This window comes from Eucalyptus grandis, chromosome 10 (assembly GCF_016545825.1).
Source record: "Eucalyptus grandis isolate ANBG69807.140 chromosome 10, ASM1654582v1, whole genome shotgun sequence".
In the NCBI taxonomy this organism is placed as follows: domain Eukaryota; kingdom Viridiplantae; phylum Streptophyta; class Magnoliopsida; order Myrtales; family Myrtaceae; genus Eucalyptus; species Eucalyptus grandis.
The window spans coordinates 4,171,944-4,235,791 of NC_052621.1; the positions used below are offsets into that span (position 1 = coordinate 4,171,944).

Here is a 63,848-nt window from a genome sequence, read left to right on the forward strand (position 1 = left end):
TTTAAGCTCTCAAGAGACAAGTATATGATCTAAAGTCGCTTAGACTTTGGAATTATAAATTCTACGCTCCGTCTCTTACTTGCTCATCGGTCCATGATCTCCTTAAATACTCCTCCACTTCCAAACTACCGTTGGACAGCATCCCGGAGAATCGTCTTCCAATATACCCATTGGACAGCTCGTATCTAGAAGATTTGGTAGCCGTTGAGTGACAAAGGTAGAATCCCAAATTGATTCCGATCGCCCATACAAACGAAATCTTGGTTTCCATAAGTAAAGCTTCTTCGTATAGAAAGATCTTGTCTTCAACATCCAATTGTCAATCAATTAGATTGAATCAATCAAATCAATCTTGATGTGGAATCCAAACCGGATCACTAGCCGTTGTATGATTGGGCTTGAGTTACGATTCATTGAACGGATGTAAAGTCCGAGTCAGACTTTACAATATGAGTCTCTAGACTTTACAATCCGAGTCTCTAGACTTTATAATCTGAAATCGTAGACTTTACAATGGGTCAGAGACTTTACAAACTGATTCAGCTTCAGATAGAGTCCGTCTTCCGGGTTCATCATTCACGTTCGCCTCCGGAATTAGTCGAGTGAACAAACTTCCGATGTAGAACGGACTTTGACACTAAAGTCTCGGCGGTCTTCAGACTTTGAGTCTTGAGTCTAGCAAGTCTTGAGACTTTGAGTCTTGAGTCTAGCGGTCTTCGAGACTTTGAGTCTTGAGTCTAGCGGTCTTGACTTTGATAATATCCTTTACATGTTCTAACATCTGCATGGCCTATTACTCAACCATCAAATATGTTAGTAGCCTTTGATTTATTTTGTCATCTTCAAAACATCATAAGGGATTTCCCTAACATCGTGCACCACCCTCCCGTTGCTCCGCACCTGGGTCAGTATCCCCTTCCGCAGCCGGTCGTAGGTCGGCAGCCGCTTAATGGCAGCCCACCGGGAGCTCCTCCTCGTCGTCGCCACTGCCGGACGCTCCACCGGAACACGTCCGGCGCGTTCCACATCTCTCCCTCATGCTGGCCGACCGCCAGCTTCCGCGGCTGCACGTCTACCGCATGAGGTCATCCCCGGCCAATGCCGCCGCCATTGCAAAACCCGCCTTTTGTCTCTCCGGATCACACTCAAAACCCAACTCGAACACTCCTCAAAACTGAACTACCAAAGAAAGAATCTATATGCACATGGTGAAGCAGGAGCACACTTCTTTTCTTCTCTGTGCGTGTGCTTATGAGAAAACTTGGAGGACACAAAGAAGGGGGGGAGAGAGAGAGAGAGAAATATTTTGAGGAGGTGTTTCTAGAGGAGCTTTATATAGAGAGTGAGAGGTGCAGAAGAAGAAGATCCATCCCGAGAGAGAGACACAGATATTATCAGAAAACGTGTGTGTGTGTGTTGGTCGTCGGTCAAATCGAGACGATAAGTCGTTCCTGTGGCTTTGAGCCAACTTGCGAGAGGTTTTGAAGATTCACCGACCGCATCCGCTGTCTCGTGCTCCGTTCCCATTCGGGCTTTGCCAGAAGGAAATCTTCTGGCCGTCGGATACGGGGCGACGAGGGTTGACATGTCAAGGAGAGATTCAATTTTGCGGACGAGCACACGATGTCAAATTGTGAGCGCAGGATCGTCTTTTGTTTTCGGTAGTTAGGCATGACACGTAGGAGTAAATATTGGCTCAGCCAAAAATGAGTCCATTTATTTTGCGACACGTGTCGTGTAGCACAAGTAAGTTTCTGTCTCCACTTCTCTTCTCCCTCCCTCGCCCCTCTCTTCTCTCTCCCCCTGCGTCTTCCTCTTTTTCTCTCTCTACTCCGCCTAACCCCTTTTCACTTCTCCGACCTTAGACACACCACCACTGCTTCCGGCACGTTGCCTCCATCTATCCCTCCATCTTCGCCCGCTTCTTCTCCGACCTCGGCGTCGCCGCCTCTGTTCAACTCCTCCGCGTCCTCTCGTGTTCGCACCCATGTCGACCGGGAGGTTGAGGTCCTACGCACGTCTATGAACCATGCCATTGCCTAAGCCAACCTTGGTCGACCTTGAACCAAACCCAGATTTGAGGTCGAGCTAAGCTTTAGATCACAAATCTAGGGCTCGCTCAACCTTAGATCCAAAATCTGAGGCTCAAGTTTGCCGGCCGAGCTCGAGCTCGACAACGGCGGACTGAGACGGTGATGAGGTTGTCGTGGTTACATCTGTGCTCGCCCCATTCATTCAATGTTGTGACATCATAAGTGGTGATATAACAGGTGGGTTTGTGGGTCACTGTGGTTGGAGTGAAAGGAAGAAGAAGATAGTCGAGCAAGAAGAGGGACATGAGGAGAATCAGGAGTGGGAATGGCCAGAGGCAAAACCTATAGCAGAGGAAGCTGAGATGAGCCAGAGGTGAATTTTGAAGAAGAACTCGAGGACGAATCAGAAGAAGACAAGGAGCTAGAAGAAAACGAGCTTAGTGAAGAGGAGTCGAAGAAGGATGACCTTGAAGAGAATTCTGAGTACGACCCGGATGAGGACTAAGATCCCATCCTGTTTTGCAAACTTTGGGTTTTGATCGGATATATAGTAGATCAGACTTGTGAATAGTATTGTATTATACTATAATTTGCCTTGTATAAAAGTGTGGTTATGTGTTTTCATGTTGTGAAAATTATGGCTTACTTTTCTATCCCAATGTTTTATTATCTAGGGATTATTGTCTGCTTCCGCATGCGTATTAAAATGAAAGGGGTTGGCGATGTGTCTTGGGACGTCACTATTAATCGACCAGGTGAGGGATGAGCACGCGATCAAGGATCGGGGCGTGACAACACTATCACAGGGACTTTTGAGAGTTGATTTTGGATATGATTTAAGACTATGTCTTTCAGGTGGAAGTCATTTGGTTGGAAGGACAGCTATGTCTTTCCCATTCTTGTTGGTTTTAGGGTGCGACGGTCGATAAGGAGGTCATCACTGTCGGGCCTTTGATTCAAGAACCAGCCGAAGGCAATGCTAGAGATGACGAAGTGGAGATAATAAGGTGGCTGGAGGAGAGAAAGAGAGGGGCTCGATGGTGTTTGTGTCGTTCGGGAGCGAGTGCTTCCTATCGAAGGAGGAGATGGAGGAGGTGGCACGTGGGCTAGGGCACGCAGTGGGGTTTGTGTGGGTGGTGAGGTTTCCTAGATGAGACGGGGAGAGTATGGATATTGTTGAAGCTTTGCCTGAAGGGTTCTTGGAGAAGACGTAGGACAAAGGCATAGTGGTCCAAGGATGGGCTCCTCAGGCCAAGATCCTTATGCATTCGAGCACCGATATTTCGTGTCACGCCCCGATTCTAGAGCACATACCTATCTCTCGGTGGTCGATAAAATTTGCGATTTCCCAGAACAAGTCGCCGACCCTTTTCATTTTATTACACATGCGGAAACAAATAAATATCCCCTGACAATAAACAGCTTGGGATAGAAAGGCAGGAAACAGATTAACAAACAAACTATGCTTTTATAAACATACCGAGTCATGTACAAAGTCTTTGACCAAAAGACTACAAAAGGCGGTTCTTCAAAAAGAAGCTGACCTAACTGACCTACTTCTCAGGTCCCCGTAGCTAGGCTCCAGATCCACCACTTTGCGATCCTGAAAATTAAGCCCACGACGGAGTGAGATATAAATCTCAACGAGTTCACGCTCTAAATCCCGATTATGAGGGAAATTTGCTTAGGAGTGTCCTAACCATACAATTATATAACCACAGAAACTTACCTTGTCTTAGATATACCTTGCAGGTCAGTACAATTCATATCACAGACAACACAAAAAGCATGAGCAACAATTAAGTTTCAACAACTGGAATGCCACACTCAATTCTCAAACCAACACAAGGGTCCTGATTATAGGGCTAAATCGTTATGACACGACTCATACCGTGTCATACAATTTTGTCCCATAATCCGACACATTCAACTCAATTCATCATGCAATCCTAGTTTTGATCTCAGCATATAGCACGGTCTACTATCTGTTTGGTGGTCTTCTAGCATTGCCAAGCTTTGTCTCACACCATTGAGCACAACACGTCTCCATCAGACGACTTTCCCAAATGAGCACGTATCCAAAATATATTGCAACCGGCTTCTCGTTGTGTAGGGGCGTCCCATATAGGGGTTACCGTCATCTTAATAGCCCAAAACGGGTTCTCTTAACCAACACACAATCACTCAAATATGGCCCAGGGCACCATGCATTGCACTCAAATGCCTAAATTGAAATGATGAACTTGGCATTTTTCTTCGTATTAAAAATACGCTGTAAAATAGTCATGTGTGGGTACACGGTCAACTCGAACAAAAAAAATTGATATCTTCATATTTAAAATCCTATTGTTTTATATAGTATATAAAACAATTTTCGGTTTTAAAATCCGACACCTGGGATTTTCTGAATAAATATTGAAAATTCATAAATTCTGAAATTAAACATTCAAATTTTCAATCAACATTCAATTAGCACAATTTAACACTCAATTGCAGAAATTAACCACACCATTACAATCAGCACGAAATTCCGGTCACCAACTATTCCGGTCTAATTTTCGAAAAATAATTAATAATTAAATAATTACCGCAATTAATTAAATAGATCAATTTAAATAGCAAAAATGCTATCTTAGGCCGTAATCACTAAATTAAATATCGAAGCGGGCCTGAAAAATTACTGAACCCATCTAGATAAATAATCTGATATATCTAGTCCCTAATCTAACCATTCTAACCACCTAACATGCATCATTAACTAATTAAATCACTAATCTAATCTAACTAACAACATAATCCTTAATTAACCTAAACTAAACACCCATTAAATGTCATTAGCCTACTAAGAAGAGTTTAGTGCATAAACTCACCAGTTTATTACGAGAACCGGTACACCACGATGGCGGCCAAAACTCAAGTTTGCGTCGGCGTCAATGGGTTTGGACCGGGCCTAAAACTGGCCCAACAAATCTCAACCCAAGCTGAGACTTGTTGCTGAATTGGGTTGGGCTTGAAGCGAGCTGAGCAGCTTCAAAACTGGGCTAGTCTTGCGGGCTTGCTTGCGGGCCCCAAGTGGGTTGGACCAAAAACTGAAATTGCGAACTGCGCTTGCGACACTTGCTGGGCTTGACTAAAGATGGGCTGCTATGCGGGCTCAAAGGAGCTGTTGGTTTGAGAAGCCTAGCCAATTCATGACCACGGTTGGGCTGAGCTTAGGCCGAAGATCTTTGGATGGAGGCCCGCTAGGGCTGCGGCTCGCTTGATTTGATGGCCCAAAGGAAGAGACTTGGACACTGGGGAGTTGATTGAGGAAATGGAAGCAGGCTGGTGGCACTGGCAACTACTTCGGTTGGCTACATAGACATGCGAAACAATGAAGATGATGTCGAAGAGGAGTCAACAACGAGGGCTTCTACTGGTTTTGCTAACTCAATGTGGCAGCGGCTAGGAAGAGGATTTGGTGAGGGTGGAAGATGTGTGGGCTGAAGCTTGCTCGGTTAATGGGCCACTGCAGAGAATCGAAGCAAAGAGAGAGAGAGAGCAACCGAGGGCTGGTTGTTGGATGCGTGTGGTCAACCGACCAACTGGGGAAAACATAAAGTTGACTGGGCCGATTGAAGGCTCGAACATGGCAGCTGAAGGCCGTAAGGCGTGAGAGGCAGGGAGGCACAAAGATGGAGCGGCTTCGGACATGTGGCGTTGCAAGGGCATCGATGGAGGAAAAGAAAATAGCAAAGAGTGAAAGTGAAACAAAACCGAAGGAGCTGTTTGCGTATTCGAAGAAAGAGAGAGAGATCAAGGCGGTGGGGAATGTAGATAGCGACGGGAGGGCCAACAGTTTTGCTTGATCAAAGAGATTGGATCAAGGGGCAAATTCCGCAATTTTATCCCTTCCATTGATTACTTTGTCCCATAATTCTTTCTAGAGTAAATTGAATTCATAAATAGCACAAATAGATGCCGAAAACACAGCCCCCAAACCATGCTCCGAATTCTTCCAATTGAACTTCAATTTCTCCATGAAACTTCCCAATTCAACGTTCAATTTGATGAAGAAGAAAGCCCATAAAATTTCTATAAGTTCCCAACACCCAAAGGCTTGGTAAAGAGGCCAAAAATTTAATCAATTTGGCCAATCCGAATTTCCGTTAATTTCTGCATTATCTGAATCAATTTTGCGTAAAAAATTTTGAAATCTCCGAAAATTCATCAGAGAATGAGTCGACATTCCTAAAATGAATCGTGACACGATAGAACTTTCAATTTCTGAAATTGGGTTCAAATTCGCGGTTAATTTCAATCTGATGCGATTTTGGCGTGACATAGTCTACCGGGTAACTTTTGTTGGAGAAATCCTCTTGAAGTGTTTTGAAGTTGACAAAACGTTTCCATCAGTCTAGTCTGAAGGTTTGCAGACTCGCTATTTAAAGTCCGAAGACCTCCAGGACAGCCGACTCAAGACTCAAAGTCTATCCTCATTGACAGTTTCTAATCCGTTGAAGAAAGGCTATCCGAACCTGGATGTTTCATTAAGGATGTGACCTTATCGACTAGAGAAGATCTCTTGGCTGGATATGACATAATAGAATCCTTTATTTGATCATAATTGATTCAAAGATTAAGGATCCGATGATTGGCAAAGTATACTTGGAATGTTCTACTTATGGAAACCGAGATCCTGATTGTATGGGCGAACATGATTGATGGGCTATTGACATGTTCCTTTAATAGCTCGAATGATCTTCCTAATTGATTTCGTCCAATAGGTAGATTGGAGGAATTCCTTTGCTAAGTGCCAACGGGTATGATGGCATGAAGGAGTATATAAGGAAGACATTCCAGTTGTTCAAGAGGGTGCACGATAGAAGAATTCCAAAGTCTGAAGCTCCTTGTTCTTAGTCAATTCATTTGTTGAGCAAAATCTTGTAAACAAAAGAGAGTCTATATTCATAAGAAACCTTGAGGAAGTGTGATAGAACATCTACACTTTGTGGAATCAAGGAAAAAGTCTTTGTAACTTCTCTTTTGTTCATAGTGAAATCCAGCCGGTGGGCATCGGTGCGGAAGAGTGGACGTAGGCTTGGAATAAGCCGAACCACTATAAATCTTGTGTTCAATTCTCTCTTCCCTACCCTTTACTTTACTTTGATCATATTTTCCTTTCTATCGTCTGCCTAGAATCGCTTCCATATCTCGAGAAATTGTTTGTTCACCTATTCACCCCCTCTAGGTGCTTATACTAGCTATCTCAACTTTTAGAAATTTTTAGTGCAATTGACCCGTGATCGATTTATCTCGAGTCACAATGTACATCTTCAACACATTGGCGATCCTCAATTGTTGTGAAAATCTCAAGATTTCAATTACAGGCACCGGGTACCAAAACGATAGAAAAATCGATCTAATGCCGATTGACGAATATTTTGCAATCAGGTGGAATCACCCACACTCGATCACATATCTCGGTCAAATTGACCTATCTCCGGTCTCTGATCGATTTCGACAGTGCCGTAATGACCGTTGCAGATCAACACGGTCAAGCAATCAATTCATGGTCGAATTCTCAAGTCTATTGCATTAAAATCCATTAATGGTTTCCCTAGATAATCTAATTATCTCATGAGTAATCAGATCAGCTCAGAGAATAGCACTATAGGCGCATCGACGAAAGGCCCAATTTATTTAATCGAAAGCAAATTCTGAAAATTCAAGCTATCACATTTCATGCCAACAAAGCTAATGCTAAAGTTTAAAATCAATTCATTCGATGTTGTGACATCATAAGTGGTGATATAACGGGTGGGTTTGTGGGTCAACGTGGTTAGAGCTCGTCGTTGGAGGCAATTTTCTTCAGTGTACCTATCATAGCCATGCCAATGCACTTGGATCAGCCCTTAAACGCCAAACTGGTGGCGGATCTTGGGGTCGGTGTGGAGGTCTAGAGAGAAGACGACAGTTGCAAGAGGGAGGAGGTGGCGAAAGCGATCGAGCTAGTGGTGGTTTAAGAAGGAGATGAGCAAGTCCGGAAAAGGGCCAAGGAACTAAGTGCGAGGATTTGGGAGAGGCAAGAGGAGAAAGATATGAGCACGGCATTGAAGAAGTTGGAACAACTTTTTGAAGATCAAACAACTCTTAATCTTGCAAAGCGTGACTTGACATGGTGGACCTAGATTTGGATTTGCTAGTTCTTTGGGATAATTCATGGAGTTGGAGGCATAAATAAGAGGAGGAAAATGTCATTTTGCATGATGTTTCACGAATTTGATCTGATTATCGATCTTTTCCGAACTCTTTAATTTTCATGGTCAAAACAAAACAAAACAAAAAATAAGAAAGCTGTCGAAAAATTCAAGACGAGTTGAATACATATATGTTAGCTGACTAGCTACAAATTATAGCATTGACTCTCCTTATCAAGGAGACAAGTTTCAACCTTTCTAGTCTTTATATGTTATGAACTCTATAAGATTTTCATAAAGCCCAACCAAATTTTTCATGTTTGCTCTATTTTCTGGAGATTTTGCTCTTTTGTTCCCGTGCACGATTTTGCTCGATTCTAGAGCTGTGACCGACAATTGGAGCTGTTTTTTGGAGGCTGGGCTCGCCTTCCCCTCCTATTCCTTCCCACCAAACCGATTGGACTGGTACGCCCTCCTTCTAGAGTTATGCTCTGTTCGTGCTTGGGTTCCGGGTTACTCTCAGGTTTGTCATCTGGTATGGCTTCTTCGTCTGCAATGATAACTAGAGAAGTGGCCTTGGCCCAACTTGTTGCAGATGGTTCTGGTGGGCGGATTCCCTCTTTGGGTCCTCAAGCTCAGCCCTCTTCAGTTGCTGCTGAACTTACGGTAGCACCTCAGGCTAATGCGACACCCTCGAGCAGAGGCCCTCGAGTGTCCCGTAAGGCCCCACAAGGCCCTTATGCTTCTCATGGTCGTTCCCGCACTAGGTCCACCTATAAACATCCTCAGCCCAACAACCTACAAGGAAAAGATCCCCCTCCCGCCTGCTCGTGGGCCAACATAGCTAAAATAACGACTAAGGGGTATAATCTTTCGTTTATTCCCCCTACCTATGTTGATGATAAGCCTATTATTAAATTATCTGCTGAAATTCTGGAGGCTACCGACCCTAAATGACATGAATGCCTAGTTGGGTACTACATTGGGAAGAAACTCCCATTCAAATTAATCGAGACAACTTTGAAGCATGCTTAGGGGCAAAAATTGGTTGAAGTCTTGGCCGATAACTAGGGGTTCTACTTTTTTCACATCCCGGATAATGAGTTTCGTAAAAAGATCTTAGATGGTGGCCCGCTAACCATCGCCAGAGTTCCTTTGGTCTTACAACAATGGCAACTAAGGTTGAAGCTTAAAAAAGACAACCACTCTTTGGTCCCTATTTGGATTAGGTTGAAGAATCTTCCCTTTGCGCTTTGGTATGTGATGGGGATAAGTACAGTGGCCAATGTGGTGGGCAAACCACTGTATGTTGATCTCCGTACCGAGCAAATGAAATTGATCTCGTTTGCAAGAGTTTATGTGGAGATATCAGCAACACAGCCTAGGTGTAACTCAATGGACAGAGACCTTGATGGGGAATCTTGTTCCGTGAAGATTAAGTACGAATTGCGACCAATTGCATGCCTGAGTTGTGGCACTTTTGGCCACAAGTGTGCCCCGCCTCCTACCCCCTCAAGCCCAAAAGGAGAAGCCCAACAAGACTCAATTGTTGAACTCCCTGCTCCTGCTATCCAGCCCTTGACCCCTGTTTCAGAAGCGGCTGCAACATCTAATGGTCTTGGGCTTGAATGGAACCAAGTTGGTGGTAGGAGGAAAAAGCATTCCCTCACACCCAAGGAGTGGTTGTCCTCTCTTCCAAATGCACCTTTGAAACGGACCAACCCTTAAATTTGAAGGGCGTCTCTTCAGGATCAATGAAGCCTTCCACTTTTGCTCGGAGGAACCAGAGGCGCCTAAAGGAGCTGAGGTAGGTTTGCACTCCCCTTGAGGCTCCCGTTAGCATTCCTAAGGACAACTCGGTGACTGCCACGAACTATATTGCTCCGTCCTCCTCTGATGAAGAATCGGATGGGCATGCTAGTCAGGTTAGTAGTTCGAACGATGATGATTTGTTGGACCCTTCCTCTCTTAAGGTCACCTCTGTTGGAGAAATCTTCTTGAAGTGTTTTGAAGCTGACAAAACGTTTCCATCGGGGTCTAGTCGAAGGCTTGCGGACTACGCTATTTAAAGTCCGAAGACCTCCAGGACAGCCGGAGACTCAAGACTTAAAGTCTATCCTCATTAACAGTCTCTAATCCGTTGAAGAAAGGTTATCCAGAACTGGATGTTTCGTCAAGGATTTAACCTTATCAACTGGAGAAGATCTCGTGGCTGGAAAAGACATAACGGAATCCTTTGATTGATCGAAGATTGACTCGATAATTGAAGATCCGGTGATTGCCTAAATATTATTGGAAGGTTCTACTTATGGAAACCGAGATCCTGATTGTATGGGCGAACGGGATTGATGGGCTATCGACACGTTCCTTTAATAGCTCGGATAATCTTCCTAATTGATTCCGTCCAACGGGTAGATTGGAGGAATTCCTTTGGTAAGTGCCAACGAGTATGATGGCATAAATGAGTATATAAGGAAGACGTTCTAAGTTGTTGAGGTGTGCGCGATAGAAGAATTCCAAAGTATGAAGCTCCTTTTGTTTAGACAATTCCTTTGAGCGAATACTTGTATACAAAAGAGAGTCTATATTTGTGAGAAATCTTGAGGAGGTGTGGTAGAACATCTACTTTGTGGAATCAAGGCAAAGCTGTGCTGTAACTTCTCTTTTGTTCATAAGTAAAATCCAGCCGGTGGGCATGTGCGGAAGAGTGGACGTAGGCTTGGAATAAACCGAACCACTATAAATCCCGTGTTCAATTTTCTCTTCCTTACTCTCTTTACCTTGATCGTATTTCATTTTGTTAATCAAAGAGAGAATTTCCTTTTTATCGTTTGCCAAGAATCGCTTCCATATCTCGATAAATTGTTTGTGCACCTATTCACCCCCTCTAGGTGCTTATACTAGCTATCTCAACCTCCACTTGTAAAGAGCTTTACCCGGATAGAAAAAGACTCGGATACACCCAGCCCCTTCTCCTGCTGTTCAGCCTAGGCCGACATCTAATCGGCGGAGATCAAGCAAGTGAAGGTAGGCATTGTTCTCTTATACTATACTACTTATGTATATAGGTTTTTGGAATATTAGAGGCTTGGTTAACCTTATTAGACAAGCAGAAGTTAGGAATCTAGTTACTTCTAATGGGCTATGTTTTGTTGGTTTGCTGGAGACTAAAGTCTAAGAATCTCTTTTTGGTTTTATCTCTACAAACCTCTTGTCTAGTTGGTGTTGGGTAGCCAATTACAAGTTCTCCCGAGGGGTAGGATTTAGGTCGGCTGGAACTCTTCCCTGGTTAGTTTTAAGGTGTCCTCTTCTAATGCTCAAGTGGTCTATGAGAGTCTTAAGATTCTTTTGTCGGGGCTGGTTTATTGTATCTCAGTGATCTATGCAAAGCATACCTTTTTAGCTAGGCAGCCTTTGTGGACGGATATTGTCCAAAAGAATTTTATCTTACAAGACATGGTTTGGATGGTGGCTGTGGATTTTAATGCCACCAAGGATCCATCTGATCGGATTGGGCATTCGAACTCTTGGATTCCTTACTTTGATGAATTTAATTAGTGTCTTTCTCAGACAGAGCTGGAAGATCTGAGGTATGTTGGCATTCACTTCACCTGGTTTACTTCATCTGGAGCAAGCTGGAAACTAAGGAAGATAGATTGTGTGCTTGTCAATACAAAGTGGAGCCAAGAATTCTCCTATTCAGAAGCCTCCTTCTTGGACCCTGACATTTCTGACCATACTCCTATGATAGTAAAGGTGTTGCAACCAGTTCATCGGAGGAAACCCTTTAAGTTCTTTGATTTATGGACAAAGCACTCAAACTTCCATGCTATTGTTACTCAAGTATGGAAGAGTCTCGGTGAAGGTTTTCCCGTGTATGGGTTAGTGAGCAAGCTAAAAACCCTCAAAGGCCATTTAAAGCTACTCAATAGGGAGTCATTCTTTAATATCTCTAAAAGGGTAGATGTGGTAAGGAATGCTCTTCAGCTCACCCAAGTTGGCCTCTAGCAGGACCCGACCAACGAAGCTCTTATAGAGCTGGAGAAGACTCATTAGTGGAACTTTGTAAACTTATGGAGTCAGGAAGAGTCCTTCTTTAGACAGAAGTCCAAGATCAAATGGCTCAAAGAGGGTGACCGGAATACTAAGTTCTTCCACCACTCTGTCAATAAGAGATATCCGAGGAACAGAATCCTTTCTGTCATGGACACATCCGGTATTCTTGTCTCGGATCCAGCGATGGTGCAGCACACCTTTGTCTCCCACTTTCAAGAACTCGTAGCGCCGAGGACCTTGCCTTTGAGGCCGTTACTACTAGATGTACAGGAGGTCATACGGCATCCTCTAAGTGAGGAGCAGGTTAGTTCACTTACTCATCATGTTTTTGAGTCTTAGATCCGTAACACTCTTTTCTCCCTTGCTTGTGGGAAGGTGCCTGGACCGGACAGGTTTGGGGTGGAGTTTTTCAAGCTTAACCGGGAGATTGTAGGGCCATTGGTCCTAGAAGCGATTAAAAATTTCTTTACCTTAGGGAGACTTCTTCGGGAGCTTAATAACACCATCCTTGTCTTGATGCCTAAAGTTCCTAATGCTTCTTCAGTCAATGATTATAGGCCTATTGCCTGCTGCAATACTATTTACAAATGTATCACCAAGGTTTTGGCTAACCAGGTGGCTGCAGTTCTACTTGATGTTATCAGCTAGTCTCAAAATGCTTTCGTCAAAGGGCAGTGTATCAGGGACAGCATTCTTTTAGCCTAGGAACGTTTTACTGGATTCCACCTGGACCCTTATTCCCCTAAGTGTGCAGTCAAGGTGGACTTCCAAAAGGTCTATGATACGGTGGATTAAGACTTTCTCGAGTTGGTTCTCCGTGCTTTTGGATTTCCCAACCAGCTGATTCGGCTCATTTATGGTTTGTGTATGTACACCAAAGTATTATATTTCTCTAAATGAGGAATTACATGGCTTTTTCCCGAGTGGCCGCAACTTGCATCAGGGGGATCCCATCTCCCTTTATCTTTTTACCTTGGTCATGGATGTTAGGGAAATCTGTTATGATGTTTTGAAGATGACAAAATAAATCAAAGGCTACTAACATGTTTAATGGTTAAGTAATAAACCATGCAGATGATAGAACATGTAAATGATATTGTCAAAGTGTGAAGACGATCAGAAGACTTAACGTAACACATTTCCAAAGTATATTCTGAAAATTTCAGACTTTTGTGTCAAAGTCGAAGCTATGGACTTTAGTGTCAAAGTGTTCTACATCGTAAGTCTGCTCATTCGACAAATTCCAAGCTGAACGTGAATGATGAACCGGAAGACGGACTCTATGCTTTGAAGCTGAACCGAGAGAGACGGACTCTATGTGGGAGCTGAACTTATTCAGACGGTGTTCAGACCTTAAAGCTAAATCTGTTGAAGCGAGAATATGTTCGGACTCGGATTGCAAAGTCTATCGCACTCAGACTCAGATTGTAAAGTCTATGGCTCTCGGACTTTACATCCGATTTCGACGAACGTAACTCAAGCCCAATCATATAACGGCTAGTGATCTAGTTTGGATTCCACATCAAGATTGATTTGATTGACTCAATCTATTTGATTGACGGTTGGATCTTGAAGACAAGATCTTTCTATACGAAGAAGCTTTACTTATGGAAACCAAGATTCCGTTTGTATGGGCGATCGGAATCAATTTGGGATTTTACCTTTGTCACTCATCATCTACCAAATCTTCTAGATACAGAGCTGTCCAATGGGTATATTGGAAGACGATTCTCTGGGATACTGTCCAACGGCTAGTTTGGAAGTGGAGAAGTATTTAAGGAGATGAAGGACCGATGAGCAAGTAAGAGTTAGAGCGTAGAATTTATAATTCCAAAGTCGAGCGACCTTCGATCATACACTTGTCTTTGGAGAGCTTAAACGTTTGTGATCGTGAGAGAAATACCAAAGAGTGACTTAGTGAGATAGTGTGATCTACTAAGTGTTTGCACTCAAAGTTGTAATCTCTTGTTGATTGCATAGTGGAATCCGGCCAAGAAGGCTGTTAGCGTGGGAGAGTGGACGTAGGCTTGGATTAAGCCGAACCACTATAAACCTTGTGTTCTTATTCTCTTCCCTAACTCCTTTGTTTTATTCGAAGTTTATTTTATTCCGCATATATTTTCCAAGGTTTAGTTTAAACACCTATTCACCCCCTCTAGGTGTTCATACTAGCATTCACAATTGGTATCAGAGCCAAGTGCTCGGTTTATAAAAGTGTTTTTTTTACTTTTGAGCTAAAGATTCTTTATAGCTAGTATCTTGGCACCAGAACTTATGGAAGGGCAAAGCAACACAAGGCCACCATATTTTGATGGAAAGGAATACGACGTATGGAAGAACAAAATGAAAGCATTCTTAAGATCCAGAGATCTCTTACAATGGGATGTTGTGGAAAGAGGAATCAACCCCATTGCCGCGTCTACATCAAATAAGAATGGCAAAGACAAAGAAACCAAACCCCCCGCTCCTATGTCTCGGACGGAGATGTCCAAAAGAGAAGCGCTTGATGCGAAAGCAATTTATTCTTTATATTGCGCTTTGTCGCCTACTGAATATAACATAATCTCTTCATGTGAAACAGCAAAAGAAGTTTGGGATAAACTTCATGTTACATTTGAAGGGACCGATCGTGTAAAAGAGACAAAAGTAAACTTCCTGCTCGGCAAATATGAATCCTTCAAGATGAAGCAAGGAGAATCGATTGGAGATATGTTTGATCGTTTTACAGAAATTGTAAACGGTTTGGCATATCAAGATCATCCAATTTCTTCCCCAATGATGGTCAACAAACTCTTGCGAGGTCTCTCAAAAGATTGGAATCATGTTAAGACCTCAATCCGGCGGACTCGAGAGGATTATGCCACTCTCCGTTGATGAATTGATTGGCACTCAACAAATCAATGATGAAGATCCCGAAGGTAAGAAGTCCGTTGCTTTAATATCTAATGCTGTTTTTGATGAAACGGATTCAGAAAATAACATGGACGACGAAGAACTTGCCTTTATGGTCAAGAAATTCAAAAAGCTGAGTAGAAAAGGAAGGAAATTCAATGGAATAAGTCAATACAAGCATAATGGCCAGAAAAGAATCATGAAAGAAGATGATGAGCAAGAGAATATACGCTTGATGGCACATTCAGAGTCTGAGTCTGACTCGGACACAGACTCAGAATCCGATGAGGAAATCGAGGTAAGTTATTCAAAAATTCCTCTCGAAGTTTCAAAGTATATAAATGAGCTTTGTTCAAATCTCAAATATTCTCTTAAAAGGATTTTCGAACTTAAAAATGAGAATTCTCGACTTAGGCAACAAGATCTTTCTCAAAAAGAAAATTTTGAAATTTTGCAAAAAGATTTTCTACAAACAAAAGAAAATCGAGATTTACTTGTCAAAGAAAATGATTCTTTGAAGAAAGAATTTTCAAATATTTCGACAAAATTCTCAAATGGATCAAAAACATTAGAGCATATCCTTTCCATACAAGTTCCTTACTATAATAAGTCAGGACTTGGTTTCAATAAGGAAAGTGATTCTCTAATTGATTTTCCTAAAGTCAATGAGAGACTTAAACAAAGACCTCCAATGACATTTTACAAAAATCATTTTCAAAAAATCTTTGTAAAACATGTTGGTCGAAATGCCCTCAAATGTTCAAATTGTGGAGATTCTGAACACGTTGAAAAAGATTGTCCTAAAGTCTGGAGACCTATCAAGAAAAATTGGATAAAAACAGCATACTCTACTAACTCTCATGGACCCAAGAAAAAATGAGTACCAAAGAAAAGATGAGTTGTTTTTTGCAGGATATAAAGAAGAAAGAAGAAAGAGAGTTTGGTAAGAAATGTATATATTTTTATTCTCAATTTGGTTTGAGTACACAATTTAAAATTTCTCATTATGCTTGATATTCGATATATCCTTGGTTGATTGAGATTTTATAATAATCATATTCCTTGATTTGTTTCAATGAAGAAAGAATCGTATGATTTGTTTGTGATTCGTAAGTTGAGATTTGACTTAATACGTGCGATTATTTGAGATAATTCAGATTATTTTGTCTAATTTTATACTCTCAGATTTAATCATATTTTGCAAAGTGAAAATCTGTTTTACGTAATGATGCAAGATATTCTTAGATATTCAAAGATTTTATTCTCTTTGTTTTTATCATACCATGACTAAGTAAGAATTTAATTTTCAAAATATCATTGTGCATAATATTCTTTCTTTGAGTACTCTGTTATGATGAATTAAGAAAGAATATTTGGAGATTATATATTTTCCTCTAATGTCATGGAAGGATCCAAATTGATGGATACCAAAAAGAAAATGAGTTGATTGCAGGAAATTCAATAAGGCAAGAATGATTACAAATCTATGCAGATTTTGGTGCAATAAGAAAAGAATCTCAGGCGAAGATTGGTAATATTTTTTTTAATAAATGGTATATTTGAAAAATATACCATGGGTAAGAGATTTTTTTTTTCATCCTGCCTTGCAAATTTCTACGTGCATTTATCATGATTTTGGATGATTGTTTATTATATTGCGAATATCTTTTGTCATAAATATAAGGTATTGCAATTTTGGCACGTGACAGAAATATCTATTTTCATTTTGCAAAATGCATATCTGAAATTTATTCTCAAGGAAATCTCTTTGATCTCGAAAGATATTACTACATATTCATGAATATTCTTGCTATATTCTTAGAAGATATATTATATCTAGCAAGTTTGATCTGCAAATCAAAGGAATATATTACGTGACATTTTTGCAAAGATGGTTATACATTATACAAGATTTTGCAGGTGACAATAGAATCTTCCATATGAATTTTGGAAAGCTTGATCAGAAATTTTTGAAGATTCTATACTATCTTCTAGAGGTTGAATTCGAGACGAGCTTGATTGAAGAAAATAAAATTCTGCCTCGAATTTCAAAATGCAAGTGATCGTTGCGGATGTTGCTACAAAGGAAATACTGGAAAAATATTATGTTCAACGTGCACAAGCAACAATTGTTTCTATTTGAAAATATTGTCATGATGACAGGGGAGAAAGCAAATCCAAAAGAAAAGGAAAAGAATCATAATCATCTCAAAAAGGCAACAAATTGAGGGGGAGCTTTGATCAATTATGGAAAAATCTTTTTGGATTGATCATGATCTTATTATGGATGGAAGGAAAGGTAAATGTGTCAGAATTTGTTCTAAAAATCCGGTTAGTGCATTTTTTTACCTTTTGTCATTAACAAATCTTGTATTGATATTATCATTTTATTATGACAAAAATGGTACGTGCATTTTATGATGCATCCGTGATTTTCATTGGATATTTGCTAATATATATTATCGAAGTGAGCTATACTGGATATTTTTAATATTCGATTTACTTTATAAAAGCTGATTTTTGGAAATTGTGATTCATGCAAGATATTTGTTATCATTCTCTATGTGATACTTTTTCCATTATTATCACTTTTGATTATGACAAAAAGGGGAGAAGATATGAATATGCATATGTGTTGATTAGTTGATATTATCTATGGCATAATATTGAGTTGAGATTATTTTTCTATATATTGTTATGCTCAATCTATTTGCTATCTTCTGATATCCTTTGATTTAAATTAATATTTTTAAAAGTATGTTTACAAATCTGCATATTCAGAGATTGTTTTGTTATCATCAAAAAGGGGGAGATTGTTAGGGAAAATCCCTTATGATGTTTTGAAGATGACAAAATAAATCAAAGGCTACTAACATATTTAATGGTTAAGTAATAGACCATGCAGATGATAGAACATGTAAATGATATTGTCAAAGTGTGAAGACGATCAGAAGACTTAACGTAACACATGTCCAAAGTATATTCTGAAGATTTCCGGACTTACGTGTCAAAGTCTGCTTGCCGAGACTTTAGTGTCAAAGTCTGTTCTACATCAGAAGTCTGCTCATTCTGACAAATTCCAAACTGAACGTGAATGATGAACCAGAAGACAGACTCTATGCTGAAGCTAAACCAGAAGACAGACTCTATGTGGGAGCTGAACTTATTCAGACGGTGTTCAGACCTTAAAGCTAAATCTGTTCGAAGCGAGAATATGTTCGGACTCGGATTGCAAAGTCTATCGCACTCGAGACTCAGATTGTAAAGTCTATGGCTCTCGAGACTTTACATCCAGACTCGACGAACGTAACTCAAGCCCAATCATATAACGGCTAGTGATCTGGTTTGGATTCCACATCAAGATTGATTTGATTGACTCAATCTATTTGATTGACGGTTGGATCTTGAAGACAAGATCTTTCTATACGAAGAAGCTTTACTTATGGAAACCAAGATTCCGTTTGTATGGGCGATCGGAATCAATTTGGGATTTTACCTTTGTCACTCATCAGCTACCAAATCTTCTAGATACTGAGCTGTCCAATGGGTATATTGGAAGACGATTCTGCGGGATACTGTCCAACGGCTAGTTTGGAAGTGGAGAAGTATTTAAGGAGATGAAGGACCGATGAGCAAGTAAGAGTTAGAGCGTAGAATTTATAATTCCAAAGTCGAGCGACCTTCGATCATACACTTGTCTTTGGAGAGCTTAAACGTTTGTGATCGTGAGAGAAATACCAAAGAGTGACTTAGTGAGATAGTGTGATCTACTAAGTGTTTGCACTCAAAGTTGTAATCTTTTGTTGATTGCATAGTGGAATCCAGCCAAGAAGGCTGTTAGCGTGGGAGAGTGGACGTAGGCTTGGATTAAGCCGAACCACTATAAATCTTGTATTCTTATTCTCTTCCCTAACTCCTTTGTTTTATTCGAAGTTTATTTTATTCCGCATATATTTGCCAAGGTTTAGTTTAAACACCTATTCACCCCCTCTAGGTGTTCATACTAGCATTCACAATGGAGGTGTTCTCGGGGATTCTGAGCTTACGTGCTAGGCAATCGGGATTCTTATACTTTTGGAGGTGCAAAGCATTGGAGTTTTTACACTTATTCTTTGCGGATGATGTCTTCCTTTTTTGCAAAGCTGATATGGCCTCGGTTTCTCTCTTGAATGAAGGCCTTGATACCTTCTCAGCTTGGAGTGGACTAAGGCCAAATACAAACAAGAGTGAGGTATTCCTTGCTGGAGAATTGGCTCCTTTTCGGAGTTAAATTCTCCATGCATTCGGTTTCCATGAAGGGAAGTTGTCGGTTCGCTATCTGAGGGTGCCCATTATCTCCTCAAGGCTTGGTAAGGCGGATTGTATTTTCCTGATTGATCGCATTACTGCAAGGGTACAATCTTGGACCCAGTGTTTCCTCTCTTTTGCAGACCGTCTTCAGTTGATCAAGTCTGTCATTCATGCAATTCAAGCTTATTGGGCTAGTGCGTTTATTATCCCTACTGTAGTGTTGGATCGCATTGAACAAGTTTGTCGCGGCCAAATTTTCGGGGGTGAACTACCTAGGGTTTGGCTAATGGATTGTTAAGCCTAGACTTAACTCGGGCTCTCCCAAACCCATACCAATTCGTGACTTAGATTCAAGTTCTTAACATGCAATTGATTTTCAATTAGGAGTCGTCACTAATCTATTTTTGGTGGGTTAATTAGAAACCCAAGTAAAGTAATGGGAGATTTACTTTACTCCTACGAACCAGAGATTATGGGTATGGGGACTTGGTTACACTAGGTTTCTCTAATGCCCTTTCGGTACAATTCTTTTAATTTCAAAAATGTTTTTGCAGGCAATTTGGATTGATTTTAAGTCTATTTTTCTAACATGTAAGGTGATCATGCCGGTACACAAACCACCAATTTAACACCCAGATAAATAATAAATAAATTACAAAACCTTACCTCAAAGCAACGAAAGCATCTGCAATGTTAAATTAAAATCCACCTCCACAACCTTAGATATGGTTTCTAATTAACACGCAATTTTTTTTTTTCATTTATTTAATGAGTCATGCAATGCATGTTACTAATTTAACATGAAATGATATGACATGGTAACATGACTTAGCTATATGACCTAAGCAATATGACATAACTAAGCATGTAGTCTATCCGAGCATGAGATGGATTTATTTTAAATAATTTTTGTATTTTCTATGAGATTCGAAATTAAAGAAATGCAACATTTAAATATGCAATCTAAATTAATCTAATGATTGACAATTTCTAATTAAATGAACCTAACAAAAATCACTAAATGACGTACATTGTATGAACCTAATTCTATTATGACGTGCACATGGCTTTTATTCTAAATAAGTATGTAATTTATTATAATATGCAATGACGTGCAAAGAATGCCATAATTCTAATTTTTTTCTTTTTATTATGAAATTCGAAATTAAACTGCCAAATAATTAAACATGCAATTCAAATGTTAAAAAAAACTAACATCCTAAATGAATGCATTTTTTTTTGGATTTTTCATTTTCCAAAATTCGAAATAAATAAATTTCCTATTCTAAACATGCAAGATAACCCTAAAATGATGAATATTCTAAGACGAACCTAATCTAACTCAGATTTTTTTTTGGATTTTTCCTTTCTTTTACGGGAGCAATCAAAATAAGACATCAAGAACAGCACGGCAACAAATCAGAAGCAAGATATCATCCATGTCCATTTTGGAAATAAATTGACGAATCGTATCTCGCGTATGAGATCGGATTGACCAATTTCAAATAAAATCGCAAATCATATCTCGAGCATGAGATCGGATTGTTGATTTTTCCGTGCGATTGCGAGTCATATTTCGAGCGTGAAATCGGACTATCAATCGTATGCATCAAGAGATCTCTTGGATATGGCAATATCAATCAAACATTCAAAGAAATATTACAATATTACGAATTAGGCAGCGACATATATGAAAATAAGATTATTCGAAAGTCTTACCTAATTCATGATGTCGCGCGAGTGACGCTTCAAATTCGGACGGATGATGGTGGCATCAACGATGGCTTATTGCTCCATGGTCTCGATGGAAACGGGTTAGAACGTCAACGGCGGTGGGCTCCGGAACTCGCTAGGATGCGAAGGAGCAATGGTGGTCGAAGACGAAGAAGCAGGCTACTGTGGAAAATCTGCAGAAAGTAATAAAATTACAGGGACAAGGCGCACAACATGACAGGCGCCAATGAAGGGGTGGAGGCGGTGTTGTCCCTGGACGTGTGAGCAAAAACCAGCGGGGAGTGAAAAATTTCCTCTCTGTACATTGCCGCCTCCCTCTCTCTAGCCTTGTCTGTTTCGACTTGTGGCTTTCAAGAATTTTTGCTTTTGTTGCGTTTGACCGTGAGTGGATGATTGACTACTCTGACGAACGACGCCACTGGATCACCATCTTCAATCTTCGAGGGCATTGCAATATTTATTTCTTCTGGCTCGCACCCACGATCTCTCTTTGTTTCTTCTCATGTCACTCACGAATCACACCTGCAACAACCAAGACAACGTGGAGTAATTTTTTGCCACAGAACAACATGATCACGGGACAAAGATCAACGGAACAGCAATTCGTCACGGTGTTTGGTCAAGGGTGGCGCGTTTTGATGCACTCGGAACAAAGAACGAAGAAGTGCAACAAGCCTGGACGTTTACGAATCCAGTATCTTCGTAGAGTGGTGGCGAGCAAGCAAATTGGACGATCAGGTCAAGCACCGAAGAAGAAGACCATCCTTCGTGCTTTCTCTCTCTCGTCTCGATTCTCACGTGTGTTTGCCTTCTGAGATTCTGAATTGCCGCCCCCCCAAGACGTCCCATTGTCTTTCCTTTATATTCATGAGAAGATTGAGCTCCAAGACAAAAATTGAACTTCCACTTTCCTTTACTGAATTATGCACGATTCCCCTCTATTTCTTTCCACCTTTGACCATGCAAAATATATTCTCCTTTTTGGCCTTACGTAGTCAGGCCATACGTAACTCATCCGCGTCCTTTTCTTTCCTTTTTTTTTCTTTCCTACAAACAAGAGAATCGGTCGCTGCAATATTCGAAGAATTATAGCCATATGAAATATTATGCTGATGATAGCCTAATTAATTTCCAAGTTGAGCTCAATTAATCTTCAGTTATGGACTCAGCTCAATTAATCTCATTTCATGGACTCAAACATGGTAATTGGGCCCGAAACCATACCTGCACCAATCCAATTATTTCAATAAGCTCAGAACTATTTGCTCAAGCTCATCTACCTAAATCCACCTTTCGCCAGTTCAATTTATATGCAAAATGCATTTAATACTCTTAAAAACTATATGCTATGCAATTTAGTATTTTTGTTTAGGGGTTAAAATTAATCCCTAATTTTTAATGCAATAAATAAATGACTGGGTTGCCAAAATTTAGGTGTCAAAAAAGTTCTGAGACAATTTCTTTAGAAAGGCCCCGACCTAGGGAGGGAAGGAGCGAAAGTGTCCTGGGAAAACGTTTGTCTTCTAAAAAAGGAAGGAGGGCTTGGTATTCGCAGGCTACGGGACTATAATAAGGCGGCCATGCTTAAGCATAATTGGATCCTCTTTATTGACAAGGAATCCCTTTAGTGCAAGTGGATCTATTCGACTTTTTTAAAAAGGAGAAACTTCTAGGTGGTTAGGAAACCAACCCACTGCTCATAGGCCTAGAATAAAATTTTACAACTTAGGAGGGAGTTCCGACTTTCCTTCCTTTGGAGGATAGGAGATGACTGTGAGTTTGTGAATCCAAGAATACAGAGGATGAAGATGAAGAATGATGATGATGATAGAGAATAAACACAAGTAGTGTTGCAAAAGGATCCGAACAAGAAGTATTCAATTCTCATTTCATTGTATCTCGGTTCTATGAACAAAGAGAAATCAAAGAAAAATACAGCAGATCAATTCTGAATCCTCTGTTTCTTCCACACCTTCTCCCGAGCTCAATTCTCTCGTTTTATACTAATAGAAGCTAGAAGACTAATAACCAACTAAAACGAACTAACCGACTCCAACTAACAAACTTTACAGCTGTTTATAGAGTAGCAAATCCCGAGACTTGGCAATCCATGTCTTTGGCATTTGCATAATCTCCACCGTTGATAAGACTCGTTATCCATGTCTTCAGCTCATTTACTTCACGATAGTCTTCGGTGATCTATATCTATCATAGTTGAGGATCTCCTGTGGGCTGACTCTTGGCGTAGCGAGTAAGACCGTCTTGATGTATCGAGTACGGTCTTGATCTTGATCCTCTAACGTCTTGATCTTGATCCTCTAACATCCCCCTCAAATTGGGAAGGGTAAAAGATCCCATTCCCAATTTGGTTCGGAAGTAAGATGAGACAATCGGGATAGTGACTTAGTAAATATATCAGCTAATTGAAGATGAGTAGAGATATACTGAACACGAATAGATCCAGAAGAAACTTTCTCACGGACGAAGTGAAAGTCAACTTCAATGTGCTTGGTTCTAACATGTAATATTGGATTGGCTGTGAGAGAAATTGCTGATCTGTTGTCACAGTATATGGTTGTAGGTGACTAAAGGGAAATGCCAATATCTCGTAGCACAAACGTTATCCAGGTGAGTTCAGCAGTGGTCGAAGCAAGTGCACGATACTCGCTCGTTGAGGATCTGGAAACAGTAGGTTGTTTCTTGGCAGACCAAGATAGTAGATTGGATCCAAGAAATGTGCAAAACCCCGTTGTTGAACGTCGTGTAGTTGGACAACCAGCCCAATCCGCATCAGAGAAACCATAGAGGTTTACTGAACTTTGAGAATGGAGATAGATTCCAAGATGTATAGTACCTTTGACATATCGAAGTACTCGTTTTAATTGATGAAAATCTCCTACTACAAAAGTAGGCTGTTGCATTTTTTGACGAGAGAAGATTAGTAGCAAACGCCGTGTCCGGTCGAGTAATGGTTAAGTATTGAAGAGCACCAACCAAGCTTCGTACTCCACGAGAGTGCGTGAGTTGATTTGCGGTATCAGCCATGGAAATTAATCGAAGTGGCAGGGCGTTGAGATTGGTTTACAATCGGCCATATGAGCTCGTTTCAACAAGTCAGTGGCATATTTAGTTTGACACAGAAAGAGATTCTGTGAAGTTCGTTTGGCCTCAATGCCCAAAAAATAGTGAAGATACCCAAGGTCCTTCATATGAAAATGAAGGCTAAGTTTCTGAATGAGGGTGGTTAAGAGATGTGGTGAACTGCCAGTCAGGATGATATCATCAACATATAGGAGCAATAGGACTGTATGTGAGTCTGTATGAAGAACAAATAATGATGGATCTGTTGTGCTGCAGAAGAAACCACTTTCGAGTAAAAACTTGCTGAATTTATCAAACCAAGCTCTTGGTGCTTGTCGAAGACCATATAGAGACTTGTGAAGCAAACAGACATAGCTTGGCTGTTGAGGATTGATAAAGCCAGGTGGTTGTTCCATGTATACAGTCTCATTCAAATCTCCATGAAGAAAAGCATTCTTAACATCAAGCTGGTGTATTGGCCAGTGCTTTATCATAGCTAGAGATAGCACTATTCGAATTGTTGTGTGTTTCACAACCTGACTGAAAGTCTCGGTGAAGTCAAGTCCTTCTTCTTGGTGAAAGCCTTTGGCGACTAGACGAGCTTTGAGTCTATCAAGGCCTCCATCTGGTGTGAGTTTGGTCTTATATACCCACTTACAGCCTATCACATTCATCTGGTCAGTTCTAGGAATCAATGTCCATGTTTGGTTTTCAGCAAGAGCATCCATTTCTTCTTTCATGGCCCTATACCAGGCTTTATTGGCTAAGGCTGATTTGGTGGACCGTGGTTCCATAGGAACTTGATAGTCAGCTGAATAAGCATACTTTGGATTTGGTTTTCGAATCCCAGACTTTAGTCGAGTCTGCATATGATGATTATTAACAGTACCTTGAGAAGAAGATAGAGTGGAATTGGAATTGCAGTGCCCTTCATTAGAACTGCTTTCAGCTAGTAGATCATTGTGTGAAGATGAAGAGCTGGTAGTATATTGTCCCTGAGAGGTAGATAGATCTGTAGGCATAGTATCTATTGATGCCATGATAGATTGTTCATCTGTTATTCTCTCATTATGCATATTTCTCGAGGAAATGGTCTGAGATTGTTGTCTGTGACATAGATGATGATTATAGCAATCATGGAGATCAGGATGGATCTAGTTTTTGGCTGACTGATGAAAGGAACCATTGTCTGGGGACTTGGTTCTTGAGGGTTCGAGGAAATGTATTCCTTCAATCCATTGTTTGTATAGGTTTGTATACTGTCCATACTCATTGACCAGCTTCTTTATAAAAGGATAAGAATGCTCATCAAAGACAACATGCCTACTGATGTACACACGATTATTAGTTGGGACCAGACATCGATACCCTTTGTGCTGATTGCTATAACCCAAGAAGATACAGGGGAGAGATCGAGGATCAAGTTTATGACTTGCATATGGTCTCAGACAAGGATAGCATGCACAGCCAAACACCCTTAAGTGATCATACCTTGGCTGTCTATTATGAAGTTTGTTATAAGGTGTGTCCATCTTCAGCTTTGGTGTGGGAAGAATGTTTATGATGTAATTAGCTGTCACAAATGCATCCACCCAAAATTTTAGTGGAACTTTTGAGTGATATAGCATAGCTAATCCCAGTTCAACGATGTGTCGATGCTTCCTTTCGGAGACCCCATTCTGTTCTGGTGTGTGAGGACATGATATAAGTTGTCTTATTCCATGGTGTCTCAGAAGATTTTGGAATCTATTGCTTACGAACTCTCCATCTCCGTCACTCGGGAAGATTTTAATCGATGATTATCTTTGTCTTTCAACTAACTTGGAATTGAACAAATATGTCATAAAACTCAGACTTCAACTTCATGGGATATAGCCAGCAATATCGAGAGAAATTGTCAACAAAAATCACATAGTATCTAAACTTTTGAAAAGAACAGACTGGTGATGGTCCCCATATGTCACAATGAATTCTTTCTAATGGAGAACTTGATGTAGAATCCGATAAAGGAAACGATTGAGCTGTACTTTTAGCTATTTGACAGCTGCTGCAAATAGTCTGAGATGATGAAACAAATTGTATAAGCTTCTGTTTTTGCAAATGCTTAACTACTTGAGCATTTGTGTGAGCCAAACGCTGGTGCCATATGTCTTCATTGACTGTCTTTTGCCGCTGAGTAAAGAAGGCCTCTGTGGTCTGTGGATTAGCTTGATAAAGCCCTCTAGTTTTCCTTCCGAGCTTCACCATTGTGTTGGTATTGTTGTCCTTTACATAAACACCAGTTTTATCAAAGACAAAGGAACAAGGGTAGTCATCTGTGAGTTTAGATACTGAAAGAAGATTCTTCTTTATCTCTGGGACAATTAGGACATCATTAAGAGGTAATGTACTGTTCTTTGTTTTCAGCCAGGTGTTGCCAATGTGAGTTACAGGTAAACATGATCCATTGCCTATCATAACAGTATCATGTCCTTGATATTTAGAAAGGGTATGGAGCATACCAGGATTGGCACTGATGTGAGCTGTAGCTCCAGAGTCAGGGTACCACTCACTTCCTGTTGAGTCTTCAATATGCATTGCTGTCAATGCTGCTGGAATATCCTCTACTTGATAGGAATTGTCAAACCGATACCAGCAGCGAAGAGCATCATGTCCAGACCTTTTACATATTTGACATTCTAGCCGAATGCTACTTGTTTCTTTTTCATCCTGCAAGTTCTTACTTGAGTTTGCAGATGGATAAGTCTTGACATTTTGATACCTCTGTGAGTAAGTGGTATAGGGTCTAAACCCTTGATTTGTTGTAGAGATAACATTTCTCTGTCAGGGTGTTGATTTCCTTGTCTGGACTGGAGACATACGTTACGCAATTTCGATATCTTTCAAAACCACGACCCCTATTGTTACCAGTTCTGCCACGACCATAGCTTCGACCACCTCTGTAACCTCCTCTTTGAGATATAAATCCAGAAGCTTGAGAGATGTAGTCTTCATTTGTGATATCTTTAGATTGTACCTGAAACTGTCTTTGTCCGAAATAGGCCAAATTCGAGTTGGCGATTCTGGAAAAGGTCTTGAGTCTTGATTCAAACCTTTCTAATTGAGCAATAACCTCATCATACTCAGGCTAAGGCTTTAAACAATATATGGTAGTCCGAAAGTTTTCATACTCGGGACCTAAACCTTCCAATACACCAAACATTTTGGTTATTTCATCCTGGGTTTGCCTATTGCATTCAAGCGATCACATATGGATTTATATTCCCGAGATAATCGGCAAGGGTTTGTTCATGCTTTTGACATGTTTGCGGTTTCCCCCTTAGTTCGAACTCTCTAGCAATTGACTTCTGTGTAAACCTTTTCAAAAGTGTTTGCCATACTTCGGATGATGTTTCTAATCCAATTATCAGGCTCGGAATGTTTTCAGTAACAGCTCCAGAGATCCATGATGAAATCAACTGATCTATTCTAGTCCAATCAGTGTAATCTGGATTGATAAGATCAGTTTCGCAACCTTCATCCTCTATTTGCAGCATTCGAGGAGGTGAAGAAATATCTCCATTAACAAAACCAAACAGATCCTGACTTTTCAAAAACCTTTGGATTTGAGCTTGCCACAATAGGAAGTTGTCCTCAGCAAGTTTGATTGTGACGAAGTTTGTGATATTCACATGTATCGGGAAAGGGTACTTTGGAGTTCTAATTGCCATTATTACGATCCTTTGGTTTGAAGGAGATGACAACAGTAATGCTTATGAGCCCTTACGTGTTTACCTTGATCCAGAGAGCTTCATTGTTCGTTCATCTCTTCTAACTTGATGCACGAATTGATTACTGGACGGATTTCTTCATTCTGATGCACGAGGAACTCCTGCTCTGATACCATGTGATTTTGTGAATCCAAGAATACAGAGGATGAAGATGAAGAATGATGATGATGATAGAGAATAAACACAGTAGTGTTGCAAAAGGATCTGAACAAGAAGTATTCAATTCTCATTTCATTGTATCTCAGTTCTATGAACAAAGAGAAATCAAAGAAAAATACAGCAGATCAATTCTGAATCCTCTGTTCTTCCACACCTTCTCCCGAGCTCAATTCTCTCATTTTATACTAATAGAAGCTAGAAGACTAATAACCAACTAAACGAACTAACCGACTCCAACTAACAAACTTTACAGCTGTTTATACGAGTAGCAAATCCCGAGACTTGGCAATCCATGTCTTCGGCATTTGCATAATCTCCACCGTTGATAAGACTCGTTATCCATGTCTTCAGCTCATTTACTTCACGATAGTCTTCTGGTGATCTATATCTATCATAGTTGAGGATCTCCTGTGGCTGACTCTTGGCGTAGCAGAGTAAGACCGTCTTGATGTATCAGAGTACGGTCTTGATCTTGATCCTCTAACAGTCTTGATCTTGATCCTCTAACAATGACCTCTTAGTGTCCTTCTAGTTCGACCATTGGCACTCGAGAGGTCCCCTAAACCTATTGTTTTCAGACTCTCTCATTTATAGTTCTGGCTTATACAGGCAAGCGACGATAGCTGACCTTTTCTCCCCTTTTGGCCAGTCCATCAAGACAGTATTAGAGTCTTAGGAGTTTCCCCTGCCTATCCTTTCTCAGGTCCCTGATCGGTTTAACTGGATGGAAAGTTCCTCTAGATTATTCTTGGTTGCCTCGGCTTGGGAGGCCATTAGAAGCAAGAAGAACTGGTTTCCTTGGGTTGCTTTAATTTGGTGCAACACGATCTCTCTGAGGTTCCAATTCAACCTTTGGCTTATTACCAAGAACCGACTAGCTACACAAGTTCTTCTCTTATCATATGGTAGGATAGACAATGTGGTGTGTGCTTTTTGCAAGTCGACACCAGACTCCATCGATCATCTATTTTTTGGTTGTTGCATCATTGTTAGCCTTGCTTTTTTTTTTTTTGGACTGTTAGATGCAACCTCCCTTGGCGCAATAGTCTTCATCGGAGAATCTTCAATGGGCAATGAAGTTTCTTTCTGGTAAGGATTTCTATCACTGCATCGTCCGGTTCTCTTTTGGTGCCTTATGCTACTTAATTTGGAAGAACAGGAATAGTATTCTGTTTAGAGAACAAACGTTGGCTGTCTCTAAAGCTATTTTTGTTGTTGTGGCTTGAAATAGTATTCTGTTGTGGCTTGGTGTGGCTTGGTGCTCTAAAGCTGGAGATTGCTATTGCGAGGGTGTTTTTCTTGGTGGCTGTTCCGTAGCTGGCATTGGTGGGTCTGTTCGGCTGGTTGTGGCTTCCGTCTTCAGGGTTCCCTGTTTTTTTTTTTTTTTAGTTATTGTTTGGCTGGCTAGTTGCCTTTGTTTTTAGCTAGCCGGTTGCCTTGTTTGGCCCTTTTGGCGTTGTTGCCTTGTCTTAGTGACTTGTTGTTTCAGTCAACACCCTTCCACTCGTTCTAACTAGTTTGTCTTTATGAGTGTAATTTTTTGGTACCAATCCACTTCACCAAAAAAAAAAAAAAAAAACTCTATAAGGTTTTCAACCTTGAAGGCATTCAAATTGACATATGCACTAACTTTTGAGTTTAAGGAGCTGACATAGATATTGTGGACCTAGACATTGATTGATTTTGTAATGATTGTGTTCAACGAGGGCAGAAAATGGTCACCGAGAGAATCTAAACAAGGAACGACTCCTTATAGGTTTCTAGGATGGCAAAGAGGACAGAAATGAACCACTAAATAGGGAGAGCGATTTTGAAATGTGTGTGTGTGTGTGTGTTTATTAAAATTGGAATTAATTGACGGAGGTACTTTTCCATGTAATGACAAATTTTGCTTTGAAACTTTAAAGTTAAGGGAGCCCATTCTAAAGCATTACCCGGATGGGTGATCACTGGAAAAGTGACTACCTGTACACTGAAAGATAACAACGTAAAGCGATAATACCTCAAGTTAACCGAGGATGTCACAGACTCAGGTCCACTTTGCATGTGATGTAGTTAATTCTGTACGAATGTCTTTAAATATTCTGACATGGGACTGGAACGCGTCGAGGGGTCCTCCCTTCTGCTCCTGGTGGACTCTGGGAATGTCCTGAAACGGTGTACCACGGCGTCCCAAGTGCTCAATTTCTTTCTCGTTTCGTGAGCAGAGTGTACATTGGCCTGCGAAAATGAAAGACTCCATGGCATCAAGGCTCGCTCACCGGAAATGGACCATTTGACGATGTTCTGATAAAATGAAAAGGAATGGAGTCTGAGGGTCTGGAGAAGAATCTAGTGTTTTTCCTTCATTAAAAGATTTTAATCCTTCTTTTAATCTTGTTTGGCTGGTGTAAAAAGTGGTGATTAGTTTTCGTGGGTGAGAACTGGTGTTGTTGTTCTTGCGTAATGTTTTCTTGGATTATAACGATTCAATCTTTCAGAAATGTTCCACGATTTCGCATGGTATCAAAGTGGAAAAGAGATAAGAGTAGCAGAAATGTAGTTATGAAGTAAAAGGATATTATTTTCCATCATCTCTTATATAATGGTACAACAGCAGATTTCCAAGGCAAAAACAGCTATACATTACCACAATATTACAGAAACACAAAATGGGGATTCGAGCCAAGCAAAATTACAGAAGCAAAAATAATTGTACTAGGAAGAAAAAGAGGAGGAACAGTTTTCTGCTCATCTCCATATGTATTTGACCATATTGCTATACAGTCAGCAGTCCTACTAGAAAAAAGCTCAAAAATTCTACTTCTTCGAAACAAGATGTAGTGTTTCTCATCTCCTCTGGAAGTTCAGGACCTTGATGCCGTAGGCGAAGATGAAGAAAAAGCCCAAGACCCAACCAATATGGGCCAAAGCCACGGGCACGAGGAAGTCGTAATCGAATCCCAGGTTCTCCTTCAGGAATGCATCTATTGCCGGTTTACCCCCTCCATCTAGTTCTATACCGTCCTTCTTGTCGCCGACTTGGGATGTGAAAATGCCATAGATGGTCCAAGCGACGGGCGAGCACCAGTAGTACCATCTCCACCACACAGGGATCAGCTGCAATAATAGGGCATTATTAGCATTAATATGACATGTTTACAAAAGAGGATGATACTCTCAATGAGAAATGAACGAAGACATGTTTACAAAAGAGGACCGAGGTAAGGTGACTCACAGGTCGGGGAATGAGGAAGCCAGAAAACAAGTTCCAGAAGTTGAGGAAGAACGACATTACGATGGAAGCGATCTGGTGGCCGGGAGTGAGCGCGACAACCATCATGCCGTACATCGAGAAGTAGGTATAGCACATGAATATGAAGTAGTAGAAGTACAAGACCTTGCCGAGCTTCCACTCGAAACCGATCATCGAGTAGAGAATGAGGGAATAAATAACTGTCTGAATTGCCACATAGATTGTTTCGATAGCCACCTGATACACAAAGCACGCCAATCAACGACAGAACAAGAAAATACAATTATAATGAAATGAATGAGATTCTAATTATTGGAAATGGACAGAGAGAATAATACCTGAGCAAATGCATAAGGCAACTCCGAGTACATCCCAGCTGCTCGTTCACGGTAGAAGACGGTTCTTTCGATTGCCACAACAGATTGGACTGCTGAAGCATTAGTGGCTCCAAGGAAGAGAACAGCAGCATAGGTGGCACCGAGTAGATTGATCAAATCTTGTTGTTTAAATCTATCAGGATAAAAGGAACAGAAACATCATTTTAGCAAACAGTTTAAGGTAATAGCAGCGGCTTGACCTTCGAAAAAAGACAATGATCTTTCAAACGCAATAATTTGTGCTTACATTTTGCCTCCTTTGTTCCAGAAAATGAAGCCAAACATAAGACCAATGACGATCGTCGAGACAAAACGAATGACGTTAAATCGGGAGTTCCTCCAGTAGGACCAGTTCTGTTTGCAGAAGCAAGCATGGCATTGAGTTAGGAAGCCCTGGGAGTACTGGGTGGGGAAGTAAAGGTCTTTTGAACCAGGCTGTGGACTGCTCAGCTCTTTGATGAGCTCCTGGTTTCTCCTGAAAAGAAGGTTAAAAGAGAGAGAGAGAGAGAGAACGGGGGAATGAGGCATTGAGTTCAGAACGTTCATGATTGGATTTTGAAGAAATTACAGGGAGTGCGTTTCTCACCTATAGAGATCAGAATTGGCATAGATTTCTGCAAAGTCCACGTCCAGTTGAGCTTCGACTGAAGTAGCAGTGACATCCAACATCCATGTTGCAGGATTGTAGCCTTCATGGATCTTGGGGACACCGGGAACAGCCTGCAATTGGTTTTCAGACATTAAGCTCTATTTAGTCAAACCACATAACGACATGGGTAAGTGTATTCATGGATTTTTCAGTCATGCGGGTTGCTTAATTGAAGTTATAAGATAAGCACCTCGAAATATTCCACGAGCTTGTGAGACCGTTCACCGAGAGGCCCTGTATAAATGACTCGCCCTCCTCTTTTCATTAGGAGAAGCTGCAAGAAGAAACACATCCTCAGCTCAGGGATATCTTGAAGAGACAATCCTGAAAACACATGAAAGGAACACGGAGTTCAATCATCCTAACGGTACCTCATCAAAAGCCTCAAAAATGTCTATACTCGGTTGGTGAATCGTGCACACAACTGTACGCCCAGTATCCACGGTGTTTCTCACAGTACGCATGACGATTGCAGCTGCTCTGGCATCGAGACCTGACGTGGGCTCATCCATGAAGATAATCGAGGGATTAGCAACCAACTCGACGGCTATCGTGAGCCTCTTCCTCTGCTCGGTCGAGAGTCCATCAACTCCGGGAAGCCCAACTAGAGCATTCCTCAAGGGATGAAGCTCAACTAAATCCATGACTTGCTCAACAAACATCTGCAAAACCAAGAATACTCACGTTTAGTCATAATTTCCACCAGGTCCGTTTACTTGCTTGAAGGAGTTATTTATGAAGAAGATAGTATCGTAGTCACGTGCCTTTCTGGTTTCCTTATTTACGTCCTTAGCGAGACGAAGCCAAGCTGAGTATAAGAGAGATTCGTAAACGGTGACATATGGTGAGTGAATGTCATTCTGCTCACAGTAACCGCTCACTCGAGCGAAAGTGGCTTGGTTCTTGGGATAACCGGAAACAGTGATGCTTCCCTCAATGTATCCGCCAGTTTTTCTTCCTGCTAACACATCCATCAGTGTCGTCTTTCCGGCTCCACTGACTCCAACCAATGCAGTCAAAACGCCCGGCCTGAAAGCTCCACTGACATCTCTTAGGAGTTGTAGTCGGCTTTCCTCAACCCCTTGAGTCTTCATTTCCTGAAGCACAACAAAGCAGACATTTATTTCTGAATCTACGTTGGGTGGAGGTATTTTACAGTTTGTATTCTGAGAAATATGTCTCAAACAAATCCTTTTGCTTTCTGACAAGTTACTTGTTTCTATTGATAGTTTTATGTGAAATTACGAAAGAACTGTCGTTGTGTTAGGCCATGCTCGTGTCATTTCATCGCTGCACCGAACTTGAGGAGTCTTATGTTAGGGAGGAATGGACTTACCGCGGGCATATCCACATAGTAATTGACATGGTTGAAGGCAAGTGAAAGGGGCTGGAAAGGCAGAACCATTCCTCTCCTAGCCTGGGTGCTTTCACTGACAATACCATCGTTTGCTCGGGCATTTCCTACTTGCATGGGAGTGCCTGTCCATAAAATTCCAGTCTTAAACAAGCATCCACACATGATACTTTTGAGGCATCATCACAGATTTCTTTTTTTCTATCCAGTTGACAGTTCTAACCACAACAATCACATACCTTCTGATCGAGATTGTCTTCTCTTCTCAGAATCATCATCCGCGAGCATTGCTTTATTATCGCCAAGAGCTGAGATACAGTCGGAAAGCAATAAAATCAGTACATACTTTTTCATTTTACTTTGCAAAATGAAAACCGGAAGAGAGCATCCACTTACGATTTAAGAATGTCAATGCAGCAGTGAAGAGAATGTTGAAAACAACAGAGAACGCGAAAAGTGCCATGATACTGATCCAATACCAGCTCTCGGTGTTGTAAAGGCCTCTTTGCGCTAGAAGGGCCTTCCCAACTGTGGGTTCAGAGGTACCAATGGGTGTAGACTGTGACATCAAAAGAAGTTAATTTACATGTATCCTGAAATCTTCAAAAGACTTTTGAAGTTCCATCATATCCTAAGCCTTGTACATAACTTACCTTGTTCCATCTATCAGACAGGAACTCATTGATAGCAATGGCATTTTGCCCATACATCATGGGAGAAATATAGTAACCCCAGATCATCCCTTTTGAAATGTCATCTGTCCACCATTGCACAAATTAATTTTTAGAAGCTTATCACCAAAAAACAATCTATAGGTGTGAAACATGAAATATCCGAATGCCGTTATCAGCGATTGCTTAGAATGACAATGCCAAGCCCTAAAAGTGAACATTTCTAACCTTTTGCAACAATGAAACCACCAAGGATGAATACCAGCAGCAATGTGAAGGTCCCAAGCGTGTTGGCAACGACTGGTGTTCTTCCCACAGCCGCTATGAAACGGAAGAGAGAGAGAGCCATCTGATTCACACCAAAGAAAGCCAGGAATTGCTTGAAAAACCTGCACAAGTAGAAATCACCAAGATTTGTCAGCAAGAGGACTCGCCAGAGATTATTTTCCTCGCACTAGTTTTAGTAGCTTATAAACCAAAACAGGAAGGGCCAACTTATGAGAGAGAAGAAAATGTGGTCTTACCTAACAGGAGACGGGGCGAACCCAATGGTATAGTAAGTGAGGATGATCCAAATTCCAGATTCAACCAGTGAGACGGGAATTCTGAGAACCCAAATGGGCAACGCGAAAGCCCAGGCAGGGTAAAACAAGAAATCTCTCTGCTTGAAGAACACCGGAAGCCTGAACACTGTCATCGCAAGCTCTGTCATCCCATTAAACATGACATTCAGAAGACTGTAAAATAGAGCTCCCCAAAATCTTGTCCCGTCTCCTATTGTGCCGGTCTTCATTTTTGTTCTGAAGAACACAGTGAACGCAATGCAGGCCATGAGCGTGATCTGAGTGGTCTTGAAGATATACACGAAAGTGCTGCGCTTCATCAGCAACCATTCCCTGGCAAAGCAAGCTTTGAAGAGCTCCCAGTTAGAAATTCCATACTTTTCCTTCACCAGAGCAGCAGGGTGTGACCTGGTTTTGTCATAAGGGACCCTAAGCTCTTCGAGAAGGCGCTGACCGACCTGGAAGCTATTGAAAGCCCTCACGAATTCAGGCGCTGAGATGTATCTATAAGGTTGGTCCTTCCTGTACCAGTATTGCTCTTGGTCGTTCTTGGAAGTCACTTCCTGCAGAAAGTCAGCAACCCCCTTTCTTTCCGGGCATTTGAAGCCCACGTACTCAAAGAACCCGAGAACGTTCTCTCGCGGCCCTTGATAGACGATCTGGCCTTCCGAGAGCAAGATTATGTCGTCAAAGAGATCATAAGTCTCGGGAGCTGGCTGCAACAGGGTGATGACCATGGTCACATCCATGTTATGGACCATCTGCCTCATGAACTTCACAATCTGAAAAGTCGTGGAACTATCCAGCCCTGTCGATATCTCGTCCATGAAGAACGCTTTTGCGGTCCGACCAACATCTCACCTGTGGTGACACGTTTCTTTTGTCCACCAGAGATACCCCTCCTCATGTCGTCTCCAACCATGATATCAGCGCAAATATCTAATCCGAGGATCTGCCACAAACATCAGAGAATTAGCCTACCACACCAGCTTATACAACCAAACGTCAATTTGAAGCGGGATTGAATGGAAAAATTCTGCAAACCAACCTTGAGAACATAGTCCGCCATCAAACTGTTTTCTTGGCCAGTAATGGCAGTGGCCTTCATGAAAGCATCAATTTCAGGGTCTGGCTTGATTCCTGCCTCTCGCTCTCTTCTCGACAGCTCCGCCAACATTTCATACCTAGTTCCGACTCCCAAGCAACGGCCCGAAAAGTCCAGTGTCTCACGGACCGTCATCTCACCATGGTGAAGATCATGCTGGCTAATGTAAGCGCAGGTCCTTTGAGGAACGAATTCATTGAATTCGTGGCCGCAGTAGGTGATTTTTCCAGTTATCTGTATAGTTGTAACAGAACAAATTAGTTCACTCTTAAGAACTAGAGAACCTGTAGTCAGCAAGCAAGTAAATGCATACAGATAGGTCAGAATGCATCGCTAACCCTTAGATTATCATCAGACTTTCCAGCAAGTGCTTGTAGCAGTGTTGTTTTCCAGAGCCAGGAGGTCCAAGAAGCAAGGTCAACCTGAAAATGAATATTTTCATGTTTATAAGCTCCCAAATTAAGCGCGCAGAACTGCACTTTTTTATGTGAGCAGTGAGACTAGGATCTTCGAGTTGAGGGCATCAATGAATTTACCTTGACGGTTTGATTATGCCACTGACATCTTGAAGTATATTTACCACTCTCTTCTTCGATGGAGAGAGTCCGATCATGCCAATAGCTCCCTGTCGACATAAATATTGTTATTGAGGATTTATGGAAAATAACAAATTTACCTCATCTAATGAATCGGACCTGCCGTTACCCTGAAGACATGAAAAGAAAAAAACTGATCGATTTATCGATCTCTGTGTTTCAACATTCGAACCGCTCAAAGGTTGTGTTAGCTCTTCTCCACCTCTTTCGGCTTCCCATAACGTCAGCTTTCCTTTTTTTAATTACTTAAGAAGCAAAGACGCACCATTTCACTAAAAATCCACTTTTTTCCTGCATATTTGCAATCAAATGTTATATCTTCTGCCATCTCATGCTCACCAAACCTGCCTACTCGATATAGTCAAAAGCGGTGTCAGTATCGCACCCACATACAAGAAACTCGCAAGAACTTGTTCCTCGTAAAGTCTCTAAGTCAATTAAAAGCCAGACGTGACCAAATACCTCTACCTGATCTAGTCAGCTAAACTAATCTTACATGACTAGCTACAACCCTTTCGAGTTTACCACTGATACTTCACTAAACAACACTCAAGATCAACTGAACATGAAAAAGAAACATCACAGAAAGTAAAAAAATTCTGATGAAAGCCAACCTCAATAGCATTCAAGGTAGAGTTGAGCAGAGTTGGGAGTGCCCTTGTCCCCACATAAGCGTCGCCTTCAATGCACAGGTTCTGGAACCTCACTTCGATCTTTGGGGTCTCGATACCGACCCGGTCAGTCCTGTCCCGCAGCCTCCTCAGGAACTTCTCGTTGTCCTCCTCCACCGCTTTGAGTATGCTCTCCATCAGGACCTTCTTGTCTTGCGTCCCAAGCTTCGTCACGTCCACCTCGTCGTGCACCACCCTCCCGTTGCTCCGCACCTGGGTCAGTATCCCCTTCCGCAACCGGTCATAGGTCGGCAACCGCTCTATGGCAGCCCACTGGAGCTCCTCCTCATCATCCGCCGCCTGCCGGGCGCTCCGCTGGAACACGTCAGGTGCGTTCCACATCTCCCTCACACTGGCCGACCGCCAGCTCCGACTGCTGCTCGTCTGCCGCATGAGGTCATCGCCGGCCAATGCCGCCGCCATTGTCGAACCCGCCTCTCTCTCTCCGGATCACACGTGAAACCCGAGTAGAATACTCCTTGGCGAAGTTCTTGGACCAGAGTTGGAACAAGAACTTGAAGAAGAACAAATGAACTCCCAAAGAAAGAATCTATATGCACATGGTGAAGCAGAAGCACACTCCTTTTCTTTTATGAGAAAACTTGGAGCACACAGAGGATGAGAGAGAGAGAGAGAGATATTTTGAGGAGGTGGTTCTGGAGGAGCTTTATATAGAGAGTGAGTTGAAGGAGAAGCAGAAGATCCATCCGGAGCAAGAACAGGAACTCGCGCGCGCGTTCGTTGGTCGTTGGTCAAATCGAGACGACAACGTGGACAAGTCGTTGCGGCGGCTTTGAGCCAACTTGCGAGAGGCTTTGAAGACTCACAGACCGAATCCGGTGTCTCGCGCTCCGTTCGCGCTCTTCCAGAAGGAAATCTTCTGGCCGTCGGATTGGGGGCGACGAGGGTTGACATGTCAAAGAGAGGTCCGATCCTGCGGACGACATCGGACGAGCGCACGATATTAAATTGTAAGTGCGGAATCGTCTTTTCTTTTCGGTAATATTTTAATGGGGAGGCATGACATGAGATCGAGGAAACCGGTCCGACCGTACCTGGTCCGATGAGTCCTACTTATTTAAGCCACACTAATGATGCACGATTGATTTCACCCAATCGATTTTTTTAATATAGTTTCAAAAAAATTAGTTGGGTTCGTAGTCCAGATTGATTCAATATCTTTTAACTTTAATTTATCTTTTGCCCCAAAGACCTTATCACTTCAAAGGGAGCTAAGGCAACAATTATCAAATATTTTGGTATATTTGCCCTCAAAGGACCTTTTTTTTTCATTACTTTTCATATAATCACTCCTTATAGATGTTCTTATAAGTTAAATCCATGCTTGATTTAAGTATCATTATCACATCCGACAATCTCGTCATATCACATATTATGACCATCTTCATGTTCCATTACAATTAGATAATTAGTTAAGGTGTTAAAAGATATGTGACATTCCTTTGGAAGATCTGGATTTGATTTGATTATGTATATATCAATAAAGGATTAGATTTGCTTCCGCCTCGTCCTTCTGCTGAAAAATCTTCAACCTACAGAAAATACGTTGCATTCAGCATTAGGGTCAATTCTTGAAGGAAAGTTTTTTTTACTTACCATGGTCTCCCCGCAAGCCAGCGTCTCTGCCACCAGCAACCCATCGACTGGAGAAACAATGCCTCAAGACTTGCTGGCTCAGCATCATCCCGCGACACTCAGTTGTGGAGCGACAACAGACTCAAGTTCAACCTGTACAGTGGCAACCCACGCAAACTCAGCTCAACTTGGGGCAACCTTGGTGGGCCAACCTTACCAGTGGATTCCCTGTCCACCTTATTTTGGGCCAAGCCCAAATTCGTCATCACCTGCATATGTGGGCCACCAGAGCTACATCCAAGCCGATGGGAGCCCACCAGCCACGAATGGGGCAAGCCCACCTTAGATTGGAGCGAGATGGGCGGGTCGGAGAGCGGGTATTTGAACAAATCCCTACACGGGTTTTTATCATGCGGGTTATCCAATCGGATCGAGCGAATCGGGTCAAGGAACGAATACCTACCCGAACCTCGCACCCGGCTTTCTACCGTTTCCAGCGGCGGCGCTCACTAGATGACTAGAACCCGGCGACCCACTGTTCATTTCCACCGCCAATGGGCCAGAGCTACAACTAATCAGCTAGCAGCTGACCGAGCCAAAGAATTATACAAGGTGGTCACAGGAATTTCGGCGTGCCCTAGCAACAAAAGACAAAGATGGTTTCCTCAACAGAACCATCCCAGTGCCCGTGGATGAATGCCTAGCCCGACTCTGGAGGAAGAGCAACCGCCTGGTCCAAACCTGGATCGGCAATTGCGTCTCCCCAGAGGTTGCGGCCGAACTCCCACCAACAAAAGACGCTAAAAATATGTGGGAGAATATCAAGGAAATGTACGGGAAGCTAGATCAAGCTAAAATTTTTACCCTAATGCAGGAGCTCAGTGAATTGAAGCAAGGGAACATGACGGTCACAACCTGTTTCAACAGGCTCTCGTCTCTATGGAATAACCTTGAAGCGGCCGAGGAGAAGCTCGAAAGCCAAGAATCCACAATCAAGCAGTATAGATCCATCAAAGACAGGGAGAAAGCTACACGCTTTCTCCTCATTTTGAACGAAACATACCTTGGTTTCGTTCACAGATCCTTGCCATGGATCCCATGCCGCCGATCAGGTGGATCTTTCAATTGGCTGTACAGGAGGAGAGTCAATGACTTGCAACGCCGGACCACACCAGGAGCAGTGAGAGCGTCGCGCTTGTAGCCCATGGAGATCGGTGAGACGCGGCTGCCGGGACCCCAACCCTAAATCGAGAGAGAGAGAGAGAGAGAGAGAGAGAGAGAGAGAGAGAGGCGAACAAAATTAGGGTTCCCGGAGGAGGAGCCAAGATCCTTTAAAATGGATTGAATGGACGGTCCAAATGGGATGTGAGGATCGAACGGCTCGCAAGTCTTTGATCTTGCGGTTGGATCCAACGGTGGACAGGAGCCCGCGCTTAAAGGGACGGACGACCAAATTTTTGCCACGTCATCAAGGAATTTCGCAAGGAATTTTAAAGGAAAGGGTTAAATATTTTGTGATTATTGAAAACGTACTAATCATTCAATTGACAATGTGCTGGAAATTGCATGGAAAGCCCGGTGAAAAGGAGAAAAAATTTCAGCAGCTTACCGAGTTACTGGACCGACCGATAAAAAAACTAACCAACCCATCTCATATAGTCAGTATCATCAGCTGATGCAGGCACTGCAAAAAATGGATACCTCAAACAAAGGAGCGAGTTTCTCAGGTATTACACATTGCTTAATTAACTCAATATCCAGAAAGGCATGGACAATTGATTCAGGGGCAAGCGATCATATTATATGTGACAAGGGATTTTTCTCAAGTATAAATGACAGATTGAATTTTCCTATTTCCGTGCAATTACCCAATGGAAATATTACTCACACCAATGAGACAGGAACAGTCAATCTCAGTCCCAGATTATTCTTAGAAATGTTCTCTATGTCCCAAAATTCCAATTTAATCTAATTTTTGTGTCAAAAGCCTATCAAGAAAATTCATGCCGAGTAGTTTTCAATGCTGACACATGTTTCTTTTAGGATCTTTTAACTGGAAAACTGATGGGCTTGGGTAGTCTCTCTAAAGGCCTTTTTTTATGGACTAGTTTCCCAAGTAATTTCAAATTTTCTTGCAATTCTTTGAATAAGTCATCATTGTGTAACTTGACTACCAATGATAGAAATTCCATTATGCATTTGAGATTGGGCCATAGTGCCTCCTTTCCATGTCCGCAATGTTCCAAATGTCCTCTTGCTAAACAATCTCGTACGCCCTTTCCATCTAGTAGCTCTCGAACTAGCAACATTTTTTCCTTGATTCATGTGGATATTTGGGGCCTTACCACACAATAAATCATGATGGATCTAATTATTTTCTCACCATAGTAGATGATTATTCTCGTGCGACCTAGATTTTCTTGATGCAGTCTAAGAATCAGGCTTATTCTCATTTAAAAAGTTTTCTAGCATTCTCTAAGAATCAGTTCGGCAAATCCATTCAGCGGATACATACTGATAATGGAAGAGATATCTTCAGCCATGATTACTCCCTATTATTTACTACATATGGCATACAACATGAGAGCTCATGTGTTTATTTGCCACAACAAAATGGAGTGGTCGAACGAAAACATCGTCACCTATTGGAAGTCGCACAAGCCTTGAAGTTTCAAGCATCAATTCTAGACGATTATTGGGGAGATTGTGTGGTCACAGCTGCTTACTTAATTAACCGTATGCCCACTCGAATACTTAAAGGGAAAACTCCATTTGAATTGTTATTCCGGAAGAAACCAGACCTAAAGCATCTCAAGGTCTTCGAATGCCTCTGCTATGTCGCAACAGTGGGACCTAGAGACAAATTGAGTCCACGTGCCCAGTGATGCATTTTCATGGGATATCCCAATTTACATAAAGGGTATCGGGTTCTTGACATTTCCACAAAAGAATTTCTTGTAAGTCGCGATGTCATCTTTCATGAAGACACCTTTCCTTTTTTTGAGCAGACAACTCTAGATGAAGATACAGGGATGACACCCTCTTCCCATGGCTTCTTATATGATGAAGTAATGTCTCAAGGTCCTACCTATATACTACTAGCAGAGTCGAGCAATATTCATCCCACTACTTCATTTATTCCAACAACAATATCAACACCTACTGAGAAGCCCAACTGCTCAAAAGATATTTTGGAAACAAGACTTGAAGATCCTGCTACTATTGAGCAAGATCAGGATATTGCGTTGCCGCCTCCCAATGAGACACATAAGGAAGTCACTCATCCAAGGCGTTACGGTCACACCACACAACCTCCCACTGGACTAAAAGTATATATTTGCCACTCATAACTCTCTAGGTAATTAGTATCCAGTCTCATCCTATGTTTCCTTTCATAGATTATCAGGAACATAAATGTTGTATTAGTCGCATCGAAGAAAAGGAGCCATCGGTTACAATGAGGCATCTGTTGACCCAAAATGGCAACAGGCCATGGAGGCAGAACTCAGGCACTAATTGACAACAAAACATGGGATCTTGTCCCACTCCCATCTAATCGTAAGCCCATTGGCTACAAATGGGTCTACAAAATAAAGTATCGTGCTGATGGTTCCATTGAACGATACAAGGCACGGTTGGTAGCTAAATGATTCACACAAAAGGAAGGTTTTGATTACCACGAGACATTTTCTCTGGTTGTCACCGATGTCACAGTTCGTTCTTTTTTTACTATTGCCGCCATTAATGATTGGACTCTACATCAAAGGGATGTACACAATGCCTTATTGCACGGCGATCTTGATGAAGAAATTTATATGGATATTCCTCAAGGCTTACGGAGATGGGGAGAATAGAGTATGTCATCTCTGTAAATCCCTTTACGAATTGAAGCAAGCATTCAAACAATGGTACGCAAATTTGCAAATGATCTTACAACAGCAGGCTTCCAACAGTCTAAACATGACTGTGCTTTGTTCACACGGACTAAAGGTATGTCATCCATTTATTTGATGACATATGTCGATGACATTCTTGTTATGGGAAATGATAAGGCCGCTATAAACAATTTCAAGGATTATTTACATGCTACCTTTCACATTAAAGACTTAGGAGCACCTAAATATTTCCTTAGAAATGAAATTGCTCGATCTGATTAAGGAATTTCCCTTAGTCAGCGAAAGTTTCTCTTAGAAATCATATCAGAAGTAGGCTTATCAGGATGCAGACCAACCATGATTCCCATTGAGCAGAACACTAAGTTGACTCTTTGCGAGAATACGATAAGGGCACATCTCAAAATGATAATTCCATACTCATAGATCCATCAGGGTATCAAAGACTTGTCGGGAAGCTCATATATCTGACTATGACTAGACCTGATATCTCCTATGCAGTACAGACACTTAGCCAGTTCATGCACAGTCCAAAGCAATATCATTTGGATGCTATATTGAAGGTTGTGAAGTATTTGAAGAAGTGTCCAGGACTGGGAATACTTTTATCTAAACAATGTGACATGAAGATGAAGGCATATTGTGATGCTGATTATGCTACATGTCCCACTAGTCGAAGATCGGTCACCGGATATTGCATCAAATTGGGAGAATCACTCCTCTCATGGAAGACCAAGAAGCAGCCTCATCGTATCTTTGCCTTCAGCCAAAGCGAGTATCGAGCCATGGCCAAAACCACTTGTCGGGTGGTGTGGATACAAGGGTTGCTTAAGGACCTCGGAGTACAAGTGCAAGGACCAACTAAATTATATTGTGACAATGATGCGGCTCTCAAACTGGCAGCAAATCCTATAGTGCACGAGAGAACTAAGCACATAGAAGTGGATTGTCACTTTACACGAGACAAGATCCAAGAAGGGATAATCGAAACAAAAGGAATTGGGACAGCAGAGCAGCCAACAGACATCTTCACCAAACCCTTGTGTCATCGACAGCATGCATATCTATTGAGCAAGCTAGGCGTCTTGGACATCTACAAGCCACCAGCTTGAGGGAGAGTGTTAGAAGATATGTGACATTCCTTTGGAAGATCTGGATTTGATTTGGTTATGTGTATATCAATTAAGGATTAGATTTAGATCTAGATTGATATAGATTAATACATAGAATTCTTTATTTCCATTAATTGTACAAACCTAGTTCTATATCTTTAGGAATCTGTACATTTACAAACAAAAAGAGAAAATACAGAAAAGCTTCGTTCTCCTTTCCTTCCTCTTTGCTTTCTTTCATAAGGGACAAGGTATCGATGGGGATAATACTCAGGATGCTGTCTTCTTTTGAGACTCGAATACAAGGCCATGCTTCTTTAAAGTACGATCAAATTTGGAATCTTGATGAACTCGGCCTATTGACTTGATAATTAGAGCAATGCTTGCACAAACCCATGGCTACTTTTATGCTAAAAGAAGGGTGCGCAGAGATTAAACTTAAGGGCTAGTTTTTTGTTTTTTGTTTTTTATCAAAAGAATGAAATTAAAAGAAAACAACCTTGCTAAATAGGCTCTGAGTTGATAGGTTTGTGCCTTTGAACATGTACTTTTCCAATGAGTCACAGATTCCTCAGTCTAACAGAAAAAGTATCTGGTAGAACGTTTTTCTAATCCATTGGAAACTTCGAAGTACTTGAAAGTCGAAAAGCCGGCAATTGTCAACATCAATACCCAAGGCAAAGATATCTGAATGCATGCAATGTCTCCCGCGTGCATGACTTTAGCAAAGACGAGCCAATAAGAGATGAAACGACCATCTTTATAGTTGAATTCGTTGATGAAGAAAATTCGTAATGTAATGGAAGGTGCGGAGTGACTTTTTCAGCGGACATTTCATATATAATAGAAGCATCTTATTGACGAGTATCCAAAGATACTTATTAAATAAATAAAAAATTCTGCACATAACACAAGACACTTTCTATCTTTCCATTGTTTTACAAGAGAGAAATAAGATCATGCAATTCATGCGCGATGACACAAGAGACATGGACCAGGTTTTAGAGAGCATCAAGAGGTCTGAGAGCGCAATCCTGGTCAGGACACGCAGAGAAATCAATGGCAGGTTCGTGGACTACCTCGCCGAGCTTGTTAGTGCAACATGCGGGTGGTTGGACGTGCAGGAAAAAAAGGTTGAAAAGTCAAAGAAAGTAGAAAGTGGAGGCTCGACTCAGTTTAAAAAGGAGAACGAGAGCTCACGAGAAAGAAAAAATAAAAAAGGGAGAGGGAAAGAAAGAAAGAAAGAAAGAGAGGGAAGAGAGCGAGAGTGCACACGCCACGGGATCTTACCAAGCCAATTCAACTCCACTTGTAATGCTCGGTAAATGCTTGCAACCTTCTTTTCACCAATTTGAGAAGTTTTCAGAATTAGAGCTTAAATTCAAAGTTTAGTGAAACTTGAGCCACAAAATCCAATTTTTGAGTTGAGTTTCGGGATTTCATGGAAATGACGGATAATGATATTGTGGAAACATGGGATTTGACAAGAGTCATTGTTTAGTTGGAGCGAAAATTTAGAATTTCACACGCGAGTTCTATGTTGCATTTAGGTTAGGTTAGCCACATAGTTGAGGTAGAGTTTTACTTGCCTTTGACATCAATTCTCATTTAATTGCTAGGATTATAAGATTGTCAACTCGCTTAGTTATGCATTGTTTGATTCAGGCATTCCCAAATGAGTGGTGCTATCTCTTTTTTAAGTTTATAAATTCATACTTTGAAAATGAAAAGTGAGAGACATCTTATGTGCAAAAGGCAAAAGTGATTTTTATGGCATATTTGATGCATAATTTCAAATCAAGCATTTGCTATCTTATTTGTTATTTGAAATGGTTTTGAAATGTGTTTATGAAATAAATTTGCAAAAGGTATTCTAGTGGATGAGTTAAACTACAAAAGATTACTATGAATGATGCATTTGGATATAAGGATTTGCAAGGATGTTGTTGTGGATTGGCATTGATGCTCAGTATTACTGTAAGCCCATTAAAGGACTTGTGAGTAAACATACTAGTTTAAAAATCCTTATGAGTTAGCCATTGGTAATATAGATGGAGACCTTGCCAAGGGAGCTTGGTCGTCTTGTCATTATGCATTATGTATGATCATGGTCAAATATCTACGCACGAGATTGGCCAATGAAATAAGCCATTGACATGTGCTTTTGAAGAGATTGATCAATGGGCCGTACCATTAACATTTGCTTTAATATTGATGTGAATTAAATATCTTCTATAAATATAGTTATGTTGAAGTGTATATAACTCATTCTCTGCTTATAAGTTTGTTATATCATGAAATTTGGTGTAATGAGTTATGTTTTGTGTCTAAAGCATGCATAATGGATGCCCAATCTACTTAATGATCTAGTTCTCGATTTTTTCCAAACTCTTCGATTTTCATGGTCAAAACAAAAAACAAGGAAGCTGTGGAGAAATTCATGACGAGTTGAATACATAGATGTAAGCTAACTAGCTACATACTATATAAGAACCGACACTCCTTGTTAAGGAGACAAGTTTCAACCTTTCTAGTCTTTATCTACTATGAACTTAATAATGTTTTCGACCTCAAAGAGACATTCAAACGGACATCTCCACAAACGATTTGAGTTTAAGGGGGTGATAGACATATTGTAGACCTGGATCATCGATTGATTCAGATCCACTTTGTATATGATGTAGTTGATTTTATACGAAATTCTGTAAATATTCTAACAAGGGACTGGAACCCATTGAGGGCTTCTTCCTTATGGTCCTGGTGGACTCGCAACTAGTTTTTCTTCTTAGGAATGTCTCGAAATTAGGTGTGAGCATAGTCCAAATTGAGTCGATCTAGTACCTAATCTAGGGACCAACCCGCATAGTGTTAATCCCCAATTTTTGGGACAGAAGACCTGTCACGCCTCGATCCTCGAGCACATGCCCATCCCTCTCTGGTCGATACAAATTTGCGACTTCCCAAAACAAGTCGCCGACCCTTTCTTTGTATTGCACATGTGGAAGCGAAAATAAATCCCCTGATAGTAACCATCTCAGAATAGAAAAGCAAGATAAACAATTTCACAAACAAAACACACTTTTATATACACACCGAGTCATGTATAAGGTCTATGACCAAAAGACTACAAAAACTGGCTTTCCAAAAAGAAGCGGTCCTAACTGACTTACACTTCATATCACCTCCTCTCAACTCCAAGTCCTCCACTTGACGACCCTAAAAATTTAACCCATGACAATTCACGCTTTAAACCCCGATTAGGAGGGAAATACACCCAGAGGCGTCCTAATCACTCAATCACACAATCATAGGGACTTACCTCGCCTCATATCCACTCTGCAGGTTAGTACAGTTTATATTACATATAGCCAAACAGATATGAGCAACAATTAAGCTTTAACAACTGGAACGCCACACTCAATTCTCAAATCAGCACAGGGGTCCTGATTATAGGGCCAAATCGTTATGACATGTCCCATACCGTATCACACAATTTTGTCATATAATCCGGCGCATTCAATTCCATTAATCATGCGTTCCTAGTTTTGCTCTCAGCATAGAGTACGGCCTACTTTCTGTTCAACAATCATCTAACATTGTCAGGCATCATCTCACACCATTGAGCACGGCAACGTCTTTCCTAGACGACTTTCCCGAAGGAGCATAGGTCAAAAATCTATTGCAACCGGCATCCTATTGTCTAGAGACGTCTCATACAAGGGTAACGTCCAGCTTAACAGCCCGGGACGATTTCTCTTAACCAACACACGATCATTCAATCATGGCCTAGGGCACCGTGCATTATACTCAAATGCCTCAATTAAAATGATGAACCTGTCATTTTTCTTCGTATTAGAAATACATGGTAAAATAGTCGTATATGGGTACACAGTCAACTCGAATTAGAAAAGAATTGATATCTTCCAATTTAAAATCTCACTGTTTTATATAGTATATAAAACCATTTTTGGTATTAAAATCCGACACTGAAATTTTCTAAATAAATAATGAAATTCACAAATCTTGGAATTAAATACTCAAAATTCCAATCAAAACTCAATTTGCACAATTTAACACCCAATTGCAGAAACTAACCACACAATTGTAATCAGCACGAAATTCTAGTCATCGACTATCCCGATCTAATTTCCAGAAAAATATTTAATAATTAATTAATTTATACAATTAACTAAATAATTCAATTTAAATACTAATAACCTAGGCCAAAATCACTAAATTAACCGCCTAAACGGGTCGGGAAAATTCCTAAACTGTCTAGATAAATATTACAGCTTATCTAATCCTTAATTAAGCTGTTCTAATCATCTAACGTGCACAGTTAACTAATTAAGTCTCTAATCTAATCTAACTAACCACCTAATTCACAATTAAATTAAACTAAATACTCTTTAAACGTCATTAACCTACTAAGAAAAGTTTAGTGCATAAACTCATTGGTTTATTGCGGAAACCAGTTCACCGCGACAATGACGCGACAACGGCCGAAACTCGGATTTGCGGCGCGTCAACGGGCTTGGACCGGGCTGAACTTGGCCCAACAAATCTCAGCCCAAATTGAGATTTGTTATTGAGTTAGGCTGGGCTTGCTTTACAGGCTTGGGCTGCTTCGCGGGCTTCAAGACTAGGCTGATCTTGCTTGGGCTTCAAAACTGGGCTGATTCTGGCTTGGGTTGCTGAAAATGGGCCGGTCAAATTTGTGTGGGCTGAACAAGAAAGCCCGAAGGAGCTGCTGAACCGGGCCCAAAACGCTGGATTCATGTGGGTTGAAAGTGGAGGATAACCGGTGGCTGAAGGAAGCGAAGAAGAAGGAAAATGTGCTGGCTCGATCGTGGCAGAAGATGGGCGTTGCTGGAGTTGACCGATGAAGACACGAGCTGATGGAGGGCGTGAGCTGGCAGCAGCTTCGGTGGACGCTGGAACCAAGTGAAGATGAAGAACGTGGGCTTTGGTCTTCGATGGGATGAGCCCGATTGTTGCTGGACGTGTGGGAAAATGAGGTCAACAAACCGACTGTGGAGATGTAGGGTTGACTGAGAGAAAACGTGGCCAAAATGAGGAGTCGTCGGTGGAGTGGGGTAGATGGAGTAGTGATGAGAGATGGGACGATGATGATGATGCGGGCGAGAGCTTGTAGAATCGGTGGGGCTTCAAGATACAAAATAAAAGAAAGAGGCAGCAATTTCGAAGAGGAACAAATGAAAAAAAGTAAAGACTGAAGGGGATCGGTGGCTTCGGTTGAAGAAAAATAAAGGAAAGCTGAAGCAGATGCGCGAAGGGGGGAGGTCGGCTGCGAAGCTTGCCCGATAAGACTGAAAATGGGAGTATATAAAGTCAAGGTTAAAATATCTTATTCCATCATGATTTTGTCCACAAAAGTCTTCAAGATTATCTACTTGTTTCCCCCAATTACTTTCTTGAAAATTAATACCACAATAATCCAATTTGAGTGCAAATGTTGCACCCCCCATCCTAGGTTCCGAATTTCACCAAATTAACTTCAATTTCCTCACTCAATTCTCCCAATCGACGTCCAAATTTGCCGAAGAAAAATCCCACAAACTCTCTATAAGTTCCCAACACTCAAAGGCTTAGTAAGGAGGCCAAAATCCATCCAATTTGGCCAATCCAAATTTCTGTTATTTTTCCGCAATATCCAAATCAATTTTTCGTAAAAATCTCAGAATCTCCGAAAATTCCTAAAATGAATCGTGACACGATAGAACTTTCAATTTTTGAAATCGGGTTCAAATTCGCGGTTAATTTCAATCTAATACGATTTTAGCGTGACCTAACCTCAGGTAACTTTCAGAAATTTTTAGTGCAATTGACCCATGATCGATTTATCTCGAGTCACAATGTACATCTTCGACACATTGGTGACTCTCAGTTGTTGTGAAAATCTTGAGATTTCAAATACGGACACCGATTACAAAAATGACAAAAAAATCGATCTAGTGCCATTCAACGATAATTTTGCAATTAGGTGAAATCACCCACATACTAATCACATACCTCTATCGAATCGACATATTTCCGGTCTCTGATCGATTTTTTTACGGTGCCGTAATGACCCTTATAGATCAACACGGTCGAGCAATCGATTTCTGGTCGAATTCTCAAGTCCATTGCGTTAAAATCTCTTAATGGCTTTCCCAAATAGTCTAGTTGTCTCATGAGTGATTAGCTCAGAAAATAGCACTATTAGCGAGTCAATAAAAGGCCCGAATTATCTAATCGAAAACAAAATCTGAAAATTCAAGTTGTCACAAGACCAAACCAATTCTATGGGGTCAGTCTACTTCCAAGGTCAATCCAAGACCAACCAATCATTTTTTTGTTTCCCTTTTTATATTCCTTTAAAGGACAAACGTATTATTTCAAATTACATACTCATCAACAATGCAATATTGGGCAACCAAATTATGAACACCAATACATATCAAAAATAAATATAAGATAAGATAACAACAGTAACTTACACTTACTAAAAGTAACAAACCATAAAAACAAAGATGTGATGTGAGAGAATAGAGACGAGTAGCGAGGTAAGTGAACAGAGGCGAACGACAAGGCGAGTGACGCAAGCGAAGAGAGGCGAGTGAGGCCAAGGCGGGTGAGCAAGGCCGAGGCAAATGAAGAGGGTTTCTTTTCTTCTTTTTTTGGTTAAATTCGAGCTGGGTTTCTACTTTCTAATTTACGTGACAAATTGAACTACAAAGAGAATAGATAAGGAACTGATAGAATTTAGAGTAGATAAAAACATATATTATATAACATATTAGATGTAATATATATAATATTATGTACAGGGTTGGTCCAGGTTGGACCAACCCTAAACTTATAGGACTGAGGACTAATTCGCACATTATAGGATTCGAAGGTCCTAAGACTAAGGACCAACCCAGTCCCCCGGGGAACTGGACTAGGACCGATCGCATTGGGCCAGTTCAGGGTCGGTCGAGGGTTGACTGTGAACCGATGCTCACCCCTACCCAAAATAGTGTACCACAATATTCCAAGCACTCGATTTGTTTCTCATTTCGCAAGGAGAGTGTACATTGGCCTGCAAAAACGAAAGAGTCCGTGGCATCGAGGCTCGGCTCGCTGGAAATGGGCCATTTGACGATGTTCTGATAAACTGAAAAGGAATGGAGTCGGAGGGTCTGGAGAAGAATCTAGTGTTTATCCTTCATTAAAAGATTTTAATCCTTCTTTTAATCTTGTTTGGCTGGTGTAAAAAGTGGTGATTAGTTTTCGTGAGTAAGAACTGGTGTTGTTGTTCTTGCTAATGTTTTCTTGGATTAAAACGATTCAATCTTTCAGAAATGTTCCACGATTTCGAAAATATCAAAGTGGAAAAAGAGATAAGGGTAGCAGAAATGTAGTTATGAAGTAAAAGGATATTATTTTCCATCATCTCTTATATAATGGTACAACAGCAGATTTCCATGGCAAAAACAGCTATACATTACCACAATATTACAGAAACAAAAATGGGGATTCAAGCCAAGCAAAATTACAGAGGAAAGAAGAATTGTGCTGGGAAGAAAGAGAGGAGGAACAGTTTTCTGCTCATCTCCATACGTATATGACCATATTGCTATACAGTCAGCAGTCCTACTAGTAAAAAGCTCAAAATTCTACTTTTTCGAAACGAGATGTAGTTTCTCATCTCCTCTGGAAGTTCAGGAACTTGATGCCGTAGGCGAAGACGAAAAAAAGACCAAGACCCAACCAATATGGGCCAAAGCCACGGGCACGAGGAAGTCGTAATCGAATCCCAGGCTTGACTTCAGGAATTCATCTATTGGCGGTTTAAGCCCTCCATCTATTTCTATACCATCCTTCTTGTCGCCGACTTGGGATGTGAAAATGCCATAGATGGTCCAAGCGACGGGCGAGCACCAGTAGTACCATCTCCACCACACAGGGATCAGCTGCAATAATAGGGCATTATTAGCATTAATATGACATGTTTACAAAAGAGGATGATGCTCTCAATGAGAAATGAACGAAGACTAGAATTAGGACCGAGGTAAGGTGACTCACAGGTCGGGAATGAGGAAGCCCGAAAACAAGTTCCAGAAGTTGAGGAAGAACGACATTGTGATGGCAGCGATCTGGTGGCCGGGAGTGAGCGCGACAACCATCATGCCATACATCGAGAAGTAGGTATAGCACATGAATATGAAGTAGTAGAAGTACAAGACCTTGCCGAGCTTCCACTCGAAACCGATCATCGAGTAGAGAATGAGGGAATAAATAACTGTCTGAATTGCCACATAGATTGTTTCGATAGCCACCTGATACACAAAGCACGCCAATCAGCGACATAACAAGAAAATACAATTGTAATGAAATGAATGAGATTCTAATTATTGGAAATGGACAGAGAGAATAATACCTGAGCAAATGCATAAGGCAACTCCGAGTACATCCCAGCTGCTCGTTCACGGTAGAAGACGGTTCTTTCAATTGCCACAACAGATTGGACTGCTGAAGCATTAGTGGCTCCAAGGAAGAGAACAGCAGCATAGGTGGCACCGAGTAGATTGATCAAATCTTGTTGTTTATATCTATCAGGATAAAAGGAACAGAAACATCATTTTAGCAAACAGTTTAAGGTAATAGCAGCGGCTTGACCTTCGCAAAAAGAGAATGATCTTTCAAACGCAATAATTTGTGCTTACATTTTGTCTCCTTTGTTCCAGAAAATGAGGCCAAACATAAGACCAATGACAACCGTCATGAAGAACCGAATGGCGTTAAACCGGGAATTCCTCCAGTAGGACCAGTTCTGTTTGCAGAAGCAAGCATGGCATTGAGTCAGGAAGCCCTGGGAGTATTGGGTGGGGAAGTAAAGGTCTTTTGAACCGGGCTGTGGAGAATTCAGCTCTTTGATGAGCTCCTGGTTTCTCCTGAAAAGGGAGAAAAAAAACAAAACGGGGGAATGAGGCGCCCAGTTCAGTGCACATTCATGATTTGGAATTCGAAGAAATTACAAAGAGTGCGCGTCTCTCACCTATAGAGGTCGGAATTGGCATAGATTTCTGCAAAGTCAACGTCCAGTTGAGCTTCGACTGAAGTAGCACTGACATCCAACATCCATGTTGCAGGATTGTAGCCTTCTTTGATCTTGGGGACACCGGGAACAGCCTGCAGTTGGTTTTCGGACATTAAACTCTATTCAGTCAAACCACATAGCTTCATCGGTAGGTGTAGTCATGGATTTTTCAGTCATGCGGGTTTTTTTAATTGAAGTTATAAGACGAGCACCTCGAAATATTCGACGAGCTTGTGAGACCGTTCACCCAGAGGCCCTACATAGATGACTTGCCCTCCTCTTTTCATCAGGAGAAGCTGCAAGGAGAACACGCATCCTCAGCTCAGGGATATCTAGAAGAGATAATCATGAAAAAAAAATGAAAAGAACACGGAGTTAAATTATCCAAACCGTACCTCATCAAAAGCCTCAAAAATGTCTATACTCGGTTGGTGAATTGTACACACAACAGTACGCCCAGTATCCACGGTGTTTCTCACAGTACGCATGACGATTGCAGCTGCTCTGGCATCGAGACCTGACGTAGGCTCATCCATGAAAATAATCGAGGGATTAGCAACCAACTCGACGGCTATCGTGAGCCTCTTCCTCTGCTCGGTCGAGAGTCCGTCAACCCCGGGAAGCCCAACTAGAGCATTCCTCAAGGGATGAAGCTCAACTAAATCCATGACTTGCTCAACAAACATCTGCAAAACCAAGAAAACTCACGTTGAGTCACAATTTCCACCAGGTCCATTTACTCGCTTGAAGGAGAAATGAATGAAGAAGATAGTATCTTAGCTACGTGCCTTCCTGGTTTCCTCATTTACGTCCTTAGTGAGACGAAGCCAAGCTGAGTATATGAGAGACTCGTAAACGGTGACGTATGGCGAGTGAATGTCATTCTGCTCACAGTAACCGCTCACTCGAGCAAAAGTCGCTTGGTTCTTGGGATAACCGGAAACAGTGATGCTTCCCTCAATGTATCCGCCAGTTTTTCTTCCTGCTAACACATCCATCAGTGTCGTCTTTCCGGCTCCACTGACTCCAACCAATGCAGTCAAAACGCCCGGCCTGAAAGCTCCACTGACATCTCTTAGGAGTTGTAGTCGGCTTTCCTCAACCCCTTGAGTCTTCATTTCCTGAAGCACAACAAAACAGACATTTGTTTCTGAATCTAACGTTGGGTGGAGGTATTTTACATTTTGTATTCTGAGAAATACGTCTCAAACAAATACTTTAACGACCAGAACTTCCCGGCCTTTCATTCTATGACAAGTTAGCAGTTTCTATCTGAACTTTTATGTGAAATTACGAAAGAACTGTCCTTGTCTTAGGGCTTGCTCGTATCATTTCATCGCTGCACGGAACTTGGGGAGTCTTAAGTTAGGGAGGAATGGACTTACTGCGGGCATATCCACATAGTAATTGACACGGTTGAAGGCAAGTGAAAGGGGCTGGAAAGGCAGAACCATTCCTCTCCTAGCCTGGGTGCTTTCACTGACAATACCATCGTTTGCTCGGGCATTTCTTACTTGCATGGGAGTACCTGTCCATAAAATTCCAGTCTTATATAAGCATCTACACATGATACTTTTTGCGGCACATCCCAGATTTCTCTTTTTCTATAAATCCAGTCGACAGTTCTAACTACAACAATTACATACCTTCTGATCTAGATTGTCTCCTCTTCTTGGAATCATCATCCGTGAGTATTGCTTTATTATCACCAAGAGCTGAGATACAGTCGGAAAGCAATAATTCAGTACGTACTTTTCATTTTACTTGGAGAAAAGAAAACCAGACCAGAGCATCTACTTACGATTTAAGAATGTCAATGCAGCAGTGAAGAGAATGTTGAAAACAACAGAGAACGCGAAAAGTGCCATGATACTGATCCAATACCAGCTCTCGGTCTTGTAAAGGCCTCTTTGTGCTAGAAGGTATTTTCCAACTGAGGGTTCAGAGGAGTTGATGACAAGCGTAGGCTGTGACATCAAAAGAAGTTAGTTTAGATGTGTCCTGAAATCTTAAGAAGACTTTTGAAGTTCCATCATATCCTAAGCCTTGTAGATAACTTACCTTGTTCCATCTATCGGACAGGAACTCATTGATAGCAATGGCATTTTGTCCATACATCATGGGAGAAACATAGTAACCCCAGATCATCCCTTTTGAAATGTCATCTGTCCACCATTGTGCACATTTTATTTTAGAAACTTATCACCAAAAGCAATCTATAGGTGTGAAATATGAAATATCCGAATGCCATTGTCTGCGATTGTTTAGAATGACAATGCCAGGCACAAAAAAGTGAACATTTCTAACCTTTGGCGACAATGAAACCACCAAGGATGAATACCAGCAGCAATGTGAAGGTCCCGAGTGTGTTGGCGACGACCTGTGTTCTTCCCACAGCTGCTATGAAACGGAAGAGAGAGAGAGCCATCTGATTCACTCCAAAGAACGCCAAGAATTGCTTGAAAAACCTGCACAAGTAAAAATCACCGAGATTTGTCAGCAAGAGGACTTACCAGAGATTATGTTCGTCACACTAGTGTTTGCAGCTTATAAATCAAAGCAGGAAGGGCCAACTTATGAGAAGGCAGAAAAGGTGGCCATACCTAACAGGAGATGGGGCGAACCCAATGGTGTAGTAAGTGAGGATGATCCAAATTCCAGATTCAACCAGCGAGACGGGAATTCTGAGAACCCAAATGGGCAACGCGAAAGCCCAGGCAGGGTAAAACAAGAAATCTCTGCTTGAAGAACACCGGAAGCCTGAACACTGTCATTGCGAGCTCACTCATCCCATTGAACATGACATTCAGAAGACTGTAAAATAGAGCTCCCCAAAATTTTGCACCGTCTCCTATTGTGCCGGTCTTCATTTCTGTTCTGAAGAACACGGTGAACGCAATGAAGCCCATGATTGTGATCTGAGTGGTCTTGAAGATATACACGAAAGAGCTGCGCTTCATCAGCAGCCATTCCCTGGCAAAGCAAGCTTTGAAGAGCTCCCAGTTAGAAATTCCATACTTTTCCTTCACCAGAGCAGCAGGGTGTGCCCTGCTTTTGTCATAAGGGACTCTGAGCTCTTCAATAAGGCGCTGACCGACATGGAAGCTATTGAAAGCCTTCACGAATTCAGGCACCGAGATGTATCTATAAGGTTGGTCCTTCCTGTACCAGTATTGCTCTTGGTCGTTCTTGGAAGTCACTTCCTGTAGAAAGTCAGCAACCCCCTTTCTTTCTGGGCATTTGAAGCCCACGTACTCAAAGAACTCCAGAACGTTCTCTCGTGACCCTTGGTAGACGATCTGGCCCTCCGAGAGTAAGATTATGTCGTCGAAGAGCTCGTAAGTCTCAGGAGCTGGCTGCAAGAGGGAGATGACCATGGTCACATCCATGATATGGACCATCTGCCTCATGAACTTCACAATCTGAAAAGTTGTGGAACTATCCAGCCCTGTCGATATCTCATCCATGAAGAACGCCTTCGCCGGTCCGACCAACATCTCACCAGTGGTGACACGTTTTTTTTGTCCACCAGAGATACCCCTCCTCATGTCGTCTCCAACCATGATATCAGCGCAAATATCTAATCCGAGGATCTGCCACAGACATCAGAGACTTAGCCTACCTCACAAGCTTATACAGTGAAACGTCAAATTTGAAGCAGGATTGAATGGACAAATTCTGCAAACCAACCTTGAGGACATAGTCCGCCATCAAACTGTTTTCTTGGCCAGTAATGGCAGTGGCCTTCATGAAAGCATCAATTTCGGGGTCCGGCTTGATCCCTGCCTCTCGCTCTCTTCTCGACAGCTCCGCCAACATCTCATACCTAGTTCCGACTCCCAAGCAACGGCCCGAAAAGTCTAGTGTCTCACGGACCGTCATCTCACCATGGTGAAGATCGTGCTGGCTAATGTAAGCGCAGGTCCTTTGAGGAACGAATTCGTTGAATTCATGGCCGCAGTAGGTGATTTTTCCAGTTATCTGTATAGTTGTAATAGAACGAATTAGTTCACGCTAAGAACTAGAGAACCTGAAGAGAGCAAGCAAGTAAAGGCATACAGATAGCTCAAAATGCGTCACTAACCCTGAGATCATCATCAGGCTTTCCGGCAAGTGCTTGTAGCAGTGTTGTTTTTCCAGAGCCAGGAGGTCCAAGAAGCAAGGTCAACCTGAAAATGAATAATGTCATGTTTATAAGCTCCCAAATTAAGCGCGTAAAACTGCACTTGTTTATGTAAGCAGTGAGACTAGGATCTTCAAATTGAGGATCCATGAATTTACCTTGATGGTTTGATTGCGCCGCTTACATCTTGAAGTATCTTTACCACTCTCTTCTTCGATGGAGAGAGTCCGATCATGCCAATAGCTCCCTGTTGTCATAAATAATGTTATTGAGGATGCATAGAAAATGTTAAATTCACCTCGTCGAATGAATCAGACACTGCCGTTTCTCTGAAGACATGAAAAGAAACAAACTGATTGATTTATCAATCTCTGTGTTTCAACATTTGAACCGCTCTTAGGTTGGGTTAGCTCTTCTCTACCTCTTTCAGTTTCCCATAACATCAGCTTTCCTTTTTTCTAATTACCTAAGCAACAAAGACGCACCATTTCACTAAAAGGTCCACTTTTTGCCTGCATATTTGCAATCAAATGTTATATTTTCCGCCATCTCATTCCCGCTGAACCTGCCTACTCAATATTGTCAAAGGCAGCATCGCAGCCACATATAAGAAACTGGCAAAAATCTCTTTCTCCTAAAGTCTGTAAAACAATTAAAACCCAGACGTGACCAAATACCTCTTCCTGATCTAGTCACCTACCCAATCTTGGCTGCCTAACTACAACCCTGTTGAGTTTGCCACTGATACTTCACTGAACAACACTCAATATTAATTGAACGTGAAAAAGAAACATTAGAGAAAGTAAAAAAATTCTCATGAAAACCAACCTCAATAGCATTCAAGGTAGCGTTGAGCAGAGTTGGGAGTGCCCTTGTCCCCACGTAAGCATCCCCTTCAATGCACAGGTTCTGGAACCTCACTTCGATCTTCGGGATCTCGATACTGACCCGGTCGGTCCTGTTCCGCAGCCTCCTCAGGAACTTCTCGTTGTCCTCCTCCACCACCTTGAGTATACTCTCCATCAGGACCTTCTTGTCTTGCGTCCCAAGGTTCGTCACGTCGACCTCGTCATGCACCACCCTGCCGTTGCTCCGCACCTGGGTCAGTATCCCCTTCCGCAGCCGGTCGTAGGTCGGCAGCCGCTCGATGGCAGCCCACCGGAGCTCCTCCTCGTCATCCGCCACCTGCCGGACGCTCCGCTGGAACACGTCCGGCGCGTTCCACATCTCCCTCACGCTGGCCGACCGCCAGCTCCTGCGGCTGCTCGTCTGCCGCATGAGGTCATCCCCGGCCAATGCCACTGCCATTGCGAAACCCGCCTTCTGTCTCTCCAGATCACACTCAAAACCCAACTCGAACACTCCTCAAAGAAGTTCTTGGACCAGAGTTCGAACAGGAACTGAACTACCAAAGAATGAATCTATATGCACATGGTGAAGCAGGAGCACACTTCTTTTCTTTTCTGTGCGTGTGCTTATGAGAAAACTTGGAGCACACAGAGGATGAGAAAGAGACAGATATTTTGAGTAGGTCACTCAGGAGGAGCTTTATATATAGATAGGGTTGAAGAAGATGAAGGTCAATCCCGGGCAGGAACATGAATGAGTATGAGCATGTGTGCGCGCTTTGGTCGTCGGTCAAAATGAGACGACGAGCCGTTCCCGCGGCTTTGAGCTAACTTGCGAGAATCCGGTGTCTCGCGCACCGTCCGCGCTCTTCCAGAAGGAAAGCTACTGGCCGTCGGATCCCGAGGGACGAGGGTTGACCTGTCGAGGAGAGGTCCGATCCTGCGGTCGAGATATCGAACGAGCACATCACGTTAACTTGTGAGCGTGGAACTGTTTGCACGGTGAATATTTTAATGGGAGAGAGCATGACATCGAGGACTCCTGGTCCGTACCTGAGCTGATGACTCCTACTTTGATAAACTACACTAAAGTTGCCTCCTTGGACTCCAGAGACTAATTATAAACAATTAAATTCCCCTGATCCTTCATTATCAAAATTTTCGAATTTTTTTATCTAATTTTAAATTATTAATTGGGCTCGTGGTCCAGATTTCCGGCCAATGATAAAGGAACAAGTCCGCCCTCTCCCGTCCCCTCATGATTCAACATCTTTTAATTTCAATTTATCTTTTGCCCCCAGAGACCTTATCATTTTCAAGGAATTTGGAGCAACAATTATCAAATATATTGGTATATTTGCCGTTAATGGACTTCTTCTTTTCCATATAATCAACACTTTTAGATGTTGTGAGTTAAATATCTTTACTCCCAATAACTTAGCCATGCATGCCTTCGGTAATATTCTTGCCTCCGACCAATCCCATCGTATCACAGATTACAGCCATCTTCATGTTCAATCACAATGAGATAATTAGTCAAGGGACAAGGGATCGATCGATGGGGGTAATACTCAAGACGTTATCTTCTTTTGAGATTCAAACACAAGGTCACGCTTCTTTAAAATGCTATCTAATTTGGAATCTTGACGAACTTAATCGACCTATTAAGTTGATAATCGGAGTGATGTGTGCACAATTCACGATTATTATCATGCACGATTATCATGGGTATAGCTAATATTAACTCAATTGAATTCTACATAAGCAACAAACAATATTCTCCTCCCAATAGAGTAAAACTCAATTGCAGCAAATATTAACCAAATCCAAGGAATGCTTGTATTTGGCGATAGGCAAAGGTTTCGTTAACATATCGGCTAGATTGTTTTCTGTACCAATCTTCAAAATCTTAATAAAACCATCAACAAGAATGTTCGGAAAAAAAATGATATCACACATCAATTTTCTTTGTCCTCTCACGATACATATGATCTTTAATAAGATGTATAACATTTTGACTATCGCAATGGAATAGTCACACCATGATCCACATTAAACTCTCTAAATAAGCCTCTTAACCATATGGCATCTTTAATTATTTTTGCAATAGCTATATACCGTGCTTCTATAGTAGACAAAGCCATTGTATGTTGTAAAGTAGCTTTCTAATTGACTACACAACCTCTAATAATAAAAATGTACCTAGTCAAAGACCTCATCTTATCAAGGTCATTAGCATAATCAGAATCAACATATCTTGTCAGAATGTCACTAATTTTCCTAAATTCTAAACCAAAATCAAAAGTACCTTTCAAATATCTCGCAATCCACTTCATAGCTTGCCAATGAACTTTTTCTGAGCATAACAAATAGCTACTTACCACGCTAACAGCATGTGAAATATCGAGTCAAGTACAAATTATGACATACTTAAGGCTACCAATTGCACTAAAGTATGAAATATGTGACGTATATTTTATGTCATCATCTGTTTGTAGAGCAGCAAAAGGAGTAAAAACTAGTTTTGCATCTTTTATGTCAAAACAATCTAACTTTTCTGGGAGAAATATAATTTTCCCCTTCTATGATCTTACCAAATTTTCATGCCTAGGATTTTCTTCGCTGCACCTAAATCTTTTGTCTAAAATTCGACATTCAACTATACCTTCAAATTATGTATATCAAATGTATCTTTTGCCGCAATCAACATATCATCAATATATCATAAAAGATAAATGAAAGTGCCTTTAGGAAGTTCGCACGGATATACGCAACCATCATATTTGCTCCTACGATAGCCAAGATGCACCATAAATGAATCAAACCTTTTATACCACCGTCTAGATAATTGTTTCAGGCCATTTATAAACTTTTTCAATAGACACATAATCTTCCTTACCTTCAAATTAAAAAAACTTATGGTTGACCCTTATAGATTTTCTCTTCAAGTTCACCATGCAAGAAAGTTGTTTTCACATCGAGTTACTCCAACTCTAAATCATGCATGGCAACTAACGCAAGAAAAACTCAAATAGAGCTGTGATTAACGACAGATTAAAACACATCATTAAAATTAACTCTCTCAATCTAACTATAGCCTTTAGTAACTAAACAAGCTTTGAACTCGATGTCTTCAACTCCAGAAATATCTTCCTTTCTTTGGAAAACTCATTTACAGCTCACGCTTTCTTTCTTAATAATGGTTTGACAAGCTCCCAAGTTTGATTCATTTCTAGAGATTAGATCTCTTTATTCATAGCAACTAACCACTTTGTTGAATCTTTTGAAGAAATAGCTTCTTTGTAGGTTTTAATCTCATTATACTCTACTGACTCTACAACTAAAAGAGCATAAGAAACAAAAACTGAGAACCCATATTTTTGTGGAGGCTAAACTATTCTTCTTGGTCTATCTTTGGCATTAGAATATCGTTCCTCTTCAAGTTCTTTAAACTCAATATTATCAATAGACAATTGAATTGGTTGCGAAGAAATTACTTTAAGCTCTACTTTCTTTGCAACACTTTCTAGATTTTCATCGCAAGAAATAGATGATTCTTTCTTAAGATGAAGCACAACATACTCATCAAAAGCAACATCTTTGCCAATAATAATCTTAGATGACTTAGCACACCAAAGTCTATAATTTTTTACACCAAAATCATAACCAAGAAAGATGCATTTTTTTGCTCTAAGCTCTAATTTGCCTTTACTAATATGTGCATATGTTGGACATCTAAATACTCGAAGAGAAGAATAAGGTTTACCTAACCATATCTCCTCAAGTGTCTTGCACTCAATAAATGTGCAAGAAGAACAATTTATCAACCAAGCAGCTGTATTGACTGCTTATGTCACGCCCCAAACCTCAAGCTAGCACACATCCCTCGGTGGTCAATAAAATTGCAACATCCCAGGACGCGTCGCCGACCCATTCATTTTATTGCACATGTGAAAGCAAAATAAAAACCCTTAACAGCAAACAACATGAGATAGAAAAGCAGGATAACAAATTCATAAACAAAACACGCTTTTATAAACAAACTAGGTTTATATACAAAAGTCTACAAAAAGATTGGCTTTCAAAAAGAAGTTGTCTTACAACCTACTAGTCGAACACATTCGCCGATCCTTCGGACTCCACCTCTATAGGCTTTGGGGGCTTCAAGTCCTCCACAACCTCATCAGGAGGATCGGCTGCACCCTCGCCCAGAGCGGCGTTGACCACACCGGCAGGGACATCAAAACCCTAAAGAGGGCCTACCCTATACCCATTAAGTCCATGGTGAAACCACGCCTTGAATCGATGAGGTACCCTTTGAGATAGGCCCTAATCAACCCAGACAGTGGTCACGACAAGCTCATAGACCTAATGACTCTCGGGGACAAGGACGTCTATGCTCCACTCGGAAATCCCCCGAGGCTAACCAAAATGCTTTGGAGGGATCACCATCTAAGGACCTGAAAAGTTAAGCCCACGACGAGGTGAGACAACATCTCAACAAGTTCACCCCCTAAACCCCGACTAGGAAGAAAATACGCCAAGAGGCGGCCTAACCACAAAACCACACAAAGACTCACCTCGTCTCAAATCATCCCTGCATGTTAGTATAGTTCATATCACATATAATTACATCAAAAGCACTCATCAATCGGGATGTCTCAACTTATCTCAACACCATTACAAGGGTCCCGATTATAAGGCCAAATCGTTATGACACGTCACATTCCGTGCCACACAATTTTGTCTCATAATCATGCACGTCAATTCAATCAATCATGCGTCCCAATTGATTACGACCCAACGGCCACGCCCGACTCAACAGTCAGTGGTCTTCTAGCGTAGGCGAGCGTCATCTTGCAGCATTGAGCACGGCAACGTCTATACCTAGATAACATTCCACTAGGGAGTATCGATCCAACCTCCACTGCAACCGGCATCCATTGACTTTGGGCATCCCATATAGGGGTACCATCCGGCTTAACAGCTCGTGACGAATTCTCATAGTCATCACATGATCATTCAATCCCAGCCAAGGACACCGTGCATTGCACTCAAATGTCTCAATTAAAATAGTGAACTTGGCCTATTTTCTTCATATTAAAAACACCCGGTAAAATAATCATGTGTGGGTACATAGTCAAATTGAACCAGAAAAATTGATATCCTTTAAAAATCACACTATTTGATATAGTATCTAAAAACATTTTCGATATCAAAACTCGACATCCGGTATTTTCTAATTAAATACCAAAATTTTGTAATTTTGAAATAAATACTCAAAATCACAATCACTACTCAATTTGCACAAATTAACATTCAATTGCATAAACTAAGCACACCACTGCAATTAGCATGAAATTCCGATCACCGGCTATCCCGGTATAATTTTGAAAAATATTAAATAATTAAATAAATAGCAAAATTAATTAAATAAATGCAAATAAATCTAATAAATGCAAACCTATGCTAGAAACGCTAATTTAACCACCTAAACGGGCCTAAAAAAATAATGCGTCTATCTAATTAAATACTACACTCTATATGGCCCTTAATTAATCCAATCTAACCACATAATAATCTTAATTAAGCAATTAAATCACTAATTACAACTAACTAACCACCTAAACCATACTTAACCTAATCTAATTACCTACTAAATTTCATTAACTCCCTAAGCAGAGTTTAGCAAATAAACTCACCGCTTTTGCGGGCCGATGAGTTTACGGCAACGGTGACGCAAAGGCGAGCGATAAACAAGCCTACGGCAACACCA

General features: G+C 41.3%; 3 protein-coding genes across 3 annotated transcripts; 1 reads left to right on the forward strand and 2 right to left on the reverse strand.

Annotated features, from left to right (window-relative positions):
• Positions 1-9,475: 9,475 nt before the first annotated feature.
• Positions 9,476-12,916, forward strand: LOC120289171. Its single transcript, XM_039303699.1, has 6 exons — positions 9,476-9,857; positions 9,949-10,019; positions 10,063-10,137; positions 11,783-12,181; positions 12,296-12,571; positions 12,644-12,916. Exons 1-6 carry the CDS (start codon positions 9,476-9,478, stop codon positions 12,914-12,916), a joined length of 1,476 nt encoding a protein of 491 aa, XP_039159633.1.
• A 17,815-nt stretch (positions 12,917-30,731) lies between these two features.
• Positions 30,732-37,845, reverse strand: LOC104423403 (pleiotropic drug resistance protein 2). Its single transcript, XM_039303438.1, is given in 20 exon segments — positions 30,732-31,293; positions 31,412-31,666; positions 31,768-31,939; positions 32,054-32,281; positions 32,393-32,526; positions 32,646-32,729; positions 32,827-33,117; positions 33,220-33,552; positions 33,792-33,934; positions 34,049-34,117; positions 34,206-34,368; positions 34,463-34,566; positions 34,709-34,869; positions 35,005-35,884; positions 35,887-35,995; positions 36,092-36,382; positions 36,487-36,536; positions 36,539-36,570; positions 36,685-36,773; positions 37,359-37,845. Coding segments are annotated over 20 exon segments (4,338 nt in total). The 5' UTR covers positions 37,839-37,845; the 3' UTR covers positions 30,732-31,023.
• A 13,860-nt stretch (positions 37,846-51,705) lies between these two features.
• LOC104421273 (pleiotropic drug resistance protein 2) lies at positions 51,706-58,547 on the reverse strand. Its single transcript, XM_039303439.1, is given in 20 exon segments — positions 51,706-51,758; positions 51,761-51,974; positions 52,083-52,340; positions 52,442-52,613; positions 52,728-52,955; positions 53,060-53,193; positions 53,314-53,397; positions 53,497-53,787; positions 53,890-54,222; positions 54,487-54,629; positions 54,748-54,816; positions 54,903-55,068; positions 55,163-55,266; positions 55,409-55,569; positions 55,705-55,842; positions 55,844-56,694; positions 56,792-57,082; positions 57,186-57,270; positions 57,383-57,471; positions 58,053-58,547. Coding segments are annotated over 20 exon segments (4,344 nt in total). The 5' UTR covers positions 58,533-58,547.
• Between the last annotated feature and the right edge of the window lie 5,301 nt (positions 58,548-63,848).

Excerpts from the sequence above, each read along its gene's own strand:
- LOC120289171 (XM_039303699.1), top strand. The coding sequence starts at position 9,476 with ATGGGGATAAGTACAGTGGCCAATGTGGTGGGCAAACCACTGTATGTT. Across the intron at positions 10,138-11,782 it reads CGGATGGGCATGCTAGTCAG|ACAGAGCTGGAAGATCTGAG; the intron begins GTTAGTAGTTCG and ends TGTCTTTCTCAG. Across the intron at positions 12,572-12,643 it reads ATCCTCTAAGTGAGGAGCAG|GTGCCTGGACCGGACAGGTT; the intron begins GTTAGTTCACTT and ends GCTTGTGGGAAG.